General features: G+C 36.3%; 5 protein-coding genes and 2 long non-coding RNA genes across 7 annotated transcripts; 2 read left to right on the top strand and 5 right to left on the bottom strand.

The window, feature by feature from the left end:
• Positions 1-3,307: 3,307 nt before the first annotated feature.
• Positions 3,308-4,250, bottom strand: LOC125193284 (transcription factor ORG2-like). The gene is made up of 3 exons (XM_048091054.1): positions 3,981-4,250; positions 3,558-3,893; positions 3,308-3,470 (listed from the first exon to the last, which is right to left on the bottom strand). The coding sequence occupies exons 1-3, from the start codon at positions 4,248-4,250 to the stop codon at positions 3,408-3,410; spliced, it is 669 nt and encodes a 222-aa protein (XP_047947011.1). The 3' UTR covers positions 3,308-3,407.
• Positions 3,711-4,388, top strand: LOC125193285 (uncharacterized). Its single transcript, XR_007171551.2, has 2 exons — positions 3,711-3,844; positions 3,953-4,388. It is a non-coding gene; the product is annotated as an uncharacterized LOC125193285 (long non-coding RNA).
• A 6,400-nt stretch (positions 4,389-10,788) lies between these two features.
• Positions 10,789-21,637, bottom strand: LOC125193045 (P-loop containing nucleoside triphosphate hydrolases superfamily protein). The gene is made up of 31 exons (XM_048090749.2): positions 21,435-21,637; positions 21,254-21,343; positions 20,938-21,056; positions 20,664-20,777; positions 20,483-20,564; positions 20,017-20,084; positions 19,863-19,937; positions 18,933-19,078; positions 18,758-18,860; positions 18,235-18,315; positions 18,048-18,116; positions 17,868-17,927; positions 17,628-17,789; positions 16,998-17,054; positions 16,272-16,508; positions 16,137-16,202; positions 15,874-16,059; positions 15,677-15,781; positions 14,117-14,194; positions 13,845-13,991; positions 13,521-13,634; positions 13,348-13,434; positions 13,068-13,271; positions 12,808-12,984; positions 12,516-12,719; positions 12,317-12,406; positions 12,095-12,235; positions 11,904-12,026; positions 11,636-11,770; positions 11,477-11,548; positions 10,789-11,343 (listed from the first exon to the last, which is right to left on the bottom strand). The coding sequence occupies exons 1-31, from the start codon at positions 21,559-21,561 to the stop codon at positions 11,116-11,118; spliced, it is 3,747 nt and encodes a 1,248-aa protein (XP_047946706.1). The 5' UTR covers positions 21,562-21,637; the 3' UTR covers positions 10,789-11,115.
• Positions 21,638-27,186: 5,549 nt separating this feature from the next.
• LOC125196505 (Haloacid dehalogenase-like hydrolase (HAD) superfamily protein) lies at positions 27,187-29,790 on the bottom strand. The gene is made up of 6 exons (XM_048095039.2): positions 29,411-29,790; positions 28,879-28,985; positions 28,605-28,713; positions 28,317-28,478; positions 28,052-28,225; positions 27,187-27,529 (listed from the first exon to the last, which is right to left on the bottom strand). The coding sequence occupies exons 1-6, from the start codon at positions 29,684-29,686 to the stop codon at positions 27,500-27,502; spliced, it is 858 nt and encodes a 285-aa protein (XP_047950996.1). The 5' UTR covers positions 29,687-29,790; the 3' UTR covers positions 27,187-27,499.
• A 2,940-nt stretch (positions 29,791-32,730) lies between these two features.
• LOC125197434 (protein STRICTOSIDINE SYNTHASE-LIKE 10-like) lies at positions 32,731-37,022 on the bottom strand. The gene is made up of 3 exons (XM_048096169.2): positions 36,588-37,022; positions 34,228-34,485; positions 32,731-33,321 (listed from the first exon to the last, which is right to left on the bottom strand). The coding sequence occupies exons 1-3, from the start codon at positions 36,956-36,958 to the stop codon at positions 32,754-32,756; spliced, it is 1,197 nt and encodes a 398-aa protein (XP_047952126.1). The 5' UTR covers positions 36,959-37,022; the 3' UTR covers positions 32,731-32,753.
• On the top strand, positions 33,318-34,482 carry LOC148927228 (uncharacterized). Its single transcript, XR_016129049.1, has 2 exons — positions 33,318-33,601; positions 33,639-34,482. It is a non-coding gene; the product is annotated as an uncharacterized LOC148927228 (long non-coding RNA).
• A 993-nt stretch (positions 37,023-38,015) lies between the features above and the next one.
• Positions 38,016-39,829, bottom strand: LOC125192032 (Calcium-dependent phosphotriesterase superfamily protein). The gene is made up of 3 exons (XM_048089486.2): positions 39,493-39,829; positions 38,953-39,216; positions 38,016-38,664 (listed from the first exon to the last, which is right to left on the bottom strand). The coding sequence occupies exons 1-3, from the start codon at positions 39,762-39,764 to the stop codon at positions 38,094-38,096; spliced, it is 1,107 nt and encodes a 368-aa protein (XP_047945443.1). The 5' UTR covers positions 39,765-39,829; the 3' UTR covers positions 38,016-38,093.
• Between the last annotated feature and the right edge of the window lie 15,955 nt (positions 39,830-55,784).

Raw genomic sequence — 55,784 nt, 5'->3', positions numbered from 1 at the left:
TTCTAACACTAATAAAAGCATATAATAAACAAGTAAAAGAAAGTAAACACAGAGTGCAAAGATAATATGGAGAAAATTGTAGAACTCAAGGATCCGATGCACAATTCCAAGCTCTTATCCAATCAAATTGTCTTACCTTTTGGTGTCTCTAGAATTACTAAGTCGACCACAATTATAGATTAAACTCCCTACCGAGGTGAGAAACCTGCAGATTAGGTGCTAGGATTGAAGTCCCTTTCTAATCCTAAAACCCCTAACTCCCAAAAGCTCGATTAGGTCAAAGACCTCACTCAAAACCTCAACTCTCTCGAGTTTTATTGCATTAAGGTGTGAATTATTCTTATTTCCAGATTAATTATGTCATCTCCCGATTAATCTAATTAATCCTACACAATCAAGTGGTGATCAAGCAATTGAAAGGAATAAACCAAGAATAATCAAATAACTACAAGAACAAGGTAAGAACAAAATCAACTAGATAAAAACTATGAAATTAATGCATCATCACCAAGAATTCTACAAAAAGGTGTTTAGCTACTCATGTTCTTCACAAAAACCATGTTTGAAACAAAGAATTCAATGAAAGACATAAGAGATGGATACTAAGAACTCTTGTGGAGTGAATCTAGGAATGAAGTCTTCAATCTTCAATTCTCTCTCTCAAAGTAATCTAAGAGGTGTGTGTGAGTGTTGGAGGCGGTAGTGTAGAATGATTCTTGTGGAATCCAACCCTAGTCTTTTCTTCTCATTTTTCCACTTCAAAAATCGCATTTTCAGCATTCAGACGCGTCAAACTTAAGTACCCATCCGGGTAGAATATTTGTGTTGGAAATCCACCCGGCCGGGTGGCCATTTTAGACCCCTTTCTGGACTCATCACGTTGTCTTCATTATACCCGGCCGGGTGTAATTTTTACACATGAAACTCACCCGGCTAGGTGTAGCAGAATTCTCCCCCTTTGTCGCATTTTACTCCTTTTCCATCCATTTTTTTCTAAAATACTCAACAAACACATAAAACTTCAAAAGATAAAATAATTGGCTGGAAATAAACAATTCAAGCATCAAACTTGATATTAAACACTTCAACAGACTAATTAAACCGACTAAAACATGAGTTTATCAATACTTAAATTACACCCTAAAAATCACAAACATTATTTAAAACCTTCTTTCAAATGCAAGTGATAACAACCATAGATGCGCGTGGTTTAGTATAAAACAAAATACTAATTTAAAATTAATGAGTTTCACAATAAATCCAATGCATATATGAATCTCTTTAATTAGGTGGATCTATTTTACACATATACTAATATTTTAGTTATTTAATCCTTTAGTTCCTTATGACTAAGGTGGAACTTTTTAGCATAGAGTTTTAAAAAGATATATTAAGTGTGTTAAATAAACAGAAAAAAAAAAGGTAAGAAAGAGAAAAAATAACGATAATAAAGTAAAAAATGAATAAAATAAGAGTGAAAAAGGGGTAATTACGCGCGTGTTTCGTAGAAAATGTTTTATATTTGTTTCAATTTAGTACAAAAAGTATTAAGTTTACATAAATCATACAAAAATTTACATTAGTTTTTAAGTTAATACATTCCGTTAAATATTTTTTAGACTGTTAATTAGTTTGTAATCTGTCCAACTTATCAGCATAATAATAAAATAATTTAAGATTTAATACAATTAATCACTCTAAGAAAATAAAAGTTAATATAAATTCTTCCGGCAATTGATCGTGGTTTAAAAAAAATTTGTCTCTCAATATACTCTATTTTTTTAATTGTATTATTTACAGAACATACTATAAAATAAGTCCATATTTCATTTTTACAAAAAAGTCAATAATTCGTTAATTTGATGGTGAAGAATGGTAATTTTTTCTCTATGTATTTTTCATTTTTGTGAGGAATAAAAATAATTGAGTTTGAAATAATTAATGGAATGTTTTAATTTAAAATTTTTGTACAAATTTGATACATTGGTGAAACATTTTGTATGAATGATGTAGTTAGAAGTAACGGTATTAGTAGGAACTTGACGAAATGTATCACCAAACTATAATTTAGTTTGTATTTTTAATTATATTAATTTATAGAAGTATAGTCACGTATCACTAGTTGGGTTTGGATCATCTGCTGTACAGAAGACGATGTTCCAACCGTTTATATTATTTTTAAATTATAATATTAAAATATTAATTTATTTTAGTATAAAATAATTTTATGTATGTGCATATTTTAAGTTGTGCACCATCGGAAATCCTTGCCCATCACTAGTCTATGGAGTACCCACAACTTTATTTGGGGAAACAATTGTTTACTATAGTAGCGCGCGACGTATAATTAGACAATTATTATTGTTTGTCTCTAGTGATCAGCCAATTGCCAACTAGTTAAAATCTAAAATATTTGAAATGAAATGCCACGAGTCGATTAATTGTTTATTTCAGTAGCGCGCGACGTATTAAGATTTACACGAGCGTAACTCACATTGGCACAATCGCACACGCTCCCTTCTAGAACGTTTTAGATTCCAACTCCATTTTTTAGTTCGTTACTTTTATAAAAACATTGTGGAATAAATAGTAGGTCTATATATTTAATTTTCTTTGACAATTTTTATTAATTGAATTTGACATTTATTATTTTCCACTCTTTGACATCCATTGATTTTTTCTTATTGAGAGATATGGCCGAATAATTTGATGTTGGTGTTCGTATGTTGCCTTTGCTCTTTAAATATTTTATTCTGACCATAAATTTATATTCCATTCGTTTCATAAAAAGAGATTATTTTTATGATTTTAATTCATCCTATAATAAAAGCTAAAAATATGTACTTCTATTTTTTATATAAAAAAATGCTCTTTAATGGGATGGACCTCATTTTCCATGAATAATATTTTAATAATTTAGTTTTTCTGTTTTCCTCCTATTTTTCGCTTTAACATCATCCTAAAATTGTCGTGAGAATATTTAGATTTGTCGGAGAAGATAAAAAAATTGTTGTGATTAAGTAATAAGGAACTTGTTGGAAAAAGAGTGGGGGAGCCGTGTCAGTGTGCAGCCCATATGGAATTATAGTACTACTATTATAATTTTCTTATTTAAGATTATATTATTAATATATTTAGTTGGTTGCAATGCCAGATCAGTCACAGCAAGAAATGCATCCATAGTGTTAGAATAATCTTAAGATCATTATATAACTAAAAGTCTTAATTAGGTCAAATGACATATGATGCTTCTTTTTGTACACAAAATCACCAATTCAAAATAGTGGGATTCCACAACACAACATCATGAAAGTTAGTACACTCTCCACCACCATGTTGTATTTCATTAATGTAATAACCCTACTTTACAAGAATGAAATAAAACATGAGATTAATTGATATCCTAGCTACATCAAAGGCCACACTTTCTCCTTCAACTCTTGAGCGTCTATCACTTGACCATTTTGTGCCTAATTACAAAAACCCAAAATCATAAGCAACAAAATAAAATAAAATGAAAAAAAAAATGATTTACTATAAGCATATTATAATTGCACCTGAAAATGAAGATTGTAGAAAAGCCTGCCTTGAAATGACTCAAAACAAGAAGCATTGACCACCACACAACCTTGTTCCTCCAATCTCAAGATTGCTTCAGACAGCGAGCACTTGTCTGATTTGGGCATCGATGTCTGAATAACGACTTCAGCGTCGGTGATTCGAGTTGCCGAAGCTGCCGCTGCTGAATTATAATTAGGGCTTCGTTTCTTGAATTCAAGAGATGAGCTTGAGATGAATCTCTCCTTCCTCTCGCTCAATCTCTCCACCTCTCTCTGCAGCTCAGGTATGTATTTCAGCACCCTCGAAATCGTGGACGGAATACTCAACTTTTTCTGCATTTCAATGCAAATTTCAATTAATTAATTTATTTATTATATTTATATATATGTAGAAAAATGGTGATGAAAAAATATGCTTACAGAGTGATCTTGATGAGGGAGGAGAGAGCGAAGGTTGGCATACAAAGTGTTCATCTTCTTGCGGCGATCACGCTCGCTTGCATTGTGGTTGAGTTTCTTCACCTTCTTATCTCCATCTCCATCTCCATCTCCATTTTTGAGTGAGGGAGATTGGAGATCATTGGAATTACCTCCTGAGGTCTCACTTCTCTCTCTGCAAAAATAGCTCAAGTTTTCTTCATCATTCATAGCCCATCCATATGGAAAATATTGAGGAGAAATTGCCAACATTTTCAAGTGGAAATTGAATTACTAGTATATTTCTTTGATATCTTGTTTAGGTGATATGTTATGTTACTATAGTTGATGAATTGCACTATTTATACATACTCGGATTCCACTAATAATCTAGTTACCATTTCAACTCTACTACATCATCTTCATATTTTAATGTATGATTAAACTATTCATCCATGTTATTTTACTTTGTGATATGGATTACTACTCATCAAAGCATTTACAGAAAGATTCTTTTACTTAAATATATAAATGATCCATTCCGAATCAAAATGGTTTCACACCTAAATTATAGGTATGCCAATCAAACCACTCATAAGGTTTCGAGCCAACCTTATGTGAGTACGGTTAATTAGGTGTGGACTAAGTGGGTTGTGGTTTTTATTCGGTTATAAAAATTCAACCATATTCCTAAAAGTTTGGGTTCAAAGCTAGCCCAATGAACTAATCGAACTAATACTGATAAAATAACATATGATCAATCCAATATGTAATAGTGAAAATAAGCCATATAGTATATGTAACAGCCCGCTTTCCTAGGGTACAATAAATGCGGCCACTGCTACCAAAACGGACTCAAAGAAATGAACGAAGGCTAGGATTTCAATTAAAGAGTGTTGACCAAAAGATTAGAAAGAACTATCAGAGTGTTTAAAGCAATAACTTAACCTCGAAACTCGAATAAGAAAAGGAAGGTGTAATAAATGACGTTCAACAATGTCAAGAGTATGACATAGTTTTCCAAGATAAAAACCACAAGATAGTCTAAAGCCTCTAACTCGAAAGGAGAGTGCAACATATTCGAAATAAACATAAGTGTATCAAAACTCAGCGGAAAACGACCAAGAGAAAGAATAGCTATGTATGAAGACACAACTACGCTTGAAGTTTCAAATATCCATCTTAATTAATTATCATGCTCAACACCTGCCACCGCTCGTCATCGTTCAACCTGCACATAAGGAAAACACATGCAGGGTTGAGTATTTTGAAATACTCAGTGAACTCGTTGCCAAAACATTTTATAAGTTATGCCACCCTTACCAAGTGAACTCGAGTTTTAAGCAGTTTAAAGAGAATTTCACGAGTATCACAAAAATATTTAAGATAGATTGGCCAATCAAACAACTCCCCATTTTCTCATCAATTCATAAATCACAATCTTTCCATAGTGCGACGAAAGTGTGGCCACACTTTTCGCCCACGAGACCGGCCGACTAGCTAGGACGGCTCCCGATCCCCTCGTGTACACAGCCTGGTAGGGTTTGTGGCCCATACTCAGACCTGAATTCGTATAAACATATCCATAGCCCTATTGCCCAATGGAGCGAACTCACAAACTAGGCATCAGGCGCACAATATCACAATAAAACAGACATAGGCATGGCATAACAGTTAAACCACCCTTATAACACCAATCAATATTTTCGACAAAATAAAAGAGAGTTTTAAGAGTAAAGCCCACCTCGACTGCTTAGATTTCAAGTAGTTTCGCCTTTCCGTTATCCGGCTTCGCAACCGAGGTTTCACCTTTTTAATCACATAGGCACATATCACAAATTAGGTCCAACACAACTCTTACTCATGCATGTCTCAATACCTTTCCCTTTTCCCATCGATTTATCTTAACATTACTAATCAATCAAGATCATGTTTATCAAACAAGTTCCATTCGCATCTCAACTCTAGATCAACATATGTCACACAAGGATATTTAGCCATCAAACACACACTACACCAACACAACACACACACACAACACGCACACACACGCGCACGCCACACATACACACGCCACACACATGTAGTATTATTCTCATATCCCTTTTATCCCACTTTCACTCAACCAAGATGCATGAGGGTTCAAGAAGACCGATTAATCGGTTAGAAAGAAGAGGAATCAAGTAGAAGGAAGAAGATTAATATAAGAATACCTTTTTGAGAAAAACGATCGGTAGAAAGTAAGTAAAGACTTGGTTCTTCGAAAATTCTTGGATCAAACTTCAATTTCTTCTCAAAGGATGAAGGATTAATGGAGTAAAGTAGAAGAAAGTTGAAGGAGAGAGTTGAGAGGGAGGGGGGACGAAAATATGGGGGCTAGGGTTTAGGAGTCCTCTTATTTATAGTGCTCAACAAGATCTTTAGGTAATTAGGATAGAATATTTGGTAAGATTTCATTCTCCACAATTAAATAAATAAATATTGTGAAGTAGGGAAGAAGAATTAACAAAAATAGACTAGGGTATCAAGACATGAAATTTTTGAAATATATGGCTCCTGATTAGCCAAGATTACGTTTTGGTATATTTTACGGAGTGGAATAAAATATCACGGAGCAAAATAAATATAAAAAAAAATTCTCCCATTGGAGAAAGGGGAAATGGGCGTGTAGTAGCCTTTTTAAATAAGGCATGGATTTTTAATATCAACTAAAATAAGATATGGCAAGATCTCTTGAAGTATGGAAAGATTTGGTAGAATATTTAAATTCTAGGTATGGAAGGAAATCAAATAAGAGATCAATTAAAATAAAGTAAATTCCTCCTTCCCAAAGCTAGGTGATTTTCGAAAATAACCTTAATATCAATAAGGCTCGATTTTTCCCATTAAGAAATAGGGAAATAATTGGGTCTTGGATTTAATTTGGATAATTTTCCCAAGAATTAAATTAAATCCGGAAAAATAGAATTCCTCCTTCAAAAATCAAGGGGGTTCGAAAATCTCAAGAATTGGGTGGCTAATATTTATGGAAATTTTTTCTAATATTCTCACTCACCCTTAAACAATTAAATCTCCTCATAATTTAATAAATCACATGCCACATCACATAATCAACAAGTTTGACTTTTCAAACTTCCAACGCGAACCCTAGACTCGACTCGGTCATAGCAACTCATGCGATAAATGCATTCACAAATTAATTTACGTCTCCACGTCATCAATAATAAATCCTAGGGTTCTAAAATTAGGGTTCGGAAATTCGGGATGTTACAGTATATAGGAAGTAAAATATTTAAATATGATAACTTCGAGATTTATGCATAAACTCAAATATGATTAAATATTAACTTAAATTTTATACTCCATATAAAATAAAATAAAATAAAATAAAACATAAACATATTTTTGAGAAATTTGAGGGAATATTTTAAAAATTAAATATTTTTTATAGTAAATTTACTTTTTTCTAATTTATTATTTCTTAATTATAGTATATAAAAATCTAACATATATCTATATTTAAATACTATTTTTATATTTATTTATATTGTAAAAATTATCAATGAAGTCTTGAGTTAATTAGGCAAAAAGATAGGACAATAGTTATACCTAGGTCCAACCTACAGAACCCGACCATTGAGTTCCGAGTTAACCTTACTTAACTTACAGGTTAATAAGGTGTGAGCTAATTGAATTATAATTTTATAGGATAAAAAATCTCAATCCTAATCTTTAAATTTAGCAGACTATCGGGGCTAGTTCGCAAATTGCGGACTACACCGGAAGCCCTAGTAACCGTATCATCAAGTTGATCTTTTCTTGATCATACTGCACCAATGACCAATCACTTTATTTAAACACGTATTGCATCAATTAGACATGGAGTAGTATTTTATTTGTAGACGATGTAAAAGGATTTCTCCATTGGATCTGATTGGTATTATATTGTAAATTAATCAAACACAACGGAAAAAAGAAAACGAAAAATTAGATGTTTTCATTTATAAATATTATCTCATAACATATCATTATTCGTATTATTATTAGTAGTAGTAGTACTTATGCATTATAATCATTTTCTCCCCCTACAATATGTTTATTAATCAATGCCGGTTGGATATAAAGTTTAGAATTAAGTGAACAGATCCAACTTGTTTGGACTTATGTCAGTTTATATTTATATCCAACTCGATTTCTGTTGTGGACAGGATTGTTGTTGCATATATATCCATTTTCTCATTGTAAATTGTATCTAGTGAAATTTGTAGTTTGTAATCGCCTCTGAATATACCCTAAATGTAGATAAGCATTTTATCGAATTGAATAAAAAAATTTGGGCAAACTGCCTTAAAAGCTATAAATTTTTTTCATTTTCCGATATATCCCACGAACTAAAAATTGGCGTATAATGTCATGAACTTTACTCTCGGTTGCCGTTTTCCCGTAATGGATTTTCCGGCCATGAAGCAAGCTAACGTGTCTTTTTAAGCTAACGTGGTTGCTGACGTGTCAAACTGCCCTAAAAGTCACAAACTATTTCCATTTTTCAGTTTTTCCCACGAACTAAAAAATTATCCAGTTGACGTATCCTTTTAAGCCAGCATAGTTGCTAAGTATATACTGACGTGTTAAAATTATGCTCACAAAATCCCCAAATTCACTCCTAATTCACTCTCCATTTTTTACCCTAAATTCACACCCCCAAATTCCCTTCACTCTACTCTCAAATCGGTGTTGATGACGATGAGCACGGCGACGGCGAGGGGCTTCTGCATGGTAGCGGAAGAGTCACTTTCCTGATTCTTAAACACCGCCACGTCGACTGACCGCGACTTCTTCTCGCTCCGCTTCCTACACAAGATAAATAATACTCCCTCCGTCCCAAGATAAGTGACTTGTATTCCTTTTTGGGGTGTCCCACTATAAGTGACATATTTCCATTTTAGCAAAAAGTCATCTCTCTTACTTTATTCTCCACCTACTTTATTCTCTCATCTCTCCTCTACTTTTCTCTCTCTCATACTTTACTCTCTCCGCTTTAACTTATTTAAATACCATTCCTTAAATCCCGTGCCCAAAAGAAGTAGGTCACTTATCTTGGGACGGAGGGAGTAGTAACAGTAAGAGAAACAGCCCTAGAACAAATCCAATTGCAATTCCCGCAATGACGCTGCCATGTAGCTTCTTCTTCCCTCCGCCGCTCGCTCTGCTTCCTACACAAGATAAATTATAGTAACAGCAAGAGAAACAGCCCTAGAACAAATCCAATTGCAATTCCCGCAATGACGCTGCCACGTAGCTTCTTCTTCCCTCCGCCGCTACCACTCGAAGCACGTGATGTCAAGAGGCTTCCCACAAAGAGAAGTGCCAAGAAATGATTCCTTTGATTTTCCCACAAGGCCTTTCGGAACGGAGTCATTTAAATTGTTGAAAGATACGTTGAATTGGTCAAGATTTGGGAGCTAAAGTGATTATTCTAAAAAAAATGAAATTGAAATCGAAACCACACATTCAAACCAAAAAAATTGATTGAATTCGAACAAATTGAAAAATCGCACATTCAATCGAAATTGACCAAAAACGGGAAAAATCAAAATTGGATTACAACAAAAATCATGACAGGAGGGAGAAGAAATCGCGACGAGAGAATGGAAAAAGTTTGTGGGAAAAACCAGGAAATGAGATTTTAGGGTTAATGAATTTTCGGCATTTTCTACATCAGATTCAGGTTTGCCACATGCGCAAGATTTCGACCGGAAAACTCTAGGGTCAGGTCAAATGGGAAATTCAACAACCCGGCAAAGTTCATGACATTATACACCAATTTTTTAGTTCATGGGAAAAATAAAAAAATAGAAAAAGGTTCGCGAACTTTTTCATGGTACCAATTTTGGTTCGTAAAATTTGAGAATATCTTCTGGGTTCCATGAACTTCGATTTAATATCATTAGATTTAATTTAATCAATGCTTCCTTCAAATTGTTGTAACTCAAATCTAACTCCTAGAAAAACCAATCTCATTAAAGAATTGGGGATTTTTTCGGAGAGAGATTTGTGATCAAGATTTGAGCATTTAAGCTTGGCAGCAGAGCTCCATGGATTATTAGGGAGAGATGAAGTGAGATTATTGTGTTGAAGAACGAGAGAAGATGAGATAGAGAGACTCACTGGGAACGAACCAGATAAGGAATTAAAATTCAGACTAAAAATGATATTTTGGCAAAGTTCACGGATCAAATTCAATTGATATTAAATCGAAGTTCATGGATTTCAAAAGATATTGTCTTAACGTTACGGACTAAATTGATACCTTGACAAAAAAATGTTCCCTTTTATCTTTTTAATATTGATTATAAAAAATTGTGTACTATTTATCTTTTTTTTATTGATTGATCACTTGCTTAGTTTATTTGCTGAGAATATAACCTCTAAATTGAGATTCTTTTTCTCTTTTTATATTATACTGTCACGTCACAGTAGTCCTATTTAGAAGGGACAGAGGGAGCAAGGTAGAGAGGGTGTTAACAATGTCAAGGGCAAGGGAAACACACGCTGGCACGTGCCAAATAATATTCTTAATTGAGTTGGCACGAGTTTTTGGAAAGCGAACACGTGCTGGGTTCGGATAGTTGGAGACATGCACGTGATAATTTGAGGTTGTGACGAATATATTTGTTGGACAGGGACATGATCTTGCATATGGATTAGGTAGTCTACCATTTCTTATATTTATGAAGGCATTAAATTAAGGGGCTGGGGGCATTAAAAAAAAGCAATGAATAGCTGGTTCAACCAAGAACATTGATAAAAATAATAGGAATTGGATCTCATATTCCTAAATGATCCATTTCATTTAACTACTAATGTACATTGACATATATGAATAAACAAACTTGGCTTACAGGTGAATATTACCTAATTGACTAATTCCATGTCATTCAAAAAAATTCCTCATTCTACATCGTTTTCTAGCACTATAGTCTTATATAGATTACAAAATGACACGACAAATTTGGTTAAATTACTTGGTTAATTCTCAGAATTTTCTCCATGGATGTATATCCGCTGTACAAGATATATAGAGACTATATTCCAAAAAGTTAAGAATAATAAAAATCTTCATGAATGAGTTTAATTATTACTGACCCTTGGTGAGTGCAAGCTCTTTCTTGGCATACAAGAGTTCTTTACCATATTGAGATAGTTGATTCTTCAGCTTTCTTGTAGCCTCTTCATATCTCTGGTTCATGAAGTCCATCTCACTCATTGACTCCTGGTATCTTACACGAAGAGCATCCAGTTTCGCCTGAGTTCCTCGGAGTCTCATCCTCAGTTTAGCCCTCAACAAGTCGTTGCCCACTCTATCCTGATAAAATTAAGCAGAAAACAAACCCGTGGCAGTTTTAGATTTAAGCTAGCTTGGACTCTTACTAATTTGACTAGCCTTGATGTTTTTGATGATCATATGTAAAGTATATTTAAGGTGTAAGGTGTCATACATTGTGCATCTGGTGTTCCATACTAGCAAGACTACTGCTCTGCTGCTCTAACTCATGTTTTAACTTTAATACCTGCACACACATTGTTCTAGAGTTACTCTTATTGATATGATGTACAAATTTATGCCCAGTTACTAATTTTTATAACTATATACAAACCTGAGAATCATCAAAAGCAACAGGTTGCCTTGTTTCCAATTCTTGGACTTGGGCCAGCAAAGATTGCCTTTCATTTCTGAGAATACTCAATTCCAACTGTAAAATTTCCACCTTTTCATGTAACTTTTGGCTTTTCTGGAGATTAAAGGCCAGAGAAAATTTTCAGTACCCATATATGGAGACGACAAGATTAGCTCGTTCTTCATAACGATCAAAAGTTTTCAGTACCCAATTACCCATATAGGAATCAAGCAGAGTAATGACCTACCTCTGGAGATCCATTGCTCTGATTATCAGAAGCAATAGCTTGTTCTTCATTTGTGCAGAGGTTCTCCCGTTTCACCTCGAGATCCTTGCAGTTTTGTTGACATATCTCCAGTTCATTCCTTACCTAATGGTGACATATAGTCAAAGAGGGAAATTTTCTCATATAATGCATCTCATGAACCAGATTACTACCTCAGCCAATTTCTCAGAAACTGAAGCTATTTCTACCATGTATAGTTTTTCCTTTTCTTCAATGGATTCCATGGCAGCTCTCTCTTTGGACAGCCATATGGCTTTATCCTCCTCCATGGACAAGAGTGCTTCAGTGAGTTGCTACAAGAAACAACAATAGAATTTACCGTGAACAATTAATGGCTAGAGGGGTTTGAATATCATATCATTTTACTGTAATACCATTGACAACTCCTCCCTCTCTTCCGACAGAGATCCGATAGTAGTCTCCATTTCCCTTGCTTGAAATCTTGATTCTTCCAAACTTGTTCTCTGTAACATTATGATGGTAACTTTGAGCAAAATGCAAACTCTGCTATAATCCAAGAGCAGGGGCAACAACATTGTGGGGACATGCGAGTATTAAACCCACAAAGCTTACAAGTTGTGAAACTTCTTCCTCTAGTTTTCCCAACTCTGAATTTGACAGCTGCAACTCATCGGACAACACCCCCAAATCAGAAGCCAAACTTTCAGCTCTGGAGGTGGCTATGTCCTTTTCCTCATTTGCAATGGCCAGTTGTTCGCCTAAAGATGCAATTTGTGCCTCCATCTCAAAAGCAAGCACTTCCAGATTTTTGAATTGCTGAATAAAACAACACAGAAACAAGACAAGGAACGATATAAATAAAATTTATTTTTTGATAAATTGTTCAACATATATTTGTAACCACCTCGAGGTCAGGCAAAGAACCCTTGGACCGTTTCTGATCAAAAACAGTTGAGCTTCTATCAATAGTTGAATCACGCCTTCTTCCAATATTAGATTCACGTTTGCTCATGTCACGTTCAAGCATTGCCTTCTGGCCTTGAAGTGTCTTAAGTTCTCTCTCTGCACATGACTTCTCGCCCTAGCATCAGCAAAGTATATACATGTGATGTCTAAATCAAAAAGCATAAAGAAAAGGAAAAGAAAGAACAAATTATATAAAACCTCAAGCTTTGTTTTCTCCTGTACAGCATTCTTCAGTTTGGACTCAACATCTTTCAACCTAGTTTTTGTTTTCTCCAATTCCTTTCTTAGACTTTCCTTTTCCTTCGCCATGGAACTTGATGACAGAGATGAAATCTCCTTCTGAAGCAATTGAATTTGACAAAGAAGTTCCGACTCCTCAGCTTCATGTTTTTCATGAAGTTCCTAAAGAAAAAGAAGACTGCGTAAAAATGTAGACTGAGAAATCAAAAGATATCTGAAATAAAATGAAGTAACTTACTATCAGCATGTTTGCAGAATTTTGACCCTCTAGGCTTAATTCTTGTATCCTACTAGCATGCTCTGAAACCAGGTTGTGAAGGGCAAGCTAGATTTCAACAAGAAATACAAAAGAACCATCAGTGTTGGGATTTATCTCTCCACCACATACACACATGCTACATGCAGAAATACCTTCTCATCCTCAAGCTCCAGAATTTTGTTCCTCAAGCAGGACTCCACCTTCTCGTGGCTCCGAACTGTTGATTCAAGTTGAACTAAACTTTGGGAAACTGATGGTCTAAGATCCTGGCACACCAAAATATATTTTTTTGTAAGGCAACAGTAAAGTCTCGTATAAGATCATTAATAGCATTATCGTTCATACATTGCAAAAATGTGTACATGTAATTGCAAGACAACATTAAATTCTTCTATTTTCCTGTGGGGTGGGTGCACCAGTATCAGGTATATTTTAGTTAAATATAAAAGGGGAAGTACACTAAAACAACTACTTACAAAAATCAGGTTTGGTATCTGAGATGAAAGATTGAGAAGTTCATCTACAACTGAAGAAAGAGACTCTGTAAGATTTCTTGAATTCTCAAATTCCAGCTTTATTTCCTGTGCTTCTGTTAATAGGCTACTCAGCCAATCAGATTCTTCCTGTAAGAAGTTAAGAAACAATAAGCTTTGTTACTTAACAGCTACTACTTACTAGGAAATGTGGAAAAAAAGTATGGGAATCATTTGATATATATACATATATTGCTGAACCACTAGAGTATTACCAGGCTAGACTCTGCTGAAGCAAGTTTGTCACGAGCTACAGTTGCTTCGTCGCGTGCTAGCATAAGTTCCTTTGTAACCTGAATAACAGAGCATAATAACAAGAAGCAATGATTTTAACAGCACACAAGAGAGTTTTGATAATAAAAGATGTCCGCAAGGAAAAACTCACGTCAACTATGTTGTAGAATAAGTATCCGACATCTGTTATGTATCTCAGTCAAACTTAGAGTCTTGTAATGTGTATAAGAGCTTTGTATACTGGTAATAATGAACTACTTTTCTCTAATATGACTCTATACTTTTCCACATGTGTTTATATTTAATTGTTCTACATGGTATCCGAGCGAATTCGAATCTATCTCTAATTTAGACTGTAAAAAAACAAAATTAAGGTTTCTGGTTCTGTCGCTGCTCTGCTCTATGTTGTTCTGCTACTCTGCTCTATTTTGATCTGCTGATCTGCTCTGTTCTGTTGCTCTACTCTGCCCGTTCTACGACTCCAATTGATCTGGTCAGGACTTCTCGATAGCCTGGAACCATCTCTGCCCTGCCCTATTTTGTTCTTCTACCTCTGATGCACTGTTCATAGCAGACTCTGCATGGTTTCTTACACAACTCTGAATTCCTGCTCGAATGTCTAATAGAGATCCTAAATCCACTTTTGGGACATTGCCCCAACTGCTTCACCGACTTTGTTCGGTTCATCCTGCCCCTGCCACCAGTCTTGTTTTGATACCACTGCTTACTGCTACCAACTACTCTACCGACTTTGCTCAGTTTCTACTACAACTTCTGATTAGGTTTTTGGTTTCTTCAAATCTTCTAAAATGTCAAATTTTGATTTCAAACCTAATCTAGAGACCACTATCATAGTATCATATTGAATGTTTTTAACTAGTACTACTACTGCCACCTCCACTACAACTGCCACGCCACTACCATTACCATTACCACTATCACTACAGGGGGACATTTCGCAGAACTTTATACCAAGCTGGACATGATCCATATATATGTTCCAGCTTGAGGGGGAGTATTATAGAATAAGTATCCCACATCGGTTACGTATCCTAGTTATGCGTAGTGTCTTGTAATATATAAGAGCTTTGTAAAGTATTAATAATGAACTCCCTTTTTCTAATGTCTCTACGTTACCTATACTTCAGTGCTCTACAAACTATTTACAGCTACTCCTTGATGTAGCGAAAATGATACTTCCTTTTTCGGCTAAAACCAAAACATCTAATCTCACATACTCCGTCCCAAGTTACTTGAGTCGTATTCCAATTTGGGTTGTGTCCCAAGTTACTTGAGTCATTTCTTTTTTTGGCTAAAAACAAAACATTTAATCTCACCTACTTTATTCTCTCTTTTACTTTACTCTCTCTTCTTTCTCTCACTTTATTTCTCCCCTCTACTTTATTTAACTCACTAAACACAACTTTCTTAAATCCCATGCCGAAAAGAAACGCCTCAAGTAACATGGGACGGAGAGAGTACCAGTATAAATAAAATTGTTAGAAGTGTTAACTTTAACTACCATGGGCAAGAACACGTACCTTTTCATATTTCTCCTGTGCCGCTATAGTCTGCTCGGTTGCCAGGCCATATACATTATTAAAATTTTGCAGGCTTGAGGAGTTTTCCATCTCTAATATAGCGATCTGCATATCAATTTTGATGATTCTACACATGAAAGGTGACTGGGAAGGCATTGGAAGTATATTGAAAATAAGGAAAGCAAAAGGCAAGTAACCTTTTCCTGTAGCTTCTTTATCACTAGAATGGTATCCGAATCCTTCAAGGATTTATTACCATCTATATTAGATACAGAGCTGGTAATCTGAGCAGAGCAGCCTCTGCAATTCCCACAAAGATCAGCCGAACCAACCTCAGCAAGCTTCGCCATCAAGCATTCTATCTGGATTGTACTCATTGTCCTCTGTCAAGTGCAAAAAGTAGTGTAAGAAACAGTAACACTGCCCCTGTGTTATAAGCATAGAAGCAAGAGAAACTAACATGAGTTTCGAGTTCTAAGAACAAATTTTCATATTCTGTTTGCAGTTCAGCCAAGCCATTGCTCTCCTGCAACAAAATCAATTAATACCAGAGAAAATCATAAACGTAGGATATAAACAAATGACGAATATGAACCATAGGCGAACTCCTTTTTCTGGGTGGAACTTTTTTTCGACTGGTAACATTCAGCAGAGCTTGGGGTGCAGGAAGAGCGCAGTCTTCAGAAGCAACCCTATTACATTCCTCATCTTGTAAACAGAAATCAGCAGTACTTGCTCCATCGACCAACTCTTCAAAAGGAAGAAGTGGTCCTGCAATCCGATCTTCTCTTCTTGACTTAACTTCAGAAGTTTTCTCTTTGACCAAAGATAACTACAGAACCATTGGAGAATGGTAACGCATACTTATGGATATATAAGTGTCACATTAAGAATGCTCAGGCAATCAGCACCAAAAGGAAAATATGTGTGCTATGAAGTCAAGGCAGTCACTAACAAGAGAGAGAAATATACAGTATTGAAATTAAATCCTTAACAAGAGCAAGCCTATTGTCCATCAGAGTTTGTCATCTTCAGCATATGCAAATATTTCGAATAAGCTAAATCTGTATCTCTGAACCACACTCCAGCTAAAGTTATTTATACAAATTGGTTGTCCTAACATCAAAACATTTCCAGTGGCAAAATACTACTACAAAACAAAACCATGCTGCTCAGATAGTTCACTGTATAGGTTGATAAAAGGTATGCCTTTCTAATCCAGCCCAATTAAGAAGCATTATTTCCATTTCTATTCATGAGCAGAAAATTAGACAATATGAAAGCATGCCTTCCATAACATCAGGATGATAGTATAATTTACCTTCTTTGGTTTCTCTTTACCAAGATTTCCAGGGCACCAGGTATCACGCCTTTTTGCCTGTGACAAAGAACACATTTAAATGCTGCACAGAGCTATCAAGAGATGAAATGCTTGCTAAGTGCACAATACATTGGAGTGGAAGCACAAAATTTCATGTAACCAGACAACTCAATAAGAAACAATATTCTTGCATTTGTTTTGTGTATTCAATTCTCCAGTAAGTATGCTGGAAACAAAGACATCAAATTGAAGCAGAAATTCCCTGACTGAAATCCAAAATCTTTTAAGGCATGAAGAACCAAGATATTGTACACCTTGAGACGTGCTCTATGCAACTTGCCAGGAAGGTGGTTGGTTTTGTAGCGAACTGGGCATATCTATGGTATTTCAGAAAGAAATTAACCATTGCTTGCTTTGATTTATCAGAGCATTTGAAAAGATATAGAAAGCTGATTATTGTGTGCTATCAAACTAAGTAATAGTGATTAAAGTATCAGCATTAAAAGATAATACATAATTGAAGTTTTTAGCACTAATAAAGCAACGAATTTGGAACCAGCCTTATAAGTGGTATTGCAGCACATCCTGTAAACAACATAAAATGTAAAAAATGGTAAAAGACAAAAATACCTTCTTGTAGAAACCACCAGCCTCTTCCCTATTAGCACAAAATACCATAGAACTTAAGTTTTCAATTTTCTTGGCTTGCTCTTGCAACCTCTTCTCTTGTTCAGCCTGAGCTCTCTTTTCTTCCTCCAGCTCTAAAGCCATTCTCTCTCTCTCCAATTCACACTGCAGATAATACATGCTTTTAGATCATGTGAAACTGTATACATAGGTTAATGTGAAAGGCTAACAATTAAAACAAACCTTTAGCAAAGTATTCCGCAGGTTCAGAATTTCCTCTTCAAGATGTTCAGAGTGTAAACCCTTACAAAATAAACAAGATTAAGCATGCTACCATGAAAGACGGTTATAATTTCAACCTACTAACAAGAACATGCTTGATATGCAGCACATTGGCATTCATACAAATTACAAAGTAATCACCTGCAGTTTTGCTCGAAGTTCCTCTATCTCTTTTTTCTGACGTTTAAGCAATGCAGCATCAGTCAATATCTGCAATTACAATTACATTAGGTCAAATGCAGGTACTCATCAAAGGAAAATAAAGGCTTTCACTATCAAGAAGTGCAAGCAAGAGATTATTACTCTTAAGATAACACACGAATATTACCTCATTTACATGGGCACAATTTGTCACATGCAGTGCTCTGCTAGCAAATTGAAGACTACTTTTAGTCTCATCAGCATGAATCTGCAATTACATAAGGAACAACATCATTAAGTATGTATGTGCTCGTAGCTAGGACTTGGTTGATGATTTAAAAAGTATCCAAATGGCTTTAAAATGTCTAATCTGTAGGACCAAGAAAACAACAAGACAAAATTAAGCAACAGCAGAAATACTACACCAGCAACCATCAACGCTCCGAGCATTTTTTCGTTGGGAAATAGTGCTTTTTGTGCTAACCAATTTTAAAGCAGAGGGGGAGAAAGAGGGAAAAGACAAACATAAATTCATCCAAAGAAGCTCATAAAATCACTACAGTGACTACACAACAGTAATTTCAGTACAAGTCATGCTAGTGTTTTACTTTGAGTTAATAAAACTACAATAGTCAATATCACCCGAATCAATGTTAACAAAGGATTTGAACTTTCTGAAAAAGAGAAAAAATAATAATTCAAACATTCACCTGTGCAAGTGTAATATTGCATATGATACCGGTATTCGAATTTCCACCCAATGCGGGTTGCAGAATACGTGTAAGTTTGCTGTCTCGATATGGGACATGTCCGCTGCAATATTTTAGGCAACACATTACAGTTATGAAATCAAATTATCTGATGTCAGCAGAAATTCATGCATACCCTTGGCTCTCAGTGCCTTCACTCAATTTTTTAATTACAGTTCCTAAAATCATCAGGCTTTTATTGATGTGGGAGCCCTCCTTTAAGCGTACACCTTCTGCTCCAGTCTTTGCAGCACGTTCTGAACCAGCAAGATCCACCAAATTCTACCAAAGTTCATTCAAGAACCAAGAACTAAATAAGGCAAGGACCACAGAGACTGATGGGTACTTCATAGTTATGAAAATTGAAAAGAAATCAGAGCGAAATGGTAACAAGAAGCAAAAATTGTTGGGAAGGGGACCAAGGAAATAGATCCTTCTAAAAATTATTCAAACCGCAAAATCTCATGTAGAATACTCGATTAGAAAGTTGGGTCTGGTAGTGAATGAATAATTAACCAAAAGAAGACATCAAAGGTTAAAAAATAACTACAAGAGGATAAGTTAATTCAAAGTGCTTGCAAGCATTACATCAGAAGAGAAAACAAAGTGGGGCTTAAGTTTGTAAACGACTCACATCTTGTCAAAGGGGATACCCATGCATCTTTTTCAAGGGGAAAAATGTCCATACTTGATATTAGCACTTACTAGGCAGTTTAACCAGCAAGTTACTTCTTATAAATGATATGTTTTTATCCAATACAAGTATGAGAAATGAAAATCAGTTGGACCTCTAGATACCTAACAAATGATATAAACAAGGAACCTCTTTTTGTGATCTCAAACTTAAGAAAACTTATGACCATCACCAAAACGACCTTTCGTGGGACATGCTGTAAGACTGTGACGCTCTGAGTGTCCTATGTTCTTCGATTCCAAAGAAATATCTTTTGTTAGACTAGTCATACTTTTCCAAAGAAAGATCTCAATATAGGAAAACAATGGAACTGATTTTCAGATGGAAAGTTCATGATAAGTATATAATGAAAGGCATGAAAAGGATAGATACCAAGACAGAGACACGAACTGCATCACATGGGAGTTCTGCTCCAGAGTCATCAGTTGTCTGCCTGCTCTCAATAATCTAGCTCAAATAACTCGTGATTAGTTTCTAAGAAACTTAGCTTAAAACTTAGGCACGAAGACATACATAATGTGCATACCATGCGGAATATTGTGTGCGACCTACTACTGTAGGTATTCATATTTGTCTCTCCAACATGACGATGAGCTGTAAATTTAGAGAAAAAATGGGTTGAGTTGCCACTATAGTTCATAAAAATTTGAATTAGGTTGAGGTGGCAGTTTTCCATTTTTGAGCATCTTTCCTTTCACATGCTCAAGATAGCATAGTAATTACTGGTTAGACATATGTCTGATTAAAAAGAGGTATATGAAGGATTGAATTTCAACAAACCTCTAATGCTGAATACATATATTATCACTTTTGGCATGAATAAATTTCCAGGCAAGTTGGAGATTTTATATATTATTTCATATATAGGATAGAAAGATCATAAAGGGACTTGACCTGTTACAGATCAATGTAATTCACACTTGTAGAAATATCTATGTCATAAATTTTGAAAGTAAAATGTCTGGTAAATTCACAAAGAGCAAAAGGCTTACATTCTCCGAACTCCATAAGTTCAAGGATTTGCTCAGCAGAAGCCACAATTTCTTCTCTTAAACCAGCAACAAAGATGCCTCGCTTCATTTTCAGAAGATGAATTGTTGCATACACACATAGTGCTGTCCTCAGTAATATGTTACTGAAATTAAGATATGTAAAGCCAAATTACATTTCTACCTCAATACTCTCATGAATCTGCAGTCTTCTATGTTCAGGGGCTAACAAGTCATTTATCTCCTCGTTGTAAATTTCCAAGTACGACATACGCAAAAGAAACTCTCTATCCATTTCCTTGTAGGAGAAAGATGAAAACCAAGTATTAGGACTACACAACCTACAATAACAAAACAAATCTCAAAGAACAAGATGCACCAGAGGGAACAAACTGCATAACTATTCGCATAATTATGCAACAAAGAAGCCAAAAGGCAGGTAAAGCTAGAACAACTACCTGTTGTATAATGCAAAAGAGATCGTGGATAGCTAAGGGGATTACTCCGGGCTCTGACTTTGATCCACGCATCGTATGCGTTTTTCCACTACTCGTTTGCCCATATGCAAAAACAGTCCCTAACCAGAAAAAATTATAAATGCACAAAATTTCTCAAATTTGGGTCTGAAACATGTCCTATTATTCGAGGGAACGAAACAGGTGATACATTGAGGGACATTAATTTCCTTTTATCCAAAATAGAGAGATCAAAAACGGAAATGGAAGCAATATTGGCATAAAATGCGAATTTGATGACTTCCTAACGAATTCATACCATTGAAACCACGAACTGCGGCTTCTACGATATCTCTTGTCCTAGCATTGTAAACGTCTTGAGTTCTGCAATCTTCTCCAAAAATTTGATCTGCACGTTGAATTAAAACCACAGAAGGAGAAAAATGAAAACATGAATAAGAAGCGATAGTTCAAAATCAAAAAATTGAGCTAGAATCTACCAAAATCAAATTTGGTGGTGGGCTGGTTGGGTATGTAAATGGAATTCCCGGAAATGCGCCAAGGGCTGGCCTTGGCGTCTTCGGCAGAGAGGGGCCTAGCTCTCACTGAGACGTGTATCCTCTCCATCTCTCCTTCGACTGTGTGTGAAGCTAGAGAGAGAACTGAAAAGGGTTCAGATGAATTTCCCGCCTCCTTAAATTTGGGTAACCGATTCAATTAAATTTTTCAAACATTTTAACTCGTGTCTATGTCATCTCTATATTTATATTTATGTGAAAATTGTTAATTTATTATGATTATCTGTTGTATTTAGGGCTGCTTAACCGACCGGTTCCGGTTCTATCCGGTCCGGTTTGACCGGGTACCCGGTTACAAATTTTCATGAATCTCAGAACCGGAATCGGAACCGGATACCGGAACCGACCGGGTAAGAACCGGATCCGATTTATAGTTTTCGTTTTAAATTTTTTTAAATAATTCAACATCTAGAAATATAGTAGTTAATACCTAAAATTTCAAATAAACACACAAAAATACAAATCAACATGATAATAGTAATATTTATCATCCAATATTCCAATTCCTAAAAGTAATAATTCAATAAATACCAAAAAATTATAACACCTAAAAAATAAAATCAACACAACAAAATACTATAACTAATATACAACCAAAACCAACATTCCAACAATATTTAAACAAAATCCAAACGACTAAATCAAAACCAACGACAACATCCAAAATTCCAAATCAATGATACCAAGTCTAAAAAGTAAAAACAAAAAAACAAGTAATACTGTTAACAATATCCAAATCAAACCAACAATAATATCCAAATCAAACCAAAGGGATTAAACTTACCGTAAGATTAAGATCCTATAGTATTATTATTTATTAGGGATAGTTTTGTAGTATATTTATATTTGATATTCATAATATTATTAGAATCTAAAATTGAAAATATAAAATTGATTTATTATTCGGTTCTGGGTAAGAACCGGTCGGTTCCGGGTAGAACCGGAACCGGAACTTTTTAGAAACATTAGAACCGGTACCGGAATCGGAACCGGTAAACCGGTTCCCGGTTCCTCAATTACCCGGTCGATTCCGGTTCCGATTCCGGGTACCCGATAACCGAAGAACCGATTAAGCAGGCCTAGTTGTATTTATAACTATAATGTTTTTTGGTCAATTTCATCCAATTTCATTCCATAGTAGATTAAGGTTTATGTTTAGAAGTTGGGGATAAATATGATTTTGATGAATTTGGGGTCGAATTAGTAAAATTAAGGGTTCGCATGAATTTAGGGTTGAATTTTGTTTTTAAAATATTAATTTGTAATGAATTGATATTAGAGGATTAATTTATATTAGTTGATATTTATTTATAATTTGTGGATGAATTTTATGTTTGAAGTGTGAGTTTGTAACTTTGTTTTTTTTTAATTATTTTTAATAGATGGACGGTTCCTGCTTAAGAGCTTAATTGTGGTACGGGCCTAAGGATCCATCAGTGTTATTTCTTCAGCATAAGCACATTTCTCATCTACGTGTTTGGTCTTTTATCGAACAATTTGGGTTTGGGTTTGTCTTGCCTAGTGGGAAGCCAATAAACCTCGACCATGAGCTTATCACTACCCTAGTCGAGCTTTGGGGGCCAAAGACACACACTTTCCATCTACCTGTTGGACAAGCGACGGTGACCTTCAGGATATGAACGTCTTGTGGGGCTTGAGAGTAGACTATTATGATTTCGGTGGCCTGTGAGCGTACAACTAAAGGATGGTCTAACTTGGGTCTTCGCCTATTCAGGTGGATACCCAACACATACGCAGAAAGGACGAAATCTGGTATTCTGGTGACATTTTTGCTCAATAGGGTGAGGATATCTTTGGGTGATTACAATTATAAGTACAAAAAATAATCTGAATGAAATTAACAATTTTGACATAAAACCTAAATCATAAAATCGGGGAAAACTACATAATAATAAACCGATATGCAATTGACATAGAAATGATGACAATGATATACTCTCTTCGTTCCATAGTAGTTGAGTCATTTTGTCATTTTGGTACGTTCCATAGTAGTGAAATCATTTCTTTTTTAGTAAAAGTCTACACATGTCTCTTACTCACTTTACTCTCTCTTACTTTTTCTCTATTAATGTCTCTATTGTTTTCATTTCTTACTTTATTATTATTTTATTTAACTCACTTAACACAATTTTTATTAAATCGCGTGCGAAAAGAAATAAGAAGAAATAAGGAGAGGAACGACGCTTCTATCAAAGGAAGGGGTAAAAATTGTGTTCAAATTTGAGACCTAAGAATTATCATTACGGGTATTTAGGCCATCCGCATCTCTGTCTCTTATCCGTCTCTTAACCGTCTCATCTCTTAACTATTCATGGGCCCCACTGTACTTTTCAGCTCATCTCTTAACTAAGAGACAACACCTGCATCCCTCCATCTCTTAACCATCTCTTAACTATTCATTCAATTTCATTTTTTTATTTTTAATTCCAACTAATTCATTTAATAAAAACACACTTCATTAAATAAAATAAAAATTACAAATTAAAAACCTAAAAAAATAAAAAAATACATAATTTAAAATCCTAAAAAATAAAAAAAAAATACATAATTAAAATACTCTAAATTAAACTATAAAAACTACTCCTCCGGCGAATCATCATCCCCCGAAGTTGGCGGTGCACCCAAGTTAGATTGATTCCCTATACCAAGTTGAGCTTTCATAAACTCAATTCCGTCCATATGGGCTGAAACTTGGGCAAGAGTCATTTTTGAAAGGTCAGCCATCGTGGCGACCAGGTACATGGACATTAGGGTGTTCGAGCCCGTGCCCGTGCCGGAGCCCGAGCCCTCGCCCGCCTGGCTTGATTCGCCGCGGCCCCTCCCTCTCCCCCTCGCTCTCGCCGCCTTCGCCGCCTTGGTCCCTTGCGGCCGACGCTGTGAACCGGAAGAAGACCCCCTGCATCATCGGTTGGCGTGCCCTCACGTGAGGTGTTGCATTCCCCGCCATCACTAGACGAGTAGTGGTCACGCGCCGTGTGCTTCGTGCGTTTCGAGCCCGACTCGACACCGCCAGCCCACCTTTCAAGGTGGTGGACTTGCGACCAAACATCGACAAACTTGAAATCTTTACCGACGTCGTCTTTGAAGACCTGCAACGCCGCTCTCAGGATGCCGGCTCCACTGGCTCCGCTCTGATAATTCGCCTCTTCTGCCCTGTATATCGCCATAATTTTTTGACATCTTTGTCGCATCGGTCCCAATGACTGCGGAGCATCTTCACGTTGGGGGCAAAGGTGTTCTTCGGCCTTCGTGCGTTGTAAACTTCGGTGACTATTTTCCAAAAACACTTGTTGGTTTGTTGATTCCCGGCGACAGGATCGTACGAGACGCTGATCCAAGCGTCGTACAGAGCCAACGTCTCGTCTTGGCTGTATGGATGACGGGTGCCGTCTCCCACAACCTCTTCCTCCTCTTCCTCCTCGGCATTGACGCCGAGCCTGAGGCCGATCCTGCCGGAGCCGGAGCCTCCACCTATTCCCCAGTCGGGCAAAGTGCGTTCAGGCGCCAAAAAATTCTCCGGAATTTGGGATAATCCCGGCGATTGCCCGTACCTCTGGGGGGGAGGGACGATAGTATGCATCCACATCAAAATGTGGTGTTTGGTACGCCAGCGGAGTGGTCGAGGCTTGGGTGCCCGGCGACGAACCGGGAGTACCCAAAAAGTTGTACATGCTCGCCCAATCGTCGAACCCGCCGGAGCGCGCCTGCCGCCGCCGCCGCTGGAGTTTCCATCGCCGGACATTTTTTCAACAATTTGAGAGAAAGAAATAGATGAGTGTAGTGAATGGAAGAGAAATGAGAGTAGTGTTTGTGTGTAAAATGGTGAATAGAGTATGGAGTATATTTATAGAATAATAAAAGAAAAGAATTTTTTTTTTAAAAAAAACGACCTTTTGAGGCCAACGGTCATTTGACCGTTTTAATTTTTTTTATTTTATTAAATTCGAATTTTTCAAATTTATAAATAAAAATAAAAATTATTGCGTCATAATTCCGACGCCCACTCGTGGGCCGGCGAGTGGGCGTCACGCCATCCTCCAGCGCGCGCCACGTGGGGCACGCGCGTCGTCTCGCCAGCTCGAGGTCGGCCTCGCTGTCACGCGTCGCGCGACAAGACGAGCGTCGCAACGCTGTCTCGATGCTGTCTCGTCTCGTCGAGACGAGACCGAGACATCATCGAGTCAGCGATGCGGATACCCTTATAATACCCATATTTTCTCTTCCAAATCTAGGATATTCAATAAATCCCACTTGAATAATAAGTGAGAATTTTTAAAAATTAGGGACCTAATTTTAAAATTTCCTCTTGTTTTTCTCTTCCATTTCTGTTCCATTTCTCTAATTAATGAGTGTTATGGGTCAGATCATAAATCCATAGAGAATGAACCAAGCCTAAACTGTTCACACTTACACCAGAAGTTGGGTATTTAGACTATCCCCAAAAGATTTTCCAAAAATAACTAAACAATTTGACATCTCTAACTCACTATGATGTAGTATCTTATGCAACTAGACAACCTCTAGAAAGAAGAGGTCGGGCATGTGCTTAGCATCATTGGTCTTTTTGCAAGGAATAAATGTGCCATTTTAGAAAACAAACTACCACTACAAAAAAAAAAAAGTTGTCATTCACCTTCTGAGATGTGGTAACCAAAGCACGAAGTCAATAGAAAAATCTATCTGATGGTGAGTAGGGGTATGTAAATGAGTGTAGAGTCAAATTTGTTCAATGTATGATTCTAGACTCAATACACACACTATTTTCTTTTTAAAAAATCCGTCAAACTCGTAAGATTTTTCAAAAAAACCTTTCTCATAAACAACAAAGATGTATTCAAAATCATGCTCATATTCATAGAGATTCTTCAAGAATTCAAAAAGCAATAAATGTATAAGCAAAAATAGTTTGCACGTGCTTCCTCAATTCACAAACCGACAACTCATGTCTCATGGTCACCAACTCACCATGGCACAACAAAGAAAGGTTTCATAGGCTCGATATCGACGAATACATTATCCTTACCCGTTTTATACCTAATCACATAGGTAAAAAGATTCTACTCCACTTATCAAGTTTGTGTTATGCACTTAAAAGAATTTTATTGATTCACGATCTATGTGAATGGCAAACTCCTTATGAATCAGGTAATGCCTGACAATTCACAACAGTATACAATTCATTGTCATAAATGAGATAATTCAGGTGCGCTTGATTCAATTTTTCAAAAGAGTGAAACACGCATCATATTCAAGTTCAAAAATCTTTTTAAATTTGTAAAGCTGTATTTGCAAGATAATTATTCATAACATTGAAAGCACCTTTTGTTCCTCTACTAATAAAATGTCGCATCGTTTTGACGTGACAGGTGAGATTTTGGTAGAAAAATCTTTCACCAACGGTTCTACAAAAACTAGCAAGCCCATGCAGATCAAATTTCCGAAATATTTTTGCCATTCCTTTCCCCCCGAAGTCGATAAATTTTCCTAATTATTTATTGTATCGAACTTTGAAAATTAAGATTTTAGTAAAAAGTGATTGAAAATCAGATGATTTTATGCAGAAACAGTCGAGTTTTACAGGCCGTACGGTTCCATTTTTTTAGACCGGAACAAGACCATATAGTTTTGGTTCCGGTTACGATTCGACCTAGAATTGTGGTCAACGGTCCGAAATCGATTCAGTGGGCCGAACCGCCAGTTCTAGTTAGTTAATATTGGTATAGAAACAAATTACTAGAACATCCAAACGCTAGCTTATTTCTGCTCTTTATTCTAACACTACATTGGCCTCTCTCACCTCCCGCATACATTAAAAACAAGAAATAAGCAAGAAAAGATGTATATACAGTGAGGATGGAATCTTCAAACAACTGCAGCATTAGTCTTCATCGTAATGCAACAGAGTGAGGATGAAATCTTCAAACAACTGCAGCAATTAGTCTTCATCGTAATGCAACAGACTGCTTTCAGACCTCAACCCCTATTCTCTGGGCAACCTGAAACACAAGGGAATGAAAATCTGATGAGAAATTCAAAATGAAGATGGTTTTGGAATCAGAACTACGGTTTTCATGGGAAGATTAAAAAATGGAACATTGAGCAGACGATAAAGAACGAGGGTAAACCAAGAAACTGGGTGAATAAAGTGGACACCAACAGTTTAAAGCACACAAGAACTTAAAATAACGAGATACGAATGGATGAGGTCAATTAGCTCGTGGGAAGCCATACACAGCAGCACACATTCATATCCCATCTTGCTTCCATGCATTGAGCCCTATGCAACCATGTTTGCATATATGTGCACCTAATTTGCAGTTAAAATAGGTTTTCTGCTGACATTGTTTATGTGTCTTACTTAAGCAGCAAAAATCATCATACATGCTCATCTCGGATCATATCCTTTATCAGTGTGTGAAAAAAAAGTGATTTCTTAAATGGCATAACCGGTTTTGATGGCATCCTAGGAACAAGAAATTGAGAGTACAGCCAAGTTATAGCACAATATTTATCAGTACCTCTTTGAAGGATTTTACATCACTTCCCCAGAGCCAGGCATCGCAGCCAGCATCTCGGGCGCCCCATATATCATTTCTACGATCATCACCAACATGTACAGCATCCTCGGGCTGTACTCCCAAGAATTCACAAGCTTTCAGAAATATCATAGGATTTGGCTTCTCTGCTTCGACCTATTTTCAGGTAGATAACAGTTTTAGCAAGCACAATAGATTAGACTTCATATGAATAGAAGAAATTTGCAGAGATCTCAAGTGCACTCACTTCAGCAGACACCGCGACAGCATCAAACCAGTGATCGCACTTCAATGCTTTCAACAATGGTCTCAACCTAGTGTCGAAGTTAGACACAACTGCTACTTTTACCCCTGCTTTTCTTAGAGACTGGAACACTTTCTCAGCATCTGGATCACATAGTTGCCATGCCTGTTAAAACAAGCCAATAATATTGTGAACTGATACCACGAACACGAACCTGACAAGGAATATGAATGCTGACATAGATGGAAGTCATCAAACTATGCACTAGTATAAGGCGAGTCGGCAACCAACCTTCTCAGTGGTATAATAGTTATACAATTCCTCAAAGTATTGAGAATCTGAGCAGCCCGTAGATGAGCTGACTATATGCTGCCAAAATGGCCTCCCATCATCCACATACCTGCACGCTTATCACAGTCGAGAACTCAGCCTTACGGAACCATAGCAGGAATACATGAATAAAATCATACTGTAGGCCTGGCATAGGAGGGAAAATGAAGAAGCACTTTATCTTTCAATCATAAATATGATGGATTTAAGTTGAAACGTTGCACAAGATTATCACCTGAGGCGTGATCGACCCCAAGGCTGCTCATAAGCCCATCTATATCTATTCAATATCTCACGCTCCGAGTACTTGACTCCATACTTTTCACCAATCTGCCGATAAATCTACACCACACCAATTACTCGTTTAGCATAATGAAATCCCCCAAAATTGATGTTAAATATACATAAAATTCATACAGATAAACTTCTAAATCATACATGCCAAAAAAAAAATGACAAGAAGTCAAGTATTTAAAACTTGAAGAAACACAAAATAGAAAAGAAAAAAGAAAGAAATGCATTTGTTCTGTTGCAACTCAATTATAACCCTCGATGAAACATTAATAATAAAGTGACAAAGTTAATTCAAACGATAATTGAAGTGCAACTGCGAAGAAACCAATCCGTTTCCAGCTCAATTCTAATGAAACAACTATTGATGGATTATCCATGAGAAAACTCCAAAAACATTTTACAAATTTCAAAAACATGAACTCGCACCTTCAAACTAACACAATTCGAAGATATAAGACGGAGCAGCAGCAAACCTGAGCCATAGGTTGAGCCGGAACGACGAGTGTGCCGACTGCATCAACGAGTAGAGCATTATGCGTCAATCCACCGTACAGATTCCTCCTATAATCCTCGTAGTCTTTAACCATCCCCATAATTGTCGATCCGTCGACATCCTCCACCGGTTCGGGGGCAGCGACGGCTGCCGAGGTCGAGAAGGAAGGGGATCCGAGCGCGCAAGGCGGTGCGAAACGACGCTGTTTCGAGGCAGTGAATATTCTGCTGATCCTGCTTCTCGCTGAAGACGCCATCCTTTTTGCTATAATGCTCCTACATTTAAGGCTGTTGTGTGTGTTACTGGATGCAAATCCGCTACAATGGTGGAAATGATCTCTCTGTCTCTCTCTCTGAGAATCTTTGCATACATATATAAGAAGAAGTTTGAGAGAGGAGCCAAATGGCAAAGGATGGCGGAGGAGACGCAGAGGAGCCTCTCGAAATTACATTTTTACCCTTCTTCATTTTTTTATAAATAGAATTAGTCAACTACACAATTATTTGATGCAATCATAAGAGGTATGACAATTAGTTGCGATTATGAATAACAGTCGCATTTATCCAAAAATAAAATAAAATTATACTCCTACTCGTTTCGTGTTTATAATTATAAATTGTTTAGCACATTTATTAAAAAATAAAATTATTTAGTACACTGCTTCGATTAGTTCATGGGGTATTTATTACGAATTGAATAATACATTCCTAACTTTATCATTATTGAGAGCTAAAAGTCCAATAAGAAATGATAGGGACTATTTAAGTTAATTAATGCGGTCATTATCTTTCGCAACCCGTGCCATATTAATTTAACAAAACATGTGTCGATTTTTTATTTATGTATTGGATTTTAAAGTACATTATTATCAATATAACGCGACTGCTACATTTGTTTTCACTTTCCAAAGTTTTCTTCTCAAGAAAAATAAAAAATACGTTCAAAATAAATACCACATCACATCGAAATATTTTCCTACACTACCGCTAATTAAATGTAATAACAACTCCATATTCCAAATAGACATACATGATGACATGACTTTGTTTTAATTTATATACTATTAAAATTTGCATACAGTCGTAAATATTTTGCGTGTCTAATTTGCTTAATATAATTCCAAATAGAAAAATAACTACATGTTTCATGGTTTTTGTCAACTTCCATTATTATAGTTTTTATCGACATGAACTTTTGATAAATAGAGTGTTACCCAAAACTACCCAAAAAGTTAAAGCAAGAAAAAGACACTTTAATAAAGTACAGGAATTCATTATTAGTAGTATAACTTTATACTACCACATTTTGTTTTAAATAACCATCTAATCTTTCTAATTTAGCTTTCTATAAAAAAAGACCTAGACATGAATCTAAACTCGTTATTTCAAACTAAAGAAACAATAAAAAAACTAAACAGTTTTATTTGATGGTGTAGCTAAGCAATGAAAAATGTAGTGGAGTAGTGTTACGGATCTATGACTTCTACGTTAATTAGATGTTGTCTATTTTGATCAAGTCCGTACGAATTTTTTTTAGATCACTCTAAAAAAATTCCAAACTAATTGAGATTGAACAAGAATTATATACCCCTTCTAACTTTTCTATCTCATCAAATATGGGATGAGTTTGTACATCTCTTTTTTTCTGCTGAAATCTATTTGCCCTGCTTGAAACTGTGGGAAATTGTTTACTTCTAATTAAAGAAATCGTGTATAAATCCTTATCATCAAATTATAAACATTGTGTTGAGTCGATATATAAATGATATGGTTGGCCCACCTATTACCATCTGCCACGTGTGTTTTGATCCAACACATCAAACAATTGACAGCCATGACTGTTCCGGCGTGCCAAGAGGTGGTGGATATTACCTCATTTTCGTAAATAACAATTTTGTATCTCTCACTTTTTTAATAATTATCTCTTAATGCATGCTAAATTATCAATTATTTTTTATACTTTTATTTTATAATTTTCATTTGCAGCCGCCACATACTGACGTAGAATAATGGAAATACACCTGTTTGAACAAGTAAAAAATATGTTTCTACTTTTTGAGAGTATTGATTGAAGATATTAGCTACCCAAATCAAATACTATACTACACTTGTTAAACATAAATTTGTATATAAAACTCCAAATCAACGCATATTATAAATAGAAAATCTGAAATTTCTTATAGCGAGAAAATTCAGACCAAATTGTTTTTTACAACTTTTACAACGGTTTTTTCAATTCCAGAAAGGCCAAAATATAACTAAAATTTTAATGTATTTTTTAACCTTCCTATAATAATGCATTCTCGAACACATCACTAGTAATAATTGCGACTTCTGGATTAAAAATATCATCATGCATAAAATTTGTTTATTATAACTTGTTACATATGTATACTTGGATCAATCCAAAAGCAGGGCATAATAAACAAAGGAGGATGAGACAAAATACACATGAAGTGATATAGTCACCTGCGATAATACAATGAGAGTATGCATGAGATTTTTATATAATACTTACTTAATCTCTCATTAGTTGTCTTTCTCTAATTTAACACGAATTTTAAAATTTGAAATAAAAGATTCGAAAAACTAGTGAATTATTACTCTTACTTTTTTATATATATTTATTTTATATTAAAATACGAATCAATCGAATTAGTGAAAATATGAAATTCCATTAGCAGACTAGCAACTATTGAAATATTAATTATGCGTAAAATGACCTAAAATATTGTCGATGTGTAATTTTGTAAAGGTGAAAGAAAAGATAAAATCAGAAATATGTGGTGTTGATTCAAAATTCAAATATATATTTTCCACGAGAGGCCGCAGACAGAGGAAAATTGATAGGGTTGAATAATTAATGGATGAAAGGCCTCTACATATATTTGTGGAACAAGTGTTTTGGGGACCCTCCAACCATGTATTAAAATTAGAAGCTTGTATACTCAATCGTTCAAACATGGTCTCTATCGCTGGACACAATTTTCGTGACATCGACACTGTTGACTGCCAATTTCCTACTATCGTATATCACTTACATTCCTACTATTTTTGCATATTAATAATAATTTAGTTGGTGAGGTTTGTTATGGCCCTTGTGGTGGTAGCTGAATTTATTAATAGCAAAATCATATAGCACTAGTAAAAAACAACCGAACTTGACCAAATATTAGGCCACTACTTATGTTTATGACCCCATTTAAATATAAAATTTAAAGCCATGTATTGGTTTCAGTTAAAACTATTTGGACAAAAATGTGTTGGTAATAAAGTTGGAATAAAAAACGAGACAAGTATATGCAATCAATCCACAATGATTATTCATAAAAAGTTGTTAGAATTAGGAATTGTGTGTGCAAGAGAAAATGGCTTGATAACAGATCCTATCCACAAAGAGCCATTCTCCTCATGCACTTCGCTAACCTCTTTCCATTTCCTAAACTCCAACACATCCACCACATTCCCATTCCTATCCAATCTAATCCCCATCCCTCTACCGCTAGGCCAATGCGCGCGAATCTTCGTAACATCCAATGGCACATACCTAACGACGGCCTTTCCGATCCAAGGGTTGGAAATGAGCCATCGCACTAGCTTCCCTCTTCGGGAATTGATCCCCACCCAAAATTCGCCATTCCTATTCCTCTTTATATTGTCCGGGAATCCGAGGAACTCTGTCACCACCTCCAGGTTCCCGGTTTTGAGCCACAACTTGTATAATTTGCAAGTTGTGGTCTCCACAAAAAGGAGGAAATCGCCGTTTTTGCTCAATGCGACGCCATTTGGGAACTTGAGCTTGTCCACGAGGACACTAGTTTTTCTTGTTCGGGGGTCGAATTTCATCACCCTTCCACTGTCGTCACTGCTCATGATTGCCGAAACAAACTTCCTGCATGTAGATCTCATTTATATCCAAAAAAAAAACAATAACTAAAAACACCTTCATACCCAAATCTAATTTTATTAATTAATGTTTGTTTAGATTTTCTCAAAGTTGTTGAGTCGTATTCATTTTCGGGCCGTTACAAGATAGTTGAGTCATTCCTTCTTTTTTTTTTTGGCAAAAAACCTTATTTTCACTTATATTTTATCTAACTCCTACTTTTAATATTTAAACATTGATTTGTTAAATCTCATAACCAAAAGAAATGCTTCAACTAACTTGGAAGGTAATAACCAAAAGAAATGCTTCAACTAACTTGGAAGGTAAAGAGTGCTATACAACTACGTTCATGCGATGCGACATATGTACTTATTGACTCTTGACAGTACAGAATTAATTCCTTCTTTATAAGGTTTCATCCCACAAAATTCTTCTCCTTTTTTTCCGAATGTAAAAGTGTAAATGGCATATATACTTACCTTTATACCCACTGGTGTGGATTATATATTCTGAAAAATGCATCTATTATATTTATAGCTACACGCCAATTAGTAAAATATAAAATGATACCTCATCTATTATTCTACTACTAAAAGAAAGTTCTAAAATATTTAAGTTCCCAATTCGAGGGCAGTGGATTTGGATGAAATAAAATAGGGTAACGGTATGATTGTATGCTGACACCAACCAAATATGGGCTTTGTTTGGGCACGCACTTTATAATTTACACTTATCAGTTATCACTACACTCCTCTATCTTATCTAGATCTTTTTCCTCTCCTTTCTTTTTCATTGACATGGGTTGCATATTGATCCAATATCTCACCTTTACATTTTATTCAATTCCAATATTTTATGCTTTAGTTTAATTTGATATTATCAGAATGATTTAGGGTTCATGTAAATGTTTACCTTCTCTGAAACCTGGTACTACTGTCACTAAAATAGACGACTCCAGTGGCCTGGTCAACGTCGACAGAATTGGTGAAGCCCAAAGTAACTCCGTTGACTTGGGTAACTACTGGGGTAGAAAGCCCACCATTTGGGCCCACATAAAGTAGGCCCATATAGGCATCCGCGATGTACAGCCCGCCCGTTTTCTCATCGAATCGGAGCCCCAACGGCCTCCCACATATGTGCTCCCTTTCACTATCACCTACGCACCCATCCCTACTCACCAAAGAATAGCAAGTAGGAGTATATTATTCCATAACAATAATTATATTGCCAAATTTTTAATGACAAAGACTTATGTTATTTTTTAATTACAACATAAAGTTAGGCTAGGCAGACAACTATTTATTAATTTGTAGCTTATAGTAATATAATTTGAATTGGCTAATACTCCATTTGATCACATAAGTACTCTAGTTAAATATGTAAAAGCGATAATTAAGTTATGTAGCATGATTTGAAAAATAGATGATAATTAAATCATCATAAAATAATAAATTAATCAAATTATACACACCATAAATTATTAGTATGTTGGAAATAATTTGAGGCACGGCACGCGTATCTCAATTGTGAACATCGAAGTACGTAAAGCTGGTTATAAATGGACCATTATTTGGAATGTATGGACGTATTTGATTTGTCTTTTTCCAATCAATATTACTTTCCTTCTAATCGGCACAAATTTTAAAATTATTAAAAATAATAAAATATGAATCTTTTATAATTACATATGAGTGAACATAATTAGTGAAATATTAATTTTATAATTAAATATGATTAAACAGTTTAATTGAAATGTGTGCTCTTTACTAGATATTGTAAAAATAAAATATGATATAATGGCATAAATTCAAAATAGCAAAATGGAATGAGATACTTATTTATACATGTACTGAGCCGAGCACCACCCAGCAAAATTGACAAAATGCTAACCTATTAATGGGTTGGATTTGTTTAAATAAATTTTCACACATTTTTTAATAAATTTGAAACAAAATCATACTCCATTTAACTGCAAATATATGTTTACCCTTACAAAAAACGTGGGGAAGTAATTTTAGAAGACAATTCACAATTTCCATTTTAGAAATTATTTTATGAACTCCTAAATCAAAACAAACATTGAACCACAAGAAAAGTAACAAAAAAACGAGGAGCAAGATAAGTATGGGGCCATGTAGACTAAATGACGCACCTAAAAATTAAAATAAGGTGTTAGAAATCCAACCCAATATTTGTGGATGTCAATAAAATAACCACATGTATATGTAACATATTATAACAATATCTTTAATTATAGTTTTTAATTTAGTTGGGATCAAACAAATTTATAGGAATGTATAATTACTGTCAAGCCCTTCATTTTCTCTATAACACTATTTACTATAGCCTGAAAATGTTCTGGTTTCTTCGGTAGATTTCCCTCGATTAAATTACAAATCCAAAAAACTTACAATATCACAAATGATGTTTTATTTATTCATCCGAATCCAATCTCTAGTGAAATAAGCCTAATAACTGAACCTCTTCTTTGGTCCCCTATTACTACAATGCCTTTTATATTTATTTCTGATCCCGGCCCTCGTCTTAAATTAATGAATCTTTCTTTCCATTTCTGATTCTGATTCCTACCTACATGAAAAAAATATAAGATTTATTTAATAAATATTAATAAATGATACACTTATATAGTAGTATAATATATTGAATGAGGAGTAGTAATATATTTAAAATAAATAAAAATAAGTTTGTATATTAGGAAATTTGTACATGTAAAAAGAGGTTCCCATTATCTTTATATATTCAAATCAAAAGAAGTATATAGACCAAAATATGAGTACACATAATTATAATTTAAATAAGTAAAGAACAATGAGTATATCAAAATTAGAAAAATATATATACAATTATATGATAGATTTAAATTAGTCAGTTCTAGAAGGTACATTGTCGAAATTTATACCAAAAGTATTTTAGTTACGACGTCATAATCAAACACTAGAAGTACTCATAAATTAGTGATTTGGAGTTATTAACTAAGTAATCAATTTGTAAATAAAAGGTGTCATTATCATATCAATCCCTTAATTATATCACAGATAACCGAATATACTTGATGACTCATACAAACCAAACACGTGTGAATATCTCATGCTTATCGTAATCACCAAATACCGAAAACGAAATTAAACCGTTTCGGTTTTTTTTGCTTCATGCACATTGCACACAGTAATAAATTATAATTAACATTATTAATCATGATATTATAATATAATAACATTATTAAAGAAAAGAAAGAGTTAATTAATAATTACCTCTCCGGCGATGTGACGGCGAAGTCCACCCAGCGGCTCTCATTAGCCTGCCACCGGATAATCCTACCATCGGAGACGCCGGTGTAGGGCCCGCCGCCGCCCCCATCGAAGTCGAAGCTCTCCGGGCCCACGGCGCCGCCGGGCATTCGCATAACAACGGCGTCTTGAAATTTGATGGTCGCGTTATTATTGGAGTATTGTTGGTGGAGAATATCGGGATATTCGGAATCGAAATAGAGTAACGAAATGGAGATGAGAAGAGCCAAAAATGCAGTGGAGAGTATGAGCTTTGTAGTCATGGCTTTGGCCTGAAATACCATTGGAACACTCATGATTTGGAGAAGTGCTGAAAAAAATTGGATTTTATTCATGTAGTAATTAGCTGGTTTTTTGGCAGAGCTATTTGTTGCGTCTGGGGCTGTGTGGTAGCCTTTTTATGTGGTCACTTTTATCTATTTAATTTAAATATCTACACATTAATAATGCATCAAAACTTTTACATTCTTCTCATTCTGTTCATAACTAATATCTGCGGCTGGTGATATCTATAAAATCATTATTAAATCCCAACTTTTGGAATAATTATAAATCAAACAAAGTCTAATATCCTTTTGTGTGATTTCGAGTTGATGGCTACAAACCTAAAAGCCAGAACTACTGCCCTCTAAAATTCGGTATTAAGATTTAATCAACTAACCATACTTAGAATATAGTTAATTATACACGCAGGCGAATTAAGTATTTGTTTATCTGAAAATGTTATCAAATTAATTAGTCATAATGATAAATTATTATGATGATAAAATCTAAACAAATTAAAGAGGATAACGTGTTACGTGTCGGCCATAAATAAATTAAAATGTCAAATCGTAACAAAATATTATAATTATAATAATAAAAAATCAAAACTCAATAATTGGTTCCACCTATTGTGTAGTTCCAAGATAAAACCACGAACATGCAAAAGAATCTGGCAGAAGCTTTTGCAGAAATTAATTATAATTATCGTTGTGCAAAAACAATAAATTGCGTAGACAAAATACTGTAGACATGTAAACATATGGCAACACTAGGTGGAGTTATTCTCGTACATTTAAATGGAGATACTTGCAGAAATTTAGCACAACCTACTGAGTTTTCAGCCAAATTCAACACAATTTATAAGACTATATTTAATTATCTTTTGGATGGAAAATTATACGCCCTCCATCCACTCAAGATGTACACACGTTTTTAAGTAATAGTACAAGATTTTAGGAAAAGTCAGTAGCTAGAATGAGTAGAGAGAAAAAAAAATAATTGAATATTTTAATGATGAAATAGAGGAAAGAAGGATTTATTTTTAAATAAAGAAAATGGACATCTTAATTAGGACAAATTAAAAAGGAAAGATAACAATCTTGAATGAGACAAAGTAGTACTACTGTATAACAAAGAAAACTGGAGTATAGCTTATCTGAAGATGCAGTTTTTACAGAGTGAGTCTACAAATTAGATGGTTTTTTGTTATGGCAGATTGTAGATTCCTATATAAGGCATCAACACAGATGCAATCCACAGCTTCCCATCCCTCTCCTCCACTTCACTTATGAACTTCAAGGTTTTCCCTTCGGCGTCTTCCAGAACCCGCAAAACTTCACCTGTGTCACTGAGCTTAATGGCAGTCGCGTGAGGCTTGCCTCCAACGAGCAAGTAATGCAATTGCTTGAAGCTGAGGGGGAGCTTCCACAGGCCACGCCCGAACCATGAGTAGTACGCGGACAGTTTTGCAATGAGCCCATTCTTCGAGTGCAGGGCGACCCAGAATTCCCCGTCTGAGTTCCTTCTGATATTGTCTGGATAGCCTGGTACCTCAGCGAAAACATCCTGCTTTCCAGCATTTGGGCCCTGAAGCCACAGCCTCAGCACTCTGCATCTTGCGGTTTCAGCTACTAAGACAAAAGAGCGATCTTTACTCAGAGCCACGCCATTCGCAAAAGCAAGGCCTCGCAGCAAAACTGTCACTTCCTTGCTTGACAAATCGTATTTCATAAATTTGCCTGTCGCGTCCGAGTTTAAAACTGATGACATGAATTCCCTTGGATCACAAACAGATCCAGAGTCAGTAGAGGATTGGAAAGTAACGAGATTGAAGTACTTAATACATAACTAATGCACAAGAATAAGAAATCAGTCTAGAAATGTCAAAGCAAAAGCTTCTTGCAGTCATTTTAAATTACCCCATCAACGTTAGTTTCGTATATTATCCATTAGTTATCATCCTATCCTAGATCTCGCTCAACGACATTGAACTATGACAAGACCATCCATCTCATGATGGAAAGTAAGGCCATTTTTCAAGAACATATGCTAAGAGCAGAGTTACCTTCTGTAGTATTCGGTGCTAGAATCAGTGAAGTAAATCACATCATTCTCATCATCGATATCCAAGTCATTGGTGAAACGCAAACGCTGGCCTTCTACTTGTGTTACTACAGGTGTAGCCAGTCCTCCTGCTGGTCCGACTACATGGAGGCCTAAGTAAGCATCAGCAATGTAAAGATCTCCCGTCTTCTGATGAAACCTCAGTCCCAGTGGCCTCCCACATATGTGCTCCATTGCTGGATTGAAGGGCAGAGAGCACGCATCTCTTCAATACAGCCATAAAAATTGCTCAGGCCAATCAAATTTAGCTAATACAACCGCCATTCAAATGGAGATAACTACAAATTGAATTCACATCTTTGTATTTAACATCATAACTGATCTGAATGGAACTATGGAGAAGAATCAATTCAGTCAATTGTTTTGGTTAGTATTTCTAATTTCTTCACTGCAAATACATGCTTGGATTAGTATATACAAATTGAATAATACCAAACCCTACAATCCAAATTGAATTTTTTTTTGAAATGATAAAAATTACCTTGAGGATGAGGTGAGGGCGAATTCTACCCAGTCTCCGGCGGTCCACCTGAGAACACGGCCGTCGGCGACGCCTGTGTAGGGGCCTCCGCCGCTAGGATCGAAGACCAAGCTCTCGGGGCCGACAGCTCCAGGGATATGGATCTGCTGGGCGGCGGAGAGGACATCGTGCGAGTCAGGTAGCAGAGGCGGAGTGAAGAGGGCGAGGGCGATGGCGACCGCCACAGCGATCAGTGGAAGTGCTACTGCAGCGAGGATGAGCTTCCAATTCATGGTCAACTATGGCATTAACATAGTCAAGCATGGATTTATTTAACATGCTGTTTCATTGTATTCAGGTAGGAATGTTGGTAGGTGGAACCTAAAAACTTCATGGGATCACATATTTACGTAACAAATGGGCCTGATTGAGAGGAGTCCATTATTCTACTTCAGCCCAAAGCAGAAGCCCAATCACTTGAACCCCTCATGCTTAATACTTCGATTGCCATGACTAAGTATCATGAGACTATCCATCCAAGATTAAGTTGTGGGATTATTTTAATTGGAGGGGGAAGATTATGACTAATTATCATGAGACTATTCATCTAAGATTAAGTTGTGGAATTATTTTAGTTGGAGGGGGGAGGCTATGACTAATTATTATGAGATTATCCATCTAGGATTAAGTTGTAGGGTTACATCTTATGAACCAAACATAATACATCTTTAATTATGAGATTTAATCTTAGCAACCGAACACCAATGAATCGATATTCTACTTTTATTCCATTCTCCATTACAATATTAATTCCTTTTATTTAGCCAAAAAATAATCATTCCTTTTCATTCTATTTTAGATTTTTAACAAAATTATACGACATACTACTATATTGAAGTATTATATTTCAATTAATCTCCATTTTATAATTATTAAATTATAAATTTTTAAGTAATTGAACACACACACACTTTTTCCATTTTCAGCCAATATTTTTGTAGGGGAGTGATCAATTGCTAACTCATCATTTAATTGTTAACTACAACTAATTTAAGACCACATGATTTTAAAAAACGTATGGTCTACAATTTGCCACGTGTAATTTTTGTTTTTATTAATTAAATCGAAAAAAAATAAAAAAATGTCAAATTAGGATTTTGGATGAAAATGTCAATATAGTGTTTCGAAAATATCAATACAACGCTTTGAAAATGTCAACACAAATTTAGGATTGACATTATATATGCTTTATATTGACATATTATCTTAGCTGTATTGATATTAGCATGTGTACGAAAAATACGAAAATTCTAGATTTTTTTTTTCAAATTTTGACGTCGGAACATATGCATGTAGTATATCGTTGGAATCCTTATAAAATTATCTTTGATTTGATATATGTTATATGAATTTAAAGTTTTGGGATTTCTTTTAAAAGTTAGTTATAACTAACTTGACATTAATACCCCTATTGATTTTTATTGGAATTAATCATATAGCTTTATTGACGTTTTTTTTTGATCGTATTGATATTTTGTGGTTAATAATCTAGGCCTTTAATTTGAATATCTAATGGCTATTATTGAGTTGTAGTTAGCAATTAAGCATTGAGTTAGCAATATAACTCTCCCTTATTTTTGTATTATTATGTGCAATTTTCTATAGAGAAATATTTATGACCAAACTAAAGTACCGCAGGATGCATTCACCTTTCATTTTCATTGTCCAATACGAATCTCATAATTCGTGATAAACAAGGCGGTCTACGATTATTTTTTCTTAGTAATAAATAAATAATTATTTATTTTATTGAAAACAGGGTTAAACTTTGAATAGGAATGGAGTAGGAGATGGTTGAAGTGATTTGCTCTGCTTTTTTGGGGTTTCGTAATTATTTTATTATTACAAAAAAATAGAGGTTGCAATGAATAAAATTAGCACTGTTAACAGAATCATGTTTGTAGTTCATATCAGAGAGTTATGATAATGGACATTGGTCCATTAAATAGCCAAAATGGTAGAACATAATGGGCTTTTGACTCAAGCCCATAAGAATACAATGGAGCACGGGCTTAAACTCTATTCCATACACATTTTGTGCTGTTAAATGTAGAAAAAATACCACTGTTAAGAACTGAAAAATGAAAAAATTGTAACTGTTCTAATAACTTAATAAGCTGAAATGTTAAACTTCCCATTTCCATTAAAAAGTGAATGATATTACATCTTACATTTAAATTAATTTTGTAGAGGTCAATGAAGTGAAGCTCGCGTTGTGGAGTTTCATTTCATTTAATTTGAAATAGAAAATGACAGAACATAATAAAATTCTGTTATAAGATCTTAAACTAATTATAAATTGATTAGGGATGTTCAGAAAAGTAAATTGAACATAAATTCTTACTAAAACTGTTTGAGGCTTCAGGTTTAAGTTCAACTATCTCAAAATCAGATAACACAAATTCCCTTATGTCGCATCACATGTATGATGGTAACATCGTCTCCACATACATATAAGTATCGATACAATAATAAATACTAAGTACAAAACAAATTATTGTTTTATGCTATAACTACTATTCAATCGGAATCTAAGGCATGTGCCCCAAAAATTTGGTGGGCACCTAAATTTTCATAATTTGGATAATGGGGTTGGAGTAGGGCATCGTGGCCAATACCAAAGAAAAAGCAATTAGTCAAAATAAAATGCGGACAAACAAGAAAACCAACATTTGTTCTGAGCAAGAAGTGGGATTTCTAGAGATTTTGAAGGTGTCCCTTTTAATCGTGAAATTAAATATGACACATGGAGACTAGGAGCAATAAAAGTAGTTAGGTACAAGGCTGGCAAAAAGATTTTGTGGGTGGCCCAAAGATCGGCTGTTTTTTCAGTTAAAATTGAAATAAAGATTTCTCATTTTCTCCACTTCATTAGGGAGGATCATAATTAATCATTTTCTCCACATCACTGTACCTGTACATCATCGGTTGTTTGCAGACTACTTCGCTCTGGAGCTGCGTTTTGGGGATAATTTATTCCAGCGACGTTTTAGGATGCATCGTCCGCTATATATGCGTATCGTGAGTGCTTTAGAGCATCAATATGAGTATTTCAGGTTCAGGGAGGATGTGGTTGGTAAACCCGGTCAAACGCCCATACAGAAGTGCACGACCGCAATCAAGCAGCTAGCGTACGGAGGCGCGACCGACATGTTCGACGAGTACTTCCACATTGGCGAGTTGACAGCCCGCGAGTGTCTGCAGTTTTTTTGCAAGGGCGTTAGAGAGATATTCGGGGATTTGTATCTTCGGAAGCCCAGCCCCGAAGACTGCCAGCAGCTGATAGATATGCATGGGTCGGTGCATGGGTTTCCTGGGATGTTGGGCAGCATAGATTGTATGCATTGGGAGTGGAAGAATTGCCCTGCCGCCTGGAAAGGGGTGTACACTACCGGCTTCAAAGGCAAGCATCCTACGACGATCCTTGAAGTTGTATCTGACTACCGGCTGTGGATATGACATGCGTATTTTGGAGTAGCCAGGTCGAACAACGACATCAACGTCCTCCAGTCGTCACCCCTTTTCAACGACCAGTGCATGGGCGTTCGTCCCGCCATCAGTTTTGTCGCCAACGGCAACCAACACAATATGAGCTACTATTTGGCGGATGGGATATACCCAAACTAGCCCATCTTTGTGAAGACGATCACATGCCCATCAGAAGATAAGAAGATCTATTTTGCGGGCCGTCAGGAGGCAGCGCGCAAGGATGTGGAGAGGGCATTTGGTGTGCTCCAGAGTCGATGGGCGGTAGTGGAGGATCCTTCACGGCTGTGGTATATTGACAGAATCGCTGATGTCATGTACGCATGTATAATTCTGCACAACATGATTGTCTAAAGTGAAGGTCCTGAACTGACTCAGTGGACCAATGAAGTGAAGGGACTGGCAACGGAAGCGTGCGATAAATTTCAATTCAAATAAATCAGATAATCAAGATCTATTTAGTAGATTATTTACACAAATTCTATTCGCGCAATTATCACATGTACCATGCTCATAACTCAAATAAATCATGCTTTAAATTAATTAAAACCTAAAACATGATTTTCTACGGTTTAGCTATTTTACCTTGATAATTCTCCAAAGAATCGAAGATAGCTAGCGTCTTCTCCACGTGAAGATCTTTAGTACTAAACCACAGATCTTCTGTCTGGTTCACGGACTGTAAACTGATATCAGGGTGGGCTGATCTCACCAGTATACTAGGACTTAAATAAAGAAGAAGGAAAACCTTTCTCACGGTTAAGAGAAAAATCCTCCCTCTTGTATATGGAGAGGGGGACAAAAAATTTGATAGAAAACAAGTGTGTTTTCTGTCTCCTTTATTCTCCTATTTATATCAAGTCACATATTGGGCCCAGACAGGGATCTATGGAATGTTTTGGATATGGGCTCCTCCAATTAGCTTTTTACTAATTAAATTGAACCCAATTTAATACTCCATCTGTCCCAAGATATTAGACCCCTATTCCACTTTGGGGTGTCCCAATACACTTGAACCATTTCTATTTATGGTAAAAATATACTCTACTACCAACTCCACTTACACCACTAAACAACTATCTCCTAAATTCATGTGCCCAAAAGAAAGGGGTCTAATATCTTGGGACGGAGGGAGTATAAGCTTTTAATTGGAATATTACGAGCAACCACTACAGAAGTAATATTGCACTCCCCATCCAAATCCGAAATTATAAGTAATCCGGATTTCCATTGCTTGATATTTATTTCCCGCGCTTAAGATAGAAACATCCATTAATTAATTAATGTCTGCTATGTACTCAATTAATTAATATCTTATTAATTCCAAGAGTGGACTCAGCAAGAAATTCTTATTTATTATTCATAGAGTAATCAAACTCCAACTAGCTAGGTTCCGAATAATAAAAACTTATATCAATCTCCTCTTGAGGATGTTATCAAAAGAGACTCACCTCGCGCACGATTCAACATAATAGCAATTCTATAATCGCTAGATATTAATCACCACTACCCAATATACCAGGCTTATTGGGTTGCGAAAAACCCGCACCATTTGGTATGTTAAAGTAGTGCATAATCAATACCGTATGCTCAATGCTAACGTACATTGATTATGAAACAATAATTTACAAGACCTCGTCTTTCAGTAGATAGCATAAAGACATGTCTCGTTGTTAGATCCAATTCAGTGCTATACCACACCCACATCATCTTATTTCAGTAAGGCTTAGAAATAATCGGACTGACATTGCAACCTTTCACGATAGGTAGTATAAGCCTATCTAGGTTGTGAAATTCTTCTTTTTCTTTGTTCAGAACTGACCGTGTTACCTTCAAGTGAACGTCGCCCACAACCGGTCTACTAAAACAAAGACTTAGACTTTGTTAAGTTACTTATACATTTAAACATGTAATAAACATCCATTAAATGTAAAACATAATAACATTGTGACAAAAATAATCTGTTTTATTCATTGTAAAATAAAATAAGAGTTTTAACATTATTCAATCACTCGAAAGGTGATTTCTAGTATACAAACTCTAACAATCTCCCACTTATACTCAAAACAGCTTTCGAGTATTAAAAAAAATGTGCACTACGTCTAATTGTCCCACTTATACTGAAAGCGAGTTGAGGTCTCGAGCGAGTCGAACTCCCATTCCTTCAACATGGCGCTCGAACGGTTTCACCGCCAATGCCTTTGTAAAGGGATCTGCCAGGTTGTTCTCTGACGCAATCTTGACCACTTGTATGTCTCATCTCTGCACTATATCTCTAATGACATGATACTTCCTCTCTATGTGTTTGCTCGCTTTGTGAGCTCTTGGTTCCTTCGAATTTGCCACAACACCAGAATTGTCACAATAAATGGTGATGCTCTTGGGCAGATTCGTAACCACACCTAAGTCCAAAAGAATGTTCTTGAGCCATACAGCCTCTTTTGCAGCCTCCAAAGCGGCCACATATTCGGCTTCCATGGTTGAGTCTGCAATGCATTTCTGCTTTACACTCTTCCAAATTACGGCTCCACCTCCTAAGGTAAACACATATCCAGAAGTAGATTTTTCTCGAGTCCTGATCAGCTTGAAAGTCTAAAACAGTATATCCCAAAGGACAGAGCTCCCCTGCTTTGTAAACTAGAACATATTCCTTAGTCCGTTTAAGGTACTTGAGTATGTTCTTTACGGCAGTCCAATGTCCTTGGCCCGGATTCGACTGATATCTTGCCACCATGCCAACAGCAAAGCAAATATCAGGCCTTGTACAAAGCATAGCATATATGAGACTACCAACCGCCGAAGCGTATGGTATCCTTCTCATCTCTGCTATCTCAGATATTGTCTTAGGACACATCTCTTGAGATAGATAGATGCCATGTCTAAAAGGTAAGAAACCTTTCTTGGCATCTTGCATGCTAAAGCGACTAAGTACAGTGTCGATGCAAGGTTCTTGAGATAAGCACAACATTCTCTTCTCTCGGTCCCTAATTAACCTTGATGCCTAGAATGTGTCCCGTGTCTCCCATATCCTTTATCTCGAACTGGTTTGACAACCACGTTCGTACTGATGATAACATCTTTTTATTGTTTCCAATTAAAAGAATGTCATCTACATATAAAACTAAGAACACCACATTCCCCCTTTCAACCTTCTTATACACGCAGCTCTCGTTGGGGCACTTTTCGAATTCAAACTTATGAACAGTTTGATCGAAGCACTGATTCCATGATCTAGATGCTTGCTTGAGGCCATAAATGGCCTTCTTAAGCTTCCATACCATGTGCCCTTTGCCCTTCACGGCATAACCCTCGGGTTGTTCTATGTAGATGGTCTCCTCAAGACTACTGTTTAAGAACGCAGTCTTAACGTTCATCTGCCACACATCTCAATCCATGTAAGCTGCTATAGACAATAGAATCCGGATCGATTTGAGCATGGCCACCGGGGAGAAGGTCTCGTCGCATCGACACCTTCCTTTTGGGTGTACCCCTTAGCCACTAGTCTTGCCTTAAAGACTTTAACTCGTCCATCGGGTCCACGTTTATGTTTGTATATCCACTTGCTCCCAATGGCAGTACAGCCTTCGGGTAGGACGGACAAATTGTAGATGTCTTTGTCTATCATTGATTGTAGTTCTGAATCCATTGCTCTTACCCATTCGCAGTGATCGACATCCGCCTGCGCCTTTGCAAAATTTTAGGGATCTAGTACATTGCTGTTTGAGGAGTGATCCATAGATTCTCCCAAACCATAACTCCTCTACAGGTTTCGTACTGGCATTACATTTTGTTGCTAAAAGTCCTGCACGAATATCACTAAAGTTTCAATATCCAATATCAACGCACACCAGTGATATGCATCGGTCATGTGGATCTATTTATTTCCAAACTTTTTGCTATATTGTGGACAAACAGTAAGGGCTAGAAACTTTAGTCTCCAAATAAGGTATCACATAATTTAATTGAGCAGACTGACATTACAAGTAACAGTGTACTCATTAAGATGTGATGTCCACAACAAATATCAAATGGGAGATTTATACTTTCAAAGAGGGGAAACGATAACTAAACAACTAACAAAGGAAGATGTTCACACACCATGATTCAAAAGCCATGAAACAGATAATCACACAAGAAAAACAAACTCACATCACTCTTATCTCCATCAATTTAACAAATTGAGAAATTTATTGAGTATAAAAAATGAATACCAGGAGTAGGGTTTTGGCAGAAAGGAGGGGAGCGGCGATACAGGCAGGGGAGGAGGGTCTGCAGCGACAGAAAGGGGCTGCATTTGAGAATGCAGAGGTACATTGGGAGGGGTGGGAAGCGGATCGGAGGAGGTGAGGTGATCGAAAGCAACGCGGGCAGCGGTGTTCTGTGCCTCTTCAGAGGACTTGCAGTGATCCGGGCTCGCCTTGAACAGTGACGGTAGCGGTGAAGCGCGACATATGATCGGGGTCGTCTTTGGCGGTGGCGTAGTCCGGCAAGTCCCAGCTTCGCCGCTGACACAACTCCTGCAATTTGGTTTTCAACATGGTTTTCGAGTGTGTGGGGTACATTCTCCTACCTGCCACTCCTATTATTTATTTGTCATTTAATTTGTATTATGTACATTTACCTTGCTACCCCTATATGTATGAAACAATTTATTTCTATATAATCATAGTGGAACATTAATTATCTACATGTACCTTTCGGGCTCATGAGAGACCCTCCCACTGCTACGCGACACTACAACACTAGGAGTGAAGTTGAAGTTTCGGGAATTGGTTGTACAATAGGTACTTGTTCTTAGTTAATGGAACTTGTGACTGAAGTAAGCTCGTCAAGAGCTACTTCACTGTTGGGTTTATGATTCATAACAAAGTCTTCCTCTAAGAATGTCGCGTGAGTACTCACAATGACTTTCTTGTCTCGGAGACTATAGAATTCATAAGCTTTCGAACCTTTGGGGTAACCTATAAACAAACATACCTCTGTCCTTGAGTCCAGCTTAGTTGGATCATTTTCCAAAACATGAGCTGGACACCCCCATATCTTGAGATGCTCTAGATTGGGCTTGCGCCCATTCCACAACTCATATGGAGTAGCAGGAACAGATTTTGACGGTAAATTGTCTAATATATGGCTCGCAGAAAGCATGGCATATCCCCAAAACGAAATAGGCAGTCGTGCATAACTCATCATCGACCTGACCATGTTTAACAAGGTCCTATTCCTTCTTTCAGCTACACCATTCTGCTGGGGTGTGCCGGGTGCAGTCAGTTGAGATTCCATTCCCTCTACCGATAAGTGGTCCAAAAACTCGACACTTAGGTATTCGCCTTCGCGATCAGATGGCAGGCTTTTGATACGTTATGCGTCCCCGCATAAGCCGTAAACTCTTTGAAATTGTCAAAAGATTCAGAATTAAAGCGCATCAATAAACATATCCCACTTTCGAGTAATCATCAATAAAAGTGATGAAATAGCGAAAGCCGCCTCTTGCCTCGCTTGACATTGGTCCACACACATCAGTACGAACGAGTTCTAGTACTTCCTTGGCCTTATTGCCTTTCACCTTAAAAGGTCTCTTAGTCATCTTGCCTTCTAAGCAGGATTCACACGTGGAGAACGACTCGGTATCTAGACCTTTAAGAAGGTCTTGGTCCACGAGAGTTTGAATCCTCCGTTGGTTGGCATGACCAAGTCTAAAGTGTCATAAGTATGTTTCGTTCATTGAACTTGAAGGTTCCTTTCTTTTCTTTGAAATTTTCGATGCATTATTGAGTTCTAATTTGCAATTATTAAATTGTGTAGATATGATTGTGTACAGATTATGATAGGATAAACATCCTATCGGGCTGATCGGCATCCGTGGATCGGTGAATGTCTGTCGCGGGCAAGTGCCCGTCGAGCACGACGGTTGTCTCACGTTGGAGAAGATTATGAACGATAATATTGTGTTGATATTCTTGATTGATTTTAAATGATTACAATGACTCCTATTTATAATGTTAATAACTAACTTAATGAACAAGAAAACAAAGATATGAAAAAGATACGTGAATCCCTAAAATATCTAAAGAAAATAATACTATGAAATATGCACGTATCAACTCCCCCACGGTTGAAATCTACCTTGCCCTCAAGGTGGGAACTGCGACACGGTGAAGAAAGTCGAAAACATCATCTTTGGCGGGCTATTAGCAATGTGATGTCGGGTTGCGGAAGTAGGGTTGTCCAGCGGCTACAGCTCGGCGGACATGCGGGACTCGGCAACCAAATCTGGTGTTGTGCGCGAAACATCTTCCATCGGGCAACGGCGCAACTTTGGTTTGAGATGGTGGGAAGGCATAACTAGTTGCTGTGCGTGGTGGATTCCCGTCGGGCAGCGACGTAGCTGTGATTCGACCGGTGTTTTGGAGGGTGAGCTCGGGATGAAAGCACCAATTTGATAGGATAAACTTCCTATCGGGCTGATCGGCGTCCGTGGATCGGCGATCGATAAAGTTCTGTCGCGGGCAAGTGCCTGTCGAGCACGACGGTTGTCTCACTTTAGAGAAGATTATGAACGATAATATTGTGTTGATATTCTTGATTGATTTTAAATGCTTACAATGACTCCTATTGATAATGCTAATAACTAACTTAATGAACAAGAAAACAAAGATATGGAAAAGATACGTTAATCCCTAAAATATCTAAACAAAATACTACTATTAAATATGCACGTATCAGATTGTTTTCCATGATACCAACCATCTTTCTTAATAACACAACTGTCATTAAAAGAAATCGAATATCCATCAAAAACCAATTTAGAAACTGAAATTAAAGTTCTTCTAAAAGAAGGTATCAACAAAACATTCTTCAAAATCAAAAATCTATCACTACTAAAACGCAAATAAACGTCTCCCACTGCTACGGCCGCCACTTTAGTAGCGTCGCCCAGCTGGACCTCGATCTCACTATCATATAGCCGTCTTGTCACCTGCATTAAGTCAGTATCAAAACAAATATGATCTGTAGCTCCAATGTCAATAACCCAAGTATGAGATGAAGTCGAAGCCGAACATGACTCGACAACTAGAGCTTGGTGCATACCTGTAGCCTTACCCTTTTTGGGGCAGTCTGGCTTCCAATGCCCCTTCTCACCACACTTAAAACACTTTCCTGGTTGCTTTTTGTCTGACCTCCTCTTCTTCTTTCCCTTAGTTTCCTTAGCTACGACCTGGTTCGTCACTTTCTTCCTTCCTGCGCTAGGCCTAGGGCCAGAGGAACGATGTGTCGAACTAACCATTGCAACCTTAGCTTGGTTCATGAGATCCTCTGCCGACTGAAGTTCAATCAACAACTCAGCTAAGGTGTAGTTTCTTTTGTTCATCTCAAAGTTGAGCTTGAACTGTTGAAAGCTAGGGGACAGACTCTGAAGGATGATAGTAACTTGGGACTCGGCATCAATGACGTCTACCAAAACCTCAATTTGATTGAGGTGGCTCATCATCTCGAGGACATGGTCCCGCACAGAAGAACCTTCCTTCATAGTCTTAGCCATGATACTCCAAAAGGCTTGAGACTTAGCCGTTCGATTCTGAGTACCAAAGAGATTCGTGAGATTTTGCATAATCTCGGCGGCAGTCGCCATGGCAACATGCTGATGTCTAAGCACTGTTGACATGGAGGCCAACATCTAACACTTAGCCATCTCATTTGCTTTATGCGCATCTCGCACTGCCTGTGCGTCGACACTGGAGGCCGTGGAGTAGTGAGCACAAATTTGTTCTAATCAGCCGTGAGAACGATGTCCAAATTTTGTTTCCTTCTATGTAATTTTGGCCCTCGAGTTTGTTTTCTTTAAGAATTGCAGAAAGAGGATTGAGTGACATTGTGACGATTTAGTTTACACTGCAAGACAGAGTATTTACTATTTGTCATAAACTTATGTAATGAAGTTGAAGAGACCGCAGCACGGCATGACAACCAAATGTTGCCTAAGCACGGCCATCAGATTTAGTATTACAGAATCTTGTTTCTACGACACACTCCCATAACAATGTTCATGAGTTGATAACAAGACCAAGCTATCTCGTAAATTCTGTTTGGACTTCTGAAACTTGTAATTTCTTAGGATTATTGATAAGGATCCATGTATTTTATGATCCATTTCCCAAGGAATTACCCATTTAATGTTTGATCTAAATATTTTTGTGATGCTATTTTCAATTTCTCAACACAAAATAAAAGATAATAATAGATCCAACCAACAAAAAATGAATCTAAACAAGAATTGATGGAAGATTAGGAATGGAAAACATGTGTATAATGATGAGATAAAAGAGTTATGACCATAGGACCTTGACCAAAAGGATGGAAACAACCCTAGGCAACTTTCAATAGCTCTATCACCCCTTGGCTCCACTACTCAATGGATACACTCCATTGATGTATACCTCTACTTGAATCAATCTATGAAATTGAGACAAGCAACCTTCAAGGAAGGAATTGGATACATTCCTCAAAGATGAAAAACTCACTAGGGAGATAACTTCAATCACAATCTTAATCTAGAATGAAAAATGACACCAAAAGGTATTTATACTAAGGGCCCAAAATGTGGAAAAAGGCCCACAAAATCTAAGTCTCGGGTGATTCACCCGGTCAGGTGAATTGTGCGGTCCAAAACACCCCCCCGGGTGTTTCTTCTGGAATCTGGAAATGCTTCACAACACTTTCACCCGGTCGGGTGATTTTCATGGTGAAAACACCCGCCCAGGTGTTCCTTCTGGAGATCTCTGCCTGTTCTGCGCGGCTTTAGTAAATCGCCCATAACTCTCTCCTCTGAACTTCGATTGGGGCGTGTAAGATACCCACGCGAAGCTCTCTCAAAGATGAAGATAATTGTGTCAGTTTCAAAGTATTTGGAAGTCATCTTGATGGGCATAATACTGATTGAAGACAGCTGCAGGTACAAGCTTTGGTGCACGACTTCCATGGTCGTATCATCCTCCCTTTCTTGGAAAGGATTTGTCCTCAAATCTGAGCCTTCCCTCTTCCTCGCTTCCCTGACCATCCCTCGAGCTGTATTGGGTATGTGGCATGACTTCCCTCTTATCCTTGGACCCCAATCGATCCATGGCTCACGCCTAGATGGACACTCTTGACGTCTAGCAACCGTGGTCATATCAATTATTATCCCCACAGTATGGGTGGCGATAATATTGGAAACTACTTTCAAGTCCATACTATTCACATGTGAGAAGTCAACCTATACGAACTCGCTATTTCTTAGGATTATTGTCCCCACAGCATGGGTGGGGATAAGATTCAGAAAGTAGCTTCATAAGTTGTGGACCAATCGATGGAGACCATATACAAACATAGTTCGTAATTATCGCTTAGATATTTAAGTTATGATTTTTCATTAATGCCTTAGTGCAGATTAAAGGCTTAATTAAATTCTGTTGGTATTTAATTGACTGGATAATTAAATCTTTTATTATCTTTTAAACATCTTATGAAAGGATAATATATTAATTACCAAAGTTTAATCCATAAACATGTCTTCTAGATGTATCTAAAATAATTAAATTATTTATATCTTGGACTAACATGAATAAATAAACTTAATTAATTCCTTATTAAGATTGGGAAGAGAATAATATTTTATTATTTAATATAATCTATATACCTATCCTTATTAGGATTCTAGATTTATAATAATTAGGAAACTATTAAATTATTCTTGTCCATATCATCTAAGAATAAAATAAAAAAAATTATTTCCTTAGATATTGTCAATAATCTAAATATTCCTAAAATCTAGGAAAATCTTTCCAAAATATTTTATTTAAATATAATATTTTAATGATATCTTTTAATTTAGGAATTAAATAATCATTAAAAACATTCTTTCATCGTTATCTCGTGTTCGAGGTTCGCACGATCAACGACGACGAGGATCCGCCGGTAATATGCTCGCCGGAACGGCAAGTTCGCCGTCCAGACATCGCCGGCGGTCCGCGCGACGCGCAGCTGCTTCCTTTCTCCCACTCCGGCGTGAAGAACGCCGCTGCTCCCTCAGTCGTCGTCAGCCTCCGCGCGCCGACCAACGCGCTTCTCCAGCGACTTCCCTTCACCGGCATTCGATCTCGCCAGAACCAGCAGCCGCCGCTTGCACCCCATCCAAATCCGAAATTATAAGTAATTCGGGTTTCCATTGCTTGATATTTATTTTCCGCGATTAAGATAGAAACATCCATTAATTAATTAATGTCTGCTATGTACTCAATTAATTAATATCTTATCCAAGAGTGGACTCAGCAAGAAATTCTTATTTATTATTCATAGAGTAATCAAACTCCAACTAGCTAGTTTTCGAATAATAAAACCTTATTTCAAGCTCCTCTTGAGGATGTTATCAAATGAGACTGACCTCGCGCATGATTCAACATAATAACAATCCTAGCACCGCTAGATATTAATCACCACTACCCAATATACTAGGCTTATTGGGTTGCGAAAAATCCACACCATTTGGTAAGTCAAAGTAGTGCATAATCAATACCGTATGCTCAATGCTAACGTACATTGATTATGAAACAATAATTTACAAGACCTTGTCTTTCAGTAGATAACATAAAGATATATCTCGTTGTTAGATCCAATTTAGTGCTATACCACACCAACATCATCTTATTTCAGTAAGGCTTAGAAATAATCAGACTGACATTGCAACCTTTCACGATAGGTAGTCTAAGCCTATTTAGGTTGTGAAATTCTTCTTTTTCTTTGTTCAGAACTGACCGTGTTACCTTAAAGTGAACGTCGCCCACAACCGGTCTACTAAAACAAAGACTTAGAATTTGTTAAGTTACTTATACATTTACATTTAAACATGTAATAAACATCCATTAAATGTAAAACATAACAACATTATGACCAAAATAATCTGTTTTATTCATTGGAAAATAAAATAAGAGTTTTAACAGTATTCAATCACTCGAAAGGTGATTTCTAGTATACAAACTCTAACATGAAGATGCTATGGGTGCCGGTCCAAGCCACGGCGTGGCCACCGCGAATGTACGTATGGGGATACCCCATGGAGAGGCTGATCGAGTCCCCGCATTTGCCGACATGCGCCAAACACAAGCCCATGTACGACTTCAGAACGATATCGTTGAAGAGCTATGGACGCAGAGGGATGGACGTTGATATTTTACTTTTCTTTTGTTTGCATTGTAATTTTTTTTAATATATAATTATGTATGTTTTATTAATGAAGTTGTTGCATTTTCCCCGTCCATATTCGTGTCAAAATTTTAATTCCATACCGTAAATTGCATATTTGTGAATTTGTGAATTTTTTTATTACGAGAAGTCCTTGGGGATGTCCGCCATTGTGCAGTGGAATGTCCTTATGACGTGACAGTGCAGTAAGAGATCTTTATAACGTGGCAGAAAGTGTTTTGGGAAATTTAATTGAACATCCGTCCCATTGGAGATGCTCTTAGAATATTTATCAAAAAAAAAAAAGTTAGAATATTTATCAAAAAAAAAAAGTTCGATTCATGTTCCCTCCTTTTCTTTTCACATCTTTTTATAGTTTCAACATTAAACCATTAAATACCGCAAAAAGAAGAGGATTAAAAAGGAAACACCGGCTAATATGAAAATAATAAAATAGTAGCTGACTTAAATCTAATTTGATGCCCAAAAAGTCAAAATCACATCCATTCCCTCACTTTGTTCTTTGTTCTTTTTTTTTTTATAAGGTATCAAATTGTGTGAGATCTTTCTACTTTAATCCTCTTTTATATTTTGCATTTGATTTTTTTTATCGAGACTTATAAATAAATAAACTCAAAATACAAACTTATATGGTAAATACAAATACAGTGCCTTTATCATCTCTAGATTAGGATCAAGCAACAAAAATGTTGATGTTGTAAAAATTGGTAAAATGTTTCGTTTATTGTGTTCAAAGATCTTGAGCTTTATAGTAGTAGTATTAAGTTTTAGTTTGTGGGTCACGATTATCGACATACATAAGAAATTATTTTGCCAAATTCTTGCCTGATATATTTTAATAAGAGGCTGAAATTGATTTATTTGCACACATATACAAATTTTTTAATTTATAATACGATATTCAAGGTGTGAGTTGCTATGAATCTTCACACATCGACTGCTTTTTTATTTTCGTTATTTACCTTTGGTTATAATGTTTTTTCCCTTTGAAGACGTGACTATTAAATTTTGTTGGTTTTGAAATGGAATATTAATGGTAGGGTCAAAGTAATGATAAATAATTAAAAGTGAGACATATGTAAGGTTCCTAGCGAGTGGACACGTTATCTCATTAGGATCTACTTGTTTTTATTCATGATTTAATGTTCTTGTCCTAAACATGGAGGGACATGAGTGCCCATTTATCATCACATACATTTTGTGAGCTTTTTCATCAATTATTGATGTGAAAATAAAAAGGCATCCAACTGTTTAATTTAGTGTAAGAATTAATCTACTCGTCTTTACGTATACTTTACTTGCTTACCAATTTATTTTGTAAAAATTTACACGAAATGTTAATAGTACAAGTTTTTTCAAAATGCCAAAATTTTGAATATGAATGGAAGGAGTGCATCACGCTCTTTGTGGTCCAAATAAACTGACTTGTGTTTAGTAAATTTCCATGTTTATTGACATAAAAATCAAAATGCATTATTTCTAGATGGTTCAGTCATCCTTTCATATGATATTTAATCAAATGAAGGAAAAAT

The sequence above is a fragment of the Salvia hispanica genome, chromosome 4 (assembly GCF_029641045.1).
Source record: "Salvia hispanica isolate PSC_SH4W2 chromosome 4, Shi_PSC_v1, whole genome shotgun sequence".
NCBI classification, from domain to species: Eukaryota; Viridiplantae; Streptophyta; class Magnoliopsida; order Lamiales; family Lamiaceae; genus Salvia; species Salvia hispanica.
The sequence above is the reverse complement of the archived record's forward strand: the minus strand, read 5'-3'. Positions and strand labels throughout refer to the sequence as shown.

Coding starts and splice junctions, on each gene's coding strand:
- LOC125196505 (XM_048095039.2), bottom strand. CDS start 29,686: ATGGCGTCTTCAGCGAGAAGCAGGATCAGCAGAATATTCACTGCCTCG. Junction 28,226..28,316: donor CTGTCGCGGTGTCTGCTGAA/GTGAGTGCACTT, acceptor ACCTGAAAATAG/GTCGAAGCAGAGAAGCCAAA. Junction 27,530..28,051: donor ATGTAAAATCCTTCAAAGAG/GTACTGATAAAT, acceptor CTTGTGTTTCAG/GTTGCCCAGAGAATAGGGGT.
- LOC125193284 (XM_048091054.1), bottom strand. CDS start 4,250: ATGTTGGCAATTTCTCCTCAATATTTTCCATATGGATGGGCTATGAAT. Junction 3,894..3,980: donor TCCCTCATCAAGATCACTCT/GTAAGCATATTT, acceptor ATTGAAATGCAG/AAAAAGTTGAGTATTCCGTC. Junction 3,471..3,557: donor TCTACAATCTTCATTTTCAG/GTGCAATTATAA, acceptor TTTTGTAATTAG/GCACAAAATGGTCAAGTGAT.
- LOC125197434 (XM_048096169.2), bottom strand. CDS start 36,958: ATGAATAAAATCCAATTTTTTTCAGCACTTCTCCAAATCATGAGTGTT. Junction 34,486..36,587: donor GCCGTCACATCGCCGGAGAG/GTAATTATTAAT, acceptor TTTGGTGAGTAG/GGATGGGTGCGTAGGTGATA. Junction 33,322..34,227: donor AGTACCAGGTTTCAGAGAAG/GTAAACATTTAC, acceptor ATCTACATGCAG/GAAGTTTGTTTCGGCAATCA.
- LOC125193045 (XM_048090749.2), bottom strand. CDS start 21,561: ATGGAGAGGATACACGTCTCAGTGAGAGCTAGGCCCCTCTCTGCCGAA. Junction 15,782..15,873: donor TAAAGAAGCTACAGGAAAAG/GTTACTTGCCTT, acceptor ATTGATATGCAG/ATCGCTATATTAGAGATGGA. Junction 11,771..11,903: donor AGAGCAATGGATCTCCAGAG/GTAGGTCATTAC, acceptor TTTAATCTCCAG/AAAAGCCAAAAGTTACATGA.
- LOC125192032 (XM_048089486.2), bottom strand. CDS start 39,764: ATGAATTGGAAGCTCATCCTCGCTGCAGTAGCACTTCCACTGATCGCT. Junction 39,217..39,492: donor GCCCTCACCTCATCCTCAAG/GTAATTTTTATC, acceptor GCTGTATTGAAG/AGATGCGTGCTCTCTGCCCT. Junction 38,665..38,952: donor AGCACCGAATACTACAGAAG/GTAACTCTGCTC, acceptor TTGTGATCCAAG/GGAATTCATGTCATCAGTTT.